The following is a 72089-nucleotide window of genomic DNA, read 5'->3' as shown; positions in this document are numbered from 1 at the left end:
GAGGATGCCTTGTTAGCAAGGAAGGAAATTGAATTGATAGCAAGAAGTGATATTGAGTCAGTAGGCATAGAATCCATCTGGGTAGAGTTGAGGAACTGCACAGGAAAAAGACCCTGATGGGAATTATCTATAGGTCTCCTGGCAGTGGCCAGGATGTGGGACAGAAAATAAATCAGGAGATAGAAAAGGCATTTAAGAAAGTCATTATTACAATTACCGTGGAGTTACGGAGTTATACAGCATAGAAAAAGATCCCTCAGCCCACCCTGTCTATGCTTACCAACAAACACCAAGCTATACTAATCCCATTTGCCTGTACTTTGTCCCTTGCCTACCATGCCCTGGCATTTTAAGTGCTCATTCAGACGCATCTTAAATGGTGCGCAAGTATCTGCCTTCACCATTCTATAAAGCAGCACATTCCAAATTTCTCCCACCCACTGGGTGAAAAATTATTTTCTCAGATCTCCTTTAAACATTTACTCCTCGCCTTAAATTTATGCCCTCTGGTCTTACACATGCCTGCCATAGGGAAGAGATTCTCATGATCTACTGTCTATGCCTCTCATAATTTTGTATACCTCCATCAGATCCACCCTTAGCCTCCCCTGCACCATGGAAAACAAACCCAACCTATCCAGTCTCTCCTCATAACTGAGAATTTCATTCCAGGCAACATCTTGGTGAATCTCCTTCTCACCCTTTCCAGTGTAATCACATCATCCCAATAATGTGGCAACTGAACTGCCTGCAGTACTCCATCTGTGGCCTAAGCAATGTTTCATAAAGTTGTTCCTTACTCCTGTATTCTATGTCCGGGCTAATGAAGGCAAGCTTCCACAAATCTTCTTCACCACCCTGTCTACCTGTCAGGGATCTACGGACTTGTTCACCAAGGTCCCTTTGCTCCTCAGTACTGCCTAGGGATCTATCATTCGTTGTGTATATCCTTCTCTTATCAGATCTTCCAAAATGCATCATCTCACACTTACAAGGATTAAATTCCATCTTCCATTGCACTGCCCAATTTACCAGCTGTATCTGGTGGAGGTGAGTCTAGTGGCCATCACTAAGGAGAAAGTGCTGAGGAAGCTATAGCCTGAGATCATCCTCCTCACCATTAACAACACTAATAATTTTCATGTCATCTGCAAACTAACAAATTAAACCTTCTGCATTCACATCCAGGCTAATGCACGTAATAAGCAACAGGGTTCCCAGATCCATGTGGTACACCACAGGCCATCTGCTTCCAATTACAACAACAACCTCCACCACCACCCTTTGCCTCCTGCTTGAAGGAAATTTAGGATCCAGTTTGCCAGCCAGCCTTAGGTTCCATTGGCTTTCCTTAGGGCATGTGAGAATTGGGAAGCATTTACAAACCAGCAGAGGACAACTGAAAAAGCAGGAAGGATGGGAGAAGATGAAATATGAGGGCAAGCTAACTCATACTATGAAAGAAGTTTGCTAGGGATTTTTAGATATAATAGGTGAGAGAAAGACAAGAGTGGACATTGGACAACAGGAAAATGAGGCAGGTGAAGTAGTAATGGGGAGGACATCAGTTGCATACCAGACCTTCAAGAGAGTCATGGGGCAGCGGTGAGTCTAGTGGCCATCACTAAGGAGAAGGTGCTGAGCAAGCTGAAATGCCTGAAGATGGATAAGTCACACAGACTCGATAGTACACACTCCAGGGTTCTGAAGGACATAACTGAGGAGATTGTGGGGGCATTTGTTACTTTTATTCTTTATTCATTCACAGGTTGAGGGCGTCACTGGCCAGGCAGCATTTATTGCCAGTCCCTAATTGCCCAAAGGGCAGTTAAGAGTCAACCATATTGCTGTGGGTCAAGAGTCACATGTAGGCCAGACCAAGGAAGGATGGCAGTTTCCTTCCCTAAAGGACATTTGGGAGCCAGATGGGTTTTTCCAACAATTGATAGTGGGTTCATGGTCATCATTAGATTCCAGATATTTTATTGAATTCAAATTCCATCATCTGCCATGGACGGGATTCAAACCTGGGACACCAGAACTTTATCTGGGTCTCTGGGTTAGGTGATGATCTTTCAGGAATCGCTAAAATCAGTGAGGGTCCCAAAGGATTGAAATATGATGAATGCAACACCCAACTTTAAGAAGGGAAAGAGGCAGAAGCTGGAAAATTCTGGGTTGGTTAGGCTGATCTCAGTCATTGGTAAGATTTTAGAGTCCGTTATTAAGGATGAGATTGCTGATTATTTGGAAATACATGGGAAAATAGGGCTGAGTTAGCATGACTTTGTCAAGAGGAGGTCAAGCCTGAATAATCTCTTGGAATCCTTTGAGGAGACAATGACCAAGTTAGATAATGGAGACTCAATGGACGTGATCTATTTGGATTGCCAGAAGGCCTTTGACAAGTGTTACACAAAAGGCTGCTGAATAAGAACACATGGAGTTAGGAGTAAGGCACTGACAATGATAGAGGATTGGTTGACTGGCAGAAAACAAAGAGTAGAGGTGAAGTGACCTTTTCTAGGATGGCAGCCAGGGATCAGTGGAGTTCCAAAGGAGTCAGTAACAGTCTGGGACAAAGGAACTGAGGACATTGTTGCTAAGTTTGTAGAAGACACAAAGATAAATGGAGGAATGGGTAATAAATAATGTTAAGGACTCAGGGGGTCTGCAGGAAGAATTGGACAGGTGAGGAGAGTGGATAAAGAAGTGGCAGATTGAAAACAATGTGGGGAAGCTTGAGGTTATGCACATTGGTAGGAAGAATAAAAGATCATAGAATCCCTACAATTCTCCAAACAGCATTGCACCCAGACCTGGCCACCAAACCTGTCAGTGTAACCTTGCATTTACCATGGTTTATCCACCTAGTTTATACATCCCTGGACACTGCAGGTTAATTTACCACAGCCAATCAAACTGCATATCTTTGGACAGTGGGAGGAAACGGGAGCACCTGGCAGAAACTCAAGCAGACATGTGCAAACTCCACACAGTCACTCATGGCTGGAATCAAACCTGGGTCCCTGATGCTACAAAGCAGCAGTGCTAACCACTGAAGCACTGTGCCACGCCATGGAGGCATTGGCTTTTTTTCTAAACAGGAAAAGACTTCAGCAATCTGAAGTACAAAAGGACATAGGAGTCCTAGTCAGGATTTTCTTAAGGCTGCTATGCAAGTTCATTTGGCAGTTAGGAAGGCACATGCAATGTTAGTGAGAGTACGGGAGCAGGGATGTGCTGCTGAGGTTGGAAAAAGGCTTTGGTCTGACCACATTTGGAATATTGTGAGCAATGTTTGGCCCTGTATCTAAGGAAGGATGTGTTGGCCTTGGATGGGGCCCAGAGGAGGCTCGCTAGGATGACCCCAGCAATGAAGAGCATGTTGTAACAGGAGCCGTTGAGGACTCTGGAGAGCCCTCTGGAGTTCAGAAAGATAACAAGAGATCTGATTGAAACTTACAGAATATTACAGATAGGCAGATGTGAAGAAGATGTTTCCTCTAGTAGGAGAGGCTAGGACCAGAGGGCACAGCCTCAGAATGAAGGGACGACCCTTGGAACTGAGAGGGGGAGGAATTTCTTCAGAAGAGGGTGTTGAATCTGTGAACTCATTGCTGAAGAAGACTATGGAGGCCATACCATTGAGTATCTTTAAGACAAAGTGCATAGGTTCTTGAATAGTAAGGAAATCAAACGTTACAGAATAAGGCTGGAGAATGGGGTTGAGACACAGATCAGTTATGATTGAATGGTTGAGTAGACTCAATAAGCCAAATGTTCTAAATCTGCTTCCACATCTATAGGTCTTATGATCTTACAGATGCCATTGCTTTTGTCAATATTCACAAAGTGACAAGTTATTGTGGTGAGATCAGGCACGAGACATGCTATGGCAGCATGGGAGGTGGTTAAAGTGGCAAGCTTGGTAATCTAGGGCCAGAAATCTCAACAGGCCTTATGGCAACAAACCCTTCAAAATCTCAGTGCCACGTAGGCTCAGCCAAAAATTTAAGCTGAGCTCTAAAAGTTATGATAGAATTTAAAATAGGAAAGGGTTAGCAAATTGAGCATTGATTCTGTTGAAAATGAGTCTGAAAAACAATAATGTAAAAAAGAAAACAAGTGATGAATTAAATGGGCATTTTAGTTTATTTTCACTGCACAGGATACAAGTAGAATCCCAGAAAAAACTAAAATAATAAATTACAATAAAATCTATAACTAAGGAAAGGGAATGGAGCAAACGTCTCATATAAATTGCAATTACCAGGGAAATGGCATTGAGCAATTTTGTGGGGTTAAAGCTGACAAGTCTGCAGGTCCTGATGGATTTCATCCAAGCACCTTAAAATAAGTAACTTTTTAGCCACTTGATCTGATGGTTTTAAACTTCAAAAACTCCCTAGATTTGGTGCAGGTTCTAATTGTTTGGATAATAGCAAAGGAAGAAAATGGAAAGCTGGAATCTACAGGCCAGTTAATTTCATATTTGTCATAGAGAAGATGGTAAAAACTACTATTAAAGATTTTGTAGCTGGCTCTAAGAAAAGTTCAAGCTTCTTAGGCTGTGTCAACATATTGGTACACACAGAGTTTGGTGAGGTAACACAGCACAGATGAGGGATAAATGAATCACTTTTTGATTGGCAATATGTAATAAGTCTTGGGCCACATATGTAAATAACTCAAAACAAGATTCTAAAGTCTCGTTACTAAGTTCTCTGATGACATAAACAGAGGGAGAAAAGTAAGTTGTGAAGAGGACGTAGGAGGCTACAAAGGAATATAGATAGATAAAGTGTGCAGAGAAAAATCGCAAATGGTGATCAGTGTGGGAGAATGTGAAAACATAAAAGAGAAGCATAATGGGAAATTGCAGAGGTATCTGCATGTCCTTGTTCATGAATCATAAAAGTTTTTTTTAATGAAGGTATTGCAAGCATTATGACACAGAGACAGATAGCAGAATCAAATCAGTTTCCCCATTTTTGCATTCACAATACGGAAAATGTAAAATCTTCAAAAACCTTAAAATTTGACCCCAATGGTGCCAAACCAGACTTTTTGAATAAACAGTCCCAGAATTTGTGAACGATCAATGCAGATACCAGGTTTATACTTAAATCAAATACTTAACAATTTATTAGCAAAACATCAACTTAAGCAGAGCAAAGTTAAATAAGTAGTCTAATTAATGTAGTTTCAGAGATAGCAGGAACTGCAGATGCTGGAGAATCCGAGATAACAAGGTGTAGAGCTGGTTGAACACAGCAGGCCAGGCAGCATCAGAGGAGCAGGAAGGCTGACGTTTCGGGCCTAGATCCTTCTTCAGAAAATTTTTCTTTTCTTGTCTGAAGAAGGGTCTAGGCCCGAAACGGCCCTGCTCCTCTCATGCTGCTTGGCCTGCTGTGTTCATCCAGCTCTACACCTTATTATCTCAGTCTAATTAATGTGTATGATTTAAACACAATAACCTTTATTTTAAGATGCACAGGTACAAAAGGCAGATTGCCAAACAAATACGGTTAAGGGATAAATTAAGAAAAAGGTTAAAGTAACAAAATTGGCCAGATTAGTTAACCAGTTTCTAAGATGTGTTGCTTCCCAGATCCATTAGATTTTTTCTTGATTGATTTTCTGAAGTTTCTCTAAGGACACTTTAAAAGACTTGTAACTTGGATTCTATTCGCTAAGCTTCCAATAGCCGATAATGAACATAGAACATAGGACACAGAACAGTACAGGCCCTTCGGCCCACGATGTCGTGTCGAGCTTTTACCCTAAACCTAAGGTCCATCTAACGTCCACCCCTACCTTATACTATCATCCATATGTCTATCTAATAGCCACTTAAATGCCCCTAATGAAGCAGACTCTACTACCCTTTCCGGCAACGCATTCCACACCCCGATCACTCTCTGAGTAATGAACCTACCTCTGACGTCTCCCCTATATCTACCTCCACTCCAGTTTAAAACTATGCCCCCACATAATAGCTACCTCCACCTGAGGAAAAAGTCTCTGGTTGTCCACTCTATCTATATCTCTGATCATTTTGTACACCTCTATCAAGTCACCTCTCATCCTTTGTCATTCTAAAGATAAAAGTTCTACCTCTCTCAACCTTTCCTCATAAGATCTTCCCTCCATTCCAGGCAGCATCCTAATAAATCTCCCCTGCACACTTTCCAATGCTTCCATATCTTTCCATTAATGAGGTGACCAGAACTGGACACAATACCCCAGATGTGGACCAACCAGACTTTTGTATAGCTTATTTTCTGAACAACTCTATCCACCTGGGTGGCAGCTTTCAGGGAACTGTGGACATGAACCCCAAGATCCCTCTGCTCCGCCACACTGCCAAGAACCTTTCTGTTAACCCTGTATTCTGCTTTCAAGTTTGTTCTTCCAAAATGAATCACCTCACACTTTTCATGGTTAAGCTCCTTCTGTCACTTTGCAGCCCAGCTCTGCATCCTATCAATGTCCCTTTATAACCTAGAACAGCCCTCCGCACTAGCCACAACTTGACCCATCTTCGTATCGACCACAAACTTACTAATCCACACTTCCACTCCTTCACCCAAATCATTTACAAAAATCACAAATAGAAGAGGACCCAGAACAGATTCCTGCGGTACACCACTCGTAACTGAGCACCATGTTGAATATTTTCCATCCACTACCACCCTTTGTCTTCTAAGGGCCAGCCAATTCTGAAGCCAATCTGCCACATTTCCCCCCATCCCATGCCTCCTTACTTTCTGCATGAGCCTACCATGGGAAATGCCTTACTTAAATCCATGTGTACCACATCCACTGCTCTACCTTCATCCACGTGTTTGGCCACCTCTTAAAACAATTCAATAAGGTTTGTGAGATATGATCTACACCTCACAAATCCATGCTGACTATCATGAATCAAACTGTGCCTCTCCAAGTGACCATAAATCCTATCTCTCAGAGCCCTATCCAATAATTTTCCCACTGCTGAAGTAAGGCTAACTTGCCTGTAATTTTTGGGGTTATCTCTATTCCCTTTTTTTGAACAAGGGAATGATGTTTGTAACTCTCCAACCTTCCAGCACTATACCCGTGGTCAGTGACGACGAAAAGATCGTCTCCAGCGGCCCTGCGATCTCTTCCCTCGCTTCCCATAGAATCCTTGGATAAATCCCATCAGGCCCTGGGGATTTATTATCTTCAAGTTCTTCAAAATTCCTAGTACATCTTCCTTACTAACATCCACCTCCTCTAGCCTACCTGCCTGTTTTACACTGTCCTGGTCTACAACTAGATCTCTCTTAGTTGTAAATACCAAAGAAAAGCATTCACTAAGGACTTTTCCTATCTCTTTAGGCTCCATGCACAAATTCCCTTTACAATCCGTGATCGGCCTTAACCTTACTCTGGCCATGCTCTTATTCTTCACGTACGTGTAAAAAGTCTTGAAATTTTCCTTGATCCTATCTGCCAAGGTTTTCTCATGTCCCCTTTTTGTTCTTCTATGCCCTTTCTTCAGCTCCTTCCTAGCTAACTTGTATCTCAATCCTTGTTTCCTAAACCTTATATAAGCAAGTGTGGAATTGGATGAACACAGCAGGCCCATCAGAGGAGCACAAAAGTTGAGATTTCAGGCCTTGACCCTTCATCAGAAAAGGGGGAGGGGGAGAGGGTTCTGAAATAAATAGGGAGAGAGGCAGAGGCAGATCAAAGATGGATAGAGGAGAAGATAAGTGGAGAGGAGAGTATAAGTGGGGAGGTAGGGAGGGGATAGGTCAGTCCGGGGAGACGGACAGGTCAAGGGGGCAGGATGAGGTTAGTAGGTAGGAAATGGAGGTGCGGCTTGAGGTGGGAGGAGGGGATAGGTGAGAGGAAGAACTGGTTAGGGAGGCGGGGACGAGCTGGGCTGGTTTTGGGATGCAGTGGGGAGAGGGGAGATTTAGAAGCTTCAAAATCTCCCCTTTCCCCTTTTCTGATGAAGGGACAAGGCCCGAAACGTTAGCTTTTGTGCTCCTCTGATGCTGCTTGGCCTGCTGTGTTCATCCAGCTCCACACTTTGTTATCTCAGATTCTCCAGCATCTGCAGTTCCTCACTAACCCTTACATAAGCATCTTTCTTCCTCTTGACTAGTCATTCGACCTGTCAAAAGAACCTAGGCTCCCTCACTTGACCACGTCCTCCCTGCCTGCTTGGGACAAACATTTCGAGCACATGCAGTATGCATTCTTTAAACAATCTCCACATTTCTACAGTGCTCTTCCCTGACAACTTCTGTTCCCATTTTATGTCACCCAGTGCTTGCCTAACAATATTATAATGACCCTTCCCCCAATTATAAACCTTAGCCTGCTGTATGTACCTTTCCTTTTCCATGACTATTGTGAAATTAATAGAGTTATGATCGCTACTGCCAAAAATGCTGTCCCACCAACAGGTCTAATACTTGGCCTGGTTGATTGCCAAGCACCAAATCCACAGTGGCCTCTCCTCGTGTTGGTCTATCTACATATTGCGTCAGGAATCCTTCCTGAACACACAGGACAAAATCTGTTCTATTACAATTAAAAAGTTTCCAATCAATATTTGGAAAGTTGAAGTCACCCATGACTACAACCCTGTGACTTCTGCTCCTTTCCAGTATCTGCCTCCCAGGGTTAGGTAGCGAGCTTTTAAATCTTTCAAATCAGACTCATGGTCCCCATGCATTTCTGATGCCAAGTCTTCTGCACAAATTGTGATTAGGTTGTGCAAACGTCTGACACAAAGGACAGCAGCAGTTCCACAACACTGATGGATATTTATTGTCCTGAGTGACATGTGTAGGATAATGAGGAACTGGTGGCATTTGTATCTTAGTTAAACTAAGTACCTTAAGGAAATGAAAGAAGAACATTCTGAGGGGATCTTCAATTTAAAAAATGACAAAATGTGATATTACTACTAGAAAAAGTGCATGCTTATAAAAGCCAAATAATAACTTTAACCATGGAGACATCTTTACCTGAATCAAATCAGGCAGACAAAAAAATTCATAAACAGTGAAGTCCTTCATCACTTTGCTCTGCTCACCACTGGGATAAATAATGCCAGACTCATTCATAAAAGTCAAGGCACTCAATTCTAGGTCGTTAAGCTAATAGACTAGCTTTTGTTTAACGTGAATTCAAATTGGTTGTTAAAACTTATTGTCGCTGGAATTACCTGCAAATAATAAAAGTAAGTAAAAGGACACACTATTTAACGCTGAGGCTTTTTCATCAAGAAAAATAGCAATGCAACATATTCCATAGCGCATGAAAATAATGTGATGAAAGAAAAACTGATAAACATTGGCAAAGGATTTGAGTGCAGATGATGTGTTCAAATTACCCTAGGGCCCAATGTGGGTCAGGATCTTGTCTGCACTGCCTTGATTGTTAATGTCTGATGCTCAATTGCAAGCAGACCACTTGGCAGAGAAATCTCTGCAGCATAAAACTGAACAAATGCTGCCACTGCAAAGTTCATTGTAGTAGTACATTTTATAAGCTGCAGCTGTGTACCATGGCAGCTGTGTGGAATCGAATGGTTAACCAACACTGTTGACTACAATGTAGGCAACTGGCAAATCTCATGGTGTCGACTCTTCTACAAAAATTCAGAACCTAGTTAGCAATAATTGCACTGTTAATAGATTGTACACCTGAGCTGGGGTCAATATCATGTATAGCTGTTGTTATGATCCCAGTTGATACTATAATTGTACAAGGCAGGTCCCAGAATGAAACCTGGCTTGGCAAATCATTTTTTTAAAAATTTAACATGTGGTCTTTCTCAATGTTACAAGTTTTGTTTTAGCAATAAAACAGAAGTTTAGTGCAGAAAAGAAATGTAGTAGAAAAGAAATGTAAAGTAGAACCAACCAAGCTATTTACACATTAAACCATGCGAAAGATTTCAAACCACACGGCAAAACAAAATTGCACTTCATAGCACGTAACTATTAGAGAAAGTTGCTTTCTAAATCATTCAAATTCCCAGTCTTGACAGCTTGATTGTCTCTTCCTTGGTTATTCACACAACTGGACTTATACTTTTCTAGTTTCAAACAACCTCTTTTAGGTGTCTAAGCAAACACTTCTGATATGAATTTGTCAAATTTCTGCACTTACCCTGGGGAAATAAAAACTGAAGATATTGGAAATCTGAAACAAAAACAGACATTCTGGAGCCAGCAGATCTGGCAGCTTCTGTGGAGAAAAAGCATGGTTAATATATCGGGTCCAGTGACCCTTTATCAGGACATTTACATCTGAGGTTGGTAAGCTCACCTGGCTGAGTAGCTGGCTCATGATGCAGAGTGATGCCAAGAGTAGAGGTACTATTCCTGCACTGACTGAAGTTACAATGAAGGTCCTACCTTCTCTAGCTTGTCTCAGGCATGGTGAACCCCAGGTCAAACTCAGGAGAAGTTGTCTTTGTCTAATGATAGAGCAGTATAATGGTCTGCAGGGACTATGGCAACTTTACCTTTAACCTTACGCTGAGGTAACTATTTCATAATTATTCTGAACTAGCTTCTTTCTCCAGGAGAAATTGTTCATAAATCTGACACCAGCCAGGTCTTCTGCAAATTGCCAAAAGATCTTTTATTGATTCTCCTAAGCCAAAACCAGTCTAAGGTTTTACGCTCTCCAGCAGTAAAACTCTCACAATACAAAACTAATTTAGATAAATGTGAGGTGTTACATTTTGGTCTCTAGTCCAAAAACAACCCTCCACACCATTCTCATTTCAAGCCAGTTTTATATCCAAATGGCTCGCTCTCCCTGGATTCCAAGTGATCTAACTTTGCTAACTAGTCTACCATGTGGAACCTAATGGCACACCTTCCTGAGACCGGGCCCACCATTCTGCCTTCACCAATCTTCTTTGTCAGTTCTTCAAAAAATTCAATCAAATATTGACATAAACATGGCCACAATTATACTAGTACTTTACACCAGTGTTTTTTTGCAATTTTAGCAAGGCTTCCCAATTTTATACTCCTTTGTGATTCATGCGCCCCCAAATATTTCTGTTCTGCAGTTTTCAAAGAATAGAATCCCCACAATGTGGAAACAGGCCCTTTGGCCCAACTAATCCACACAGAACCTCAGAGGATCCCACCCAGACCCATCCCCCTATGTCCCACCTCATCTATACATCCCTGAACACTCCAGGCAATTTAGCACAGCCAATCCACCAAGCCTGCACATCTTTGGAATGTGGGAGGAAACTGGAGCACCCAGAGGAAACCCATGACACGAGGAGAACGTGTAAACTCCACACAGACAGTCACCTGACAGTGGAACCAAACCTGGGTCCCTGGCACTGTGAGGCAACAGTGCTAACCACCAAGCCACCATGCTGACCCTTTAAAATTTTAGTGTTGATATTATTGTTTTTTGTCTGTCCCTATGAAATAGTGATGTATTCCAATTTCTCATTAGACTGACCCCCCGAACTTTCTGCAGTTTTTTCCTATTTAAATAATATTGACGTCCTCTACTCTTCCTGCCTAAATGTGCAACCTCTTTGTGTTATCCTCACTACTTGTCTTCACAGCTATTGCTGTAACATCTGCAAACTTGTCGAGAATGCATTCTCTTCTCTCCTGCGAGTCATGAACATATATTGCAAATATTTTCCTCTAGTTGAAGCTTTAGTCAAGCCTGCACAGAAAAATAAAAGAAAGAACTGCAGATGCCACGAATCTGGGATAGTCAAAAACAGAAATTGCTGGAGCAGGAGTTGTCGTACCTGTGGAGGGAAAACAGAGTTTACATTTTGAGTCCGGTGACCCTTCATCAGAACTACAAGCAGCAAGGAAAAGTGATATTTATGCTGATGCCAGTGATGGTGGTGTGGGCGGTTGTTGGCATGCTTCTGGTTTTGGAATGAGGATGCAGATAGGTGGAGATGGAGCAGAGAGAGAAAGAAAGAGAAAGAGAGAAGGGTAGGCTGACAAAGGGATTGTTGATAGCAAGCCAGGGAAGAAGAGAAGCTAGAAAGGTGATAATGGGACCTATGAGGAGTTGAAAATTGGTAGGCCTATTGGAGGACAGGCTCTGGGGTTCTGGGCGTTGATACCAAACATAGAGGAAGGTGCCCTGGTCTTGCAGATCAGTTCATAAAAGGCTAGTTCCATGTACCTTCTTATTAGACATTCGAGGTAAGGTCTATTCTTTGAAGGTTTAGAGATCTCCCCTATGTAATCTCTTTGTCTCCCATACTGATCGATTTCTGCACTGTTTTTACGATGTGTGTTAGCAAGTGTTTCTTACCACAAGCTAGTTTCTGTCGGATGACCATGTTCCCAATGTAGACATAAATAGTCTCTGCTGTCATTAACATAGAGAGACAGTGGAGGTTTGAATCTCCACCATTTGCACCTTCCTGTGATGAAATGGCTTTCCTTCAAACTCTGTTTGTGAAATTTCATTTTGTAGCCTCCAATAGAATCATTGTGTATCACTCTCTGCAGAAGTCGAGAAAATAGTTGTTATTAAGCCCACGAGAAGTGAGTAGCATTTGTAATGTCTTCCGAAAGAACGTCACAGAGAGGCTGTTTACATTTTAATGTTCAGACCAGACAAGCAGGCAACTCCCAGTCTTGGCAGTTTCATGTTTATTTGCATGAAATTAGGGAGGCCACTAAGTCCCTTTGATTCTATCTTGTTATAATGTTGATGTATCCATTTTTCATAATTGCTTTTAAAAAAAGGATTAATTATCAAGCACTTCTTGATATACCGATGTATGATGCACAACATGCATATTTAAGAAAATTGTGGTGTAACCCAACTGGAACCAATAAATTGTAGTTGAAATAGACAAACTGGAAGAACCACTTGCCCAAAGACTGAGAATACAGGGAAAAGACAGGGTATTGTTTGATAAGAGGAATGTGGGAACAGAAGAAGTCCATCCAGCTGAATTCGTCATTCAAACAGAGTGTAAGCAGAGATTTTCAGTCTCAAAGATGATGACAAGAACGGCAAGTGATGTACTTATTCAAGGAATAGGCCAGAAAAATCAGATTCTAACTTTGATATCTGTCAGCGATTAAATTTCACCCCTCTGCTCCCACGTAGGTGGCAGACCAGCTACCTCTCCATTAGTTGGCAAAAATTCTACTTGCATTCATTTTTTTCTCATTCAATGGAATTAATTTCACATTCTCCAAGTAGTTGACATATGAAATGGAACGAGGCAATATGTCGCCCTGGGGCATCTCCAAGCCCAACTGGAACATGGCAACAATAAAAGCAGCTTCTGGCTGAAGGACATGGAATGCAAAAGCAGTAAACAGGGAATAGACATGGCTGAACTGCAGTGAACCGTGAAACCAGGGAAAGAATGAAGGCTATGGAAGACTGAGGTGACCTCTTGTCATTCTGAGGTGGCGGGGCTCGGGGTGGGGACAGGGAGTTATCATGCTGCAGTCAGCCTAGGGTTGGGGTGAGGGTGCTGAGGACATTGGACTGCAGTCAGTCCAGAGTTAGGAAGGTTCTGCCCTGGACATTGACCAAATGGAAACCACCTTGTGTCTCGAGCTGGGAACTGGGCTGTGATGAAGCTGAGCAAATGGTCACAAGGATACAACATAGTTGCATTTTGTGGTCCAAGAGCTGGAAGCTGAGGGTCAGTGAGCATACAGTCTTCTGTGGGGCAGGGGTCAAGGAATGTCAAAGTGAATACAGATTTGATAAAGGATGTGGTAAGACTCAGGAGGAGAAGGGGCAGGAGCATCTCAATGTTGACAGGCCCAAGGCGTAGATAGGAAACATCAGTGGTAACGATAGTCACAGTAATGGGTGTGGATGACAAGTTGTAGGGGCTACAGGGAAGATGAACCAACGAGGATATAGATAGTGGGAACGTGATGGGTGCCAGATGATTGAGTTGCTTCTCAAACAGATCAATGAGTCTCACCATGGCTTCTTCTAAAGTAGCAACATTCTTTTGAGCTAGAAATGGCTGCATCCAAAGTGGGAGGAGATGTGCATCTTTCATGCTGTGGCTAACTGAAGGTTCCCACCCCCTCACTCTCTCCTTATCCGCGATGATCAGGTTCAGATGCCCACAGTAGTTACATTGCCAACGTATTGACTGTACTCAACTCATCGCTTTCCAAAAAACTCTTGAACTTATTGATCCAAAGGTCATTTTGACATGATTGCCATCTTATTATTTCTCAGGTTTACAGTAGGCGTTGCAGCATGGGAGGCAAATAGAATGGATGAATTACCTCACCAGTGCAAGCCAAACATCACAAGCACTGCAGGATCCAGCATCCCTCCTAAATGCTACTGCTACACATGCAGAAGTGTGGCAAGAGCTAGGGGATTGAGGTCAGAAGTAGTGTGGTTGGTGGCAGTGGCATCATGCCAACGTCACATTGAAAGAGTTCTGCTTCAACTGAGTCAAATCCCTGGAACTCTATCCCCACTGGTTTTGTGGGTCGATCTGCAGTTCACGACCAACATCTCAAGAGCAATTAGGGACAGGCAATAAATACTGGTCAATCAGCAAAGGTCACATCCCATGGATAAATTTTTAAAAAGCTCTCTGAAGGGAAGTTGCTGATTGTGTACGGAAAGTGGACTGACATACTTACAACATCAAAGGCAATGCACACTGCCACAATACAGATGGAATATTCTTCACAGGGAACTGTCCTTTCAAGCCACACTGGATGAGCTTCCCATCAACACATGAGGAAGGAGGCCAAATGGGGAATACTGCAGCCTGACTGATATCCTAGGCATAATGGGACAGGCTTACAGCATGCAGTTCTAAGGAAATCATGACTATTTCAATAATAATACTCTCCTTACAGATGACCAAAAGTTCAAAGCTGAATTTAGTATTCTGAAATTATTTTATGGAGGTGTTTGATTAATCAGCCAGTAATTCAGGAGTTGTAGACAATTTCTTCTTTGTAAATTTTCTTCAAAGGAATATCAAAAAAAAATCAATTTTGCTGCTTTGATGAAAGAAGGGTTAATTACTTGCAAACAGTTCAAATACAGTTGACTGCTTATGATAGGCCAGAGGGTTTTCTTTTGCAGCATGAAGTTAGGGATTGATTTCATTACTATATGTTGTATGAACCACTGTTGACCCCCGAACTGACTGCTATGTCAAAATTATAAGCTGAAGGGCAGGTGGGCTCAGTCCTGTGGAAGTCATGCAACCAAACCTCCTAGAGTGATTGGGAGGGGTGGTGAACAATACCATCAAACTAAAGATTTCCCTTGTAAATAAAGAACTCTTTATAGCCCACCCCAGGGTGAAGTAGAAAGTCATTAACACACCTTCTCAGTGAATGACAGTAATTTTTAATTCTATCATGCAGGGTTTTTTCTTGGAGACAATCAGTGTCTGTGGAGTTTACAATAAAATAGCTAGCATTTCAATCCCATTAGGAATTGCACGTGTGTTGTATTGAATATAAAACATAGAACATAGAACATTACAGCACAGTACAGGCTCTTCGGCCCTCGATGTTGTGCCGACCTGTCATACCGATCTGAAGCCCATCTAACCTACATTATTCCATGTACATCCATATGCTTACCCAATGACGACTTAAACATACCTAAAGTTGGCGAATCTACTACCGTTGCAGGAAAAGCGTTCCATTCCCTTACTACTCTGAGTAAAGACACCACCTGGCTGATTTGGACTTCCGAGAAGCTTCTGCAAACATGATCTCATAACACAATGTCGGCATTTTGTCCTATGCCAGTTCTTTAACCTCTGGTCAAAAGACTAACAATTACATAGATTTTCATAACCTTTTCATGGTTAACAAAATATAATGATGATACATAACATGTAGACTGTATATATGCACACAGACTGATATGGCATATTACTCAAACAAACTAGAAAATGGATTGGATATAGAGAGGAAGATAATTTTGAAGCTGGTTGTCAATCAAATAATCATACTTTCCCACACACACACACACACACACACACACACACACACACACACACACACACACACACACACACACACACACACACACACACACACACACACACACACAGTAGGAGTTTCAACCATGCTGGTGTAACTGGAAACCGGTACTCTAGAGGCCTCTGCATTATCATATAGGGATACATGTTCTTCATGTTACATGATACCAATCACTTCTACATTGGTTTCTCAATTGTAATGCAGAAGAACATCACTTCTTTCTAATTCTTCTATTCATGGAAACAAACTTAGAAAGGACCTTGTGCGTTTTCGTTGGAAAGTATGATTATTTGATTGACACCCAGCTTCAAAATTAACTTCCTTAATCACTTCTTCATAACTGATTTGTCATTTCTGGTTAATAAATATACTCTGAGGAAAGTTTACTCTCTATATCCAATGCATTTTCTAGTTTGTTTGAGTAATATGTCATATCAGTCTGCAAATATTAATTTTCCTCTGGCTGATGTGACAATAGAGAAACATTTACTTCCTATTTTTTCACAAGCTGCTCCTATTTTTTTATATTTCAAATTCTTTTTTAATTTTATTGATCTTTCAATTTGCCATTGCAACTAGTCTGATCAGTTCAGCTGCCTTGATTTTAGGCTCATCGATAGAACCCCAACACATGTTTGACCACTGCATATGAGGATTCTAAACATTGTCAACTTTCCCTCCAGCAGATATTCACTGCTCATTAGATGTTTACAATTTACTCATCAGCTCCTCAATCTGCTCCTCTAGATTTTCACATCTGCTAATAAAAACTGGATCTGTTGGCCCTATTTCCAATTTCAGCATTCTTAGTATCTGTTATTTAGGTTTTCGCTCTATTCTATTGAGCCTCATTGGCTACTGAACAAGTGGGGAAAACCCTACATGTTCTTCATGCAGAATCTCTATTTCTCTCATTCCAACTGATTCTGTTAAAATTCTCAAAGATGCCAAGAATAGCATATGTGCTGATTGGGATGAGGGCAGCACTGGCCCTGAAGCATTTATTGCCCATCCCTAATTGCCCAGAGGGTAGTTCAGAGTCAACTACATTGCTGTGGGGCTGGAGTCATATGTAGGCCAGACCAGGTAAGGATGGCGGTTTCCCTCCCCAAAGGACATTAGTGAACCAAAGGGGCTTTTCCAACAATCAACAATGGATTCACAGTATCATTAGATTCTTAATTATAGATACTTTACTGAATTCAAATTCCACTATCTGCCATGGCAGGATTTGAACCCAAGTCCTCAGAACATTATCTGGATCTCTGGATTAACACTTCAGTGATAATACCACTAGGCCATTGCCTCCCCGTGAAGAAGGGTCCCAACACATAACGTCAACTTTCTTGCTCCTCTGATGCTGCCAGACCTACTGTGTTCCTCCAGCTCCACACTGAGTTATTCCTTTCTCATACCAAAATCTGGTTTTCTCTTTTATCTCCTTTTCCATTTTAACCTACTTCATTTGCAGCTGAGTTCTAGCCAACTGATGATAAGTTCTGTGGGCCATGCAGCATCTCAGGAGCACAAAAGCTGACGTTTCAGGCCTAGACCCTCCATCGAATGTGGATGAAGGGTCTAGGCCCGAAACGTCAGCTTTTGTGCTCCTAAGATGCTGCTTGGCCTGCTGTGTTCATCCAGCACCACACTTTGTTATCTTGGATTCTCCAGCATCTGCAGTTCCCATTATCACTTATCGATGATATGTTCTACCTAGCTTAGAATCTTCTTCTTACAATCCCAGATGCTGTGATGTTACTTCAGCTAACTCTTTCTTAGCTCCAACATTAAATTTTCTCAAATTTTTTGCCAGTGCTGTTAGCCTAGCCTCTGTTTTGTTTTTTGTAAATCAATCAGGGATAGTTCTTATCTTTGCAAAAGAAAAAAAATCTAAGTAACTGACAAAGTCACTTTGATTTCAAGCATCTATTGTAATAATCACTGTGAAAATCTTAACAATGCTTTATCTCAGAATATTGAAGCATATTCTTCTGTAGATTTAAAATCTTGGTTGAGCACCAAATTTGTATTTTCTAATTCATTCTACAAGGGAGGTTGCAGGTGATGACCTTCCCATGTAACTGCTGCCCATATCCTTCTAAATGGCAATGAACAGAAAACAAAGAACAATATGGCAAAAATCAGGCCCTTTGGCCCTCCAAACCCACGCTGACACATTCTGTTCTTCTGTACTAAAACTGTCTTCACCCACAGGATCCATATCTCTCTTTTCCCCTCCTATTCATGTAGTTATCCAGGTGCTTCTTGAATGCTACTATAGCGTCTGCTCCACCACCTTCTCTGGAAGCACATTCCTGGCACTCACCACCCTTTGTGCAAAAAACATGCCTCACACATCTCTTTTAAACTCTGACCACCCCCTCCCCTGCACCTTGAGCCTGTGTTCCTTCGTAACTGACCCCTCCACCCTGGGGAAAAGCCTAGTACCTTCCACTCTCTCCAAGCAATTCACAATCTTACAAACTTATGTCAAGTGTCCCCTCAACTTCTGCATCCAGTGAAAACAAACCCAGTCTACCCAACCTTTCTTTATAGCTAAAATCCCCCAAACCAGGCAACATCCTGGTAAACCTTTTCTGTACACTCTCCAAAGCGTCCACATCCTTCTAGTAGTGTGGTGACCAGAACTGTATGCAATATCCCAGGTGTGGCCAAACTAAATTTTTTTAAAGCTGCAGCATAATTTGCTTACCCTTATATTCAATGCCCCTGAATGGCTATAGGTTTGAAAGGTGCTTTCTAAGGAGCCTCAGTGAATTTCTGTGGTGCATCTTGTAGGTTGTGAATGTGGATTGGTGGTGGGGGTAGCAGATTTTTGTGCATATGGTGCCAATCGAGAGGATTACTGTGCCTGGATCGTGAAAAGCTTCTTAAATGTTGCTGGAGATTAACTCATCCAGTGTTCCATCACACTGTTGACTTGTGTCTTATACACAGTAGACAGGCTTTGGAGGGTCAGAAAATAAATTACTCACTGTAGGGTTCCAAGTTTTTGGTCCCCTTTTACAGTTAATGCATTTATAAGGGTGTATTGAAATCCTGGTCAATGATAGGATATTGATAATGGGGATATAGCGATGCAATGCCAGTGAATGTCAAAATCACTAAATTCTGCCTTATTGACTCTCCCTTTTGAAAATTATCATTGTCTGGCAATTGTATTGCACAAACATTACTTGCCACTTGTCAGCCCAAATTTGGATATTGTTCAGATCATATTGTATTTTAACATGCACTGCTTCAGAATCTGAGGAATCGTGAACTGTGCTAACCAATGTGCAATGATCAGTAAACATCTCTATTCCTGACCTTATGTTAGAGGCAAGGTCATTGATGATGCAACTGAGTAGAGCTGGGCCAAAGGCACTACCCTGAGGAACCCTTACAGAGATGCCCTGAAACTGAGGTGACTGACTTCTGACAACTACAATCATCTTGCTATGTGCCAAGTATGACTCCAACAAGGGATGATGGTTTCCCCTGGTTCAAACTGACTCAAATTTTGTTCGACCTCCCGATGTTACACTCAGACATATAGACCTACGAATATAACAAATAGGAATGAAAGTTGATCATTCAGCTCCAAGAATGTACTTCATCATTCACATGGAACATTACAGCACAGGACAGGCCCTTCGGCCCTCGATGTTGTGCCAACCTGTCATACCGATCTCAAGCCCGTCTAACCGACACTATTCCATGTACATGCATATGCTTATCCAATGACGAATTAAATGTACCTAAAGTTGGCGAATCTACTACCGTTGCAGGCAAAGCGTTCCATTCCCTTACTATTCTGAGCAAAGAAACTATCTCTGACATCTGTCCTATAATCGTTCACCCCTCAATTTAAAGCTATGCCCCCTCGTGCTCGCCGTCACCATCCTAGGAAAAAGGCTCTCCCCATCCACCCTATCTAACTCTCTGATTATTTTATATGTTTCAGTTAAGTCACCTCTCAACCTTCTTCTCTCGAACAAAAACAGCCTCAAGTCCCTCAGCCTTTCCTCATAAGACCTTCCCTCCAGACCAGGCAACATACTAGTAAATCTCCTCTGCACCCTTTCCAAAGCTTCCACATCCTTCTTATAATGCGGTGACCAGAACTGTACACAATACTCCAAGTGTGGCCGCACCAGAGTTTTGTACAGCTTCATCATAACCTCTTGGTTCCGGAACTCAATCCCTCTATTAATAAAAGCTAAAACACTGTATGCCTTCTTAACAGCCCTGTCAACCTGGGTGGCAACTTTCAAGGATCTGTGTACATGGACACCGAGATCTCTCTGCTCATCTACACTACTAAGAATCTTACCATTAGCCCCGTAGTTTGCCTTCTGGTTACTCCTACCAAAGTGCATCACCTCACACTTGTCTGCAGTAAACTCCATTTGCCACCTCTCAGCCCAGCTCTGCAGCTTATCTATGTCTCTCTGCAACCTACAGCATCCTTCATCACTATCCACAACTCCAGCAACCTGAGTATCATCTGCAAATTTACTAACCTACCCTTCTATGCCCTCATCCAGGTCATTTATAAAAATGGCAAACAGCAGGGGACCCAACACCGACCCTTGCGGTACATCACTAGTAACTGGTCTCCAGGATGAACATTTCCCATCAACTACCACCCTCTGTCTTCTTTCAGCAAGCCAATTTCCGATCCAAACTGCTATATCTCCCACAATTCCATTCCTCTGCATTTTGTACAATAGCCTATTGTGGGGAACCTTATCGAATGCCTTGCTGAAAACCATATACACCACATCAACCGGTTTACTCTCATCTACCTGTTTGGTCACCCTCTCAAAGAACTCAATAAGTTATGTGAGGCATGACCTTCCCTTCACAAAACCGTGCTGACTATCCCGAATCAATTTATTTTTTTCTAGATGATTATAAATCTTATCCCTTATAACCTTTTCCAACACTTTACCAACTTGTCTATAATTACCAGGGTTGTCTCTACTCCCCTTCTTGAACAGGGGAACCACAATTGCTATCCTCCAGTCATCTGGCACTATTCCTGTAGACAACGACAAGTTAAAGATCAATGCCAAAGGCTTGGCAATCTCCTCCCTGGCTTCTCAGAGGATCCGAGGATAAATCTCATCCGGCCCAGGGGACCTATCTATCTTCACCCTCAATAGGATTTCTAATACCTCTTCCTTGTGAACCTCAATCCCACCTAGTCTAGTAGCCTGTATCTCAGTATTCTCCTTGACAACGTTGTCGTTTTCCAGAGTGAATACCGTTGAAAAATATTCATTTAGCACTTCCCCTATCTCATCTGACTCCACACACAACTTACCACTACTATCCTTGATTGGGCCTAATCTTACTTTCGTCATTCTTTTATTCCTTAAATACCTATAGAAAGCCTTAGGGTTTACCCTGATCCTATCCGCCAACAACTTCTCATGTCTCCTCCTGGCTCTTCTGAGCTCTCTCTTTAGGTCTTTCCTGGCTACCTCGTAGCCCTCAAGTGCCCTAACTGAGCCTTCACATCTCATCCTAACATAAGCCTTCTTCCTCCTCTTGACCAGGGATTCCACCTCCTTCGTAAACCATGGCTCCCGCACTCTACAGCTTCCTCCCAGCCTGACAGGTACATACTTATCTAGGACACACAGGAGCTTTTCCTTGAATAAGCTCCACATTTCTAATGTGCCCATCCCCTGCAGGTTCCTTCCCCAACCTATGCTCCCTTAATCTTGCCTAATCCCTTCGTAATTGCCTTCCCCTTAGCTATAACTCTTGCCCAGTGGTATACACCTATCCCTTTCCATCACTAAAGTAAATATAACAGAATTGTGATTGCTATCACCAAATTGCTCACCTACTTCCAAATCTAACACCTGGCCGGGCTCATTACCCTGTACCAAATCTAATGTGGCTTCGCCCCTTGTTGGCCTGTCTACATACTGTGTCAGGAAGCCCTCCTGCACACACTGGGGACTGGACAAAAACTGACCCACCTATAGTACTCGAACTATAGTGTTCCCAGTCAATATTTGGAAAGTTGAAGTCCGCCATGGCAACTACCCTGTCTCTCTCACTCCTATCAAGAATCATCTTTGCTATCCTTTCCTCTACATCTCTGGAACTATTCGGAGGCCTATAGAAAACTCCCAACAGGGTGACCTCTCCTTTCCTGTTTCTAACCTCAGCCCATACTACCTCAGTTGACGAGTCCCCAAACATCCTTTCTGCAACTGTAATACTGTCCTTGACCAACAATGCCACACCTCCACCCCTTTTACCATCTTCTCTGTTCTTACTGAAACATCTAAATCCCGGAACCTGCAACAACCATTCCTGTCCCTGCTCTATCCATGTCTACGAAATGGGCACAACATCGAAGTCCCAGGTACTAACCCATGTTGCAAGTTCACCCACCTTATTCCGAATGCTCTGGCATTGAAGTAGACACACTTCAAACCAACCTCTTGCTTGCCGGTGCCATCTTGCTTCCCTGAAACTTTATTTCGGACCACCCTACTCTCAACCTTTTCTATAGTCGAACTACAATTTTAGTGCCCATCCCCCTGCTGAATTAGTTTAAACCCACCGAATAGCCTTAGCAAATATCCCCCCCAGGATATCGGTACCCCTCTGGTTCAGGTGAAGACCATCTTGCTTGTAGAGCTCCCACCTACCCCAGAAAGTGCCCCAATTATCCAAGAATCCAAAACCCTCCCTCCTGCACCATCCCTGTAGCCACATGTTCAACTCCTCTCTCTCCCTATTTCTCGCTTCACTAGCACGTGGCATGGGCAACAAACGAGAGACAACAACTCTGTTCGTCCTAGCTCTCAGCTTCCATCCTAGCTCCCTGAATTTCTGCCTTAAATCCCCATCTCTCTTCCTACCTATGTCGTTGGTGCCAATGTGGACCACGACTTGGGGCTGCTCCCCCTCCCCCTTAAGGATCCCAAAAACACGATCAGAGACATCCCGCACCCTGGCACCTGGGAGGCAACACACCAACCGTGAGTCTCTCTCGTCCCCACAGAACCTCCTATCTGTCCCCCTCACTACGGAGTCCCCAATGACGAATGCTCTTCCCCTTCCCTTCTGAGCAGCAGGGACAGACTCTGTGCCAGAGGCCTGTGCCCCACTGCTTTCCCCTGGTAAGTCGTCCCCCACAACAGTATCCAAAACGGTATACTTATTGTTGAGGGGAATGGCCACAGGGGATCCCTGCACTGCCTGCCGGTTCCGTTTCTGTCCCCTGATCACAACTCATCTGCCTTTTCCCTGTACTTGAGGAGTGACTACCTCCCTGTAACTCCTCTCAATAACCCCCTCTGCCTCCCAAATGATCCAAAGTTCATCCAGCTCCAGCTCCAGTTCCCTAACGTGGTTTTCAAGGAGCTGGAGTTGGGTGCACTTCCCGCAGATATAGTCAGCAGGGACACTAGTGGTGACCCTTACCTCCCACATTCTGCAGGAGGAACATTTGAATGCCCTGACCTCCGTTCCCATTATTCTAAATTCCCAAGACTTAAAAAATAAAGAATAAAAAAGAAACTTGTTGCCTTACCAATCAGGCACACAAATATATTACCTCACTCACTCACCAGTCCCATGTCGGCTCCTGCTCAGCGTACCTCCCCCTATTCACGAGGTAAGCTTTTTGTAGATTCAAAAACAGTGACTCACCGGCTTCCCGACAGGCTCCTGCTCCAAGCTCCCGCTCGCGCTGCTGCTGCAACCAGAAATTCAATAAAATCACAGTTGATATCTGTGTGCTTTGAATTTATATTCGCATTTAATCCTGATAAACCTTAATTCCCTTGGTTTACAAGAATTATCTACTTCTTCCTGAATAACTTAAATAATTTAACAGCATAGCAACACAGGAAAACAAAAAGACATGGTCTTTACATGCCTCCACCCTTATGAAAAATTTAGTGTTAATTCAAAAAATGTGATTCAAAACAAACAACAAAACACAAGACTTAGATCATTCACCCTTCCTCCCAACATAATCAAACTCATTCAATCAAAGCAATTTCTAAGCCTTCAACTTATTCCAACATTTCACACTCAGGGTGGACAATTATCTCATTGTCAAAAGATAATGGTAATTACATTATCTTTTCCTGCAATGTGAATGCTCTATACATTAAATGGCTCCATCAAAAAAAAGCTACATCACCAGAATGTCTCATTCTGAGTTTTAACCTTTCCCTTTTTACTACGTAGTATTCAAAGTCTTGAAGAACCAACAACAATACTGTTTTCCCACAGAACAGTGTTTATTCTAACACCAATTTAATTCCCTGGAGAAGTATCTCACTGGTTGCTGTGTTCCTGACTTATCGTCCTGTAACAAGACTGCGCCACCCTCAAGTCACTGCCATCAATTAACATTTGGAAATGTCTGGAAACCCATGGTGGCCAACAATGGTTCATTTATCAGCAATACGTTCAGATTATCAAAGGCTGCTTTGTATTCTGTGGACTATATCACCTTTGCTTTAACAAATTTGTTAAAGGTAATTAGCTACTGTGCTAAAATTCTGCACAATTTTTTGGTAGCATCCGCACATTCTTAAAAATCCATCTTGTCCATGCTGACCAAGTTTTCCAAACCAAACTAATCCTGTGTGCCGTGCTTGGCCTATATCCCTTTAAACCTTTCCTACTCCTGTACCTGTACAAATGTCTTTTAAATGGTGCAATTCTACTCACTTCTACCACTTCCACTCACAGCTTGTTCCAAATACGCACTATCCTCTGTGTGAAAATGTTGTCCCTCAGGTCCCCTTTTAAATCTTTTTCTTATTACCTTAAAAGCATGCCCTCTAGTTTTGAACTCCACCACTCTAGGGAAAAGACCTTTGCTATCCATCTTATTATGCCCCTTATGATTTTATAAACCTCAGTAAGATCACCCCTCAACTTCCTATGCTAAAGTGATAAAAGTCCCAGCCGATCCAACCTCTCCTTATAACTCGAACCTTCCAGTCCTGGCTACACCTTTGTTAATTTTTTCTGAACCCTTTCCAATTTAAAAATATTCTTCCTCAAGCAGGGTAACCAGAACTGTACACAGTATTCCAAAAGTGGCCTCATCAATGTCCTGTACACTGCAACATGACTTCCCAACGCCTAAACTCAGTAGTCTGAGCAATGAAGGCAAGCGTGCTAAATATCATCTAAATATCACCCTGTCTACCTGTGATGCAACTTTCAAGAAATATACACCTGAACCTCAGGTCTCTATGTTCGGCAACACAAGTAAGGGTCCAGCCATTAATTGTATAAGCCTTGCCCTTGTTCAACCTACAAAATGCAACACCTCACATTTATCCAAATTAAACTCCAACTGCTACCTCTCAGCCCAATGTCCCAATTGATCAAGATCCTTTTGTAATCTTAGATCATCTTTTTCACTGTCCACTACATCACCAATTTTAGTTTTATCCACAAACTTACTAGCCATGCTTCTTAAATTCTCACCCAAATCATTCATACAACAGTGGACCCAGCATCCATCCCTGTGGTCCACCACTGCTTACATGCATCCAGTCTGAGAAACAACCCTCCACCACCATTATCTGTCTCCAATCGTCGAGCCAATTTTGTATTCAGCTGGTAAGCCCTCCTTGAATTCCAACTGCTCCAACTTTACTAACCAGTCTATAATGCAGAACCTTGTCAAAGGCTTTACGAAAGTCTATATAGACAACATTTAGCACTCTGCCCTCATCTATCTTTTTGGTCACTTCCTTAAAAAACTCAATCAAGTTTGTGAGACACAGTTTTCCACAGTTACAAACCTAAGGTACAACATGATTCATATGTCTCAGGAATATTGTTGGGGCGTTATCTCACCCAAATAGCATCATTTGTCATTGGTATAAGCAGGTTGGCATAACACAAATGGACATTTCTTTCACCCTTGATGCCATTTTTAATTAGTTTCAATGATATCATTCACTTACTTCTGTTATTCTTAATATATTTTATTGAACTATACTATCTCTTTTTAACCTACCGCAGACTCCTTTTCTTGCCTGTTCCTTTTGATAATGTTATTCTTTGCTTAAGTTTTATCATATCACCTACTGCTCGGGGTGAAATTGGCTGTCTGTCTCAAGGTCTTCATCTTGTCTGCTCGTTTTGTTAATGCTGGCTACCTCTTGTGATATTGTCCTCTTGTCTATTTCTCTAAGTGCTGCTGCATCCCTTTCTGGGGTCTTTTTTTTTTGCATTTGCCTCTCTCTGAAATCCAGATGTCATATCAAAAACAGTCTCTCTTGCCCCATCTCTGGACTTCAGTTCTTGTGTCTCTGTTCAAGACTTCAATAAGGACAGGAAAATTTATGTTGCAATCTGGCTAGGGGCCAGCTTTTTAAACGTTAAAACATATATAGAACATAGAACATAGAACATAGAACATTACAGCACAGGACAGGCCCTTCGGCCCTCGATGTTGTGCCGACCTGTCATACCGATTTGAAGCCCATCCAACCTACACTATTCCATGTACATCCATATGCTTATCCAATGACGACTTAAATGTACCTAAAGTTGGCGAATCTACTACCGTTGAAGGCAAAGCGTTCCATACCCTTACTACTCTGAGTAAAGAAACTACCTCTGACATCTGTCTTATATCTTTCACCCCTCAATTTAAAGCTATGCCCCCTTGTGCTCGCCGTCACCATTCTAGGAAAAAGGCTGTCCCTATCCACCCTATCTAACCCTCTGATTATTTTATATGTTTCAGTTAAGTCACCTCTCAACCTTCTCTCTAATGAAAACAGCCTCAAGTCCCTCAGCCTTTCCTCGTAAGGCCTTCCCTCCATACCAAGCAACATCCTAGTAAATCTCCTCTGCACCCTTTCCAAAGCTTCCACATCCTTCTTATAATGCGGTGACCAGAACTGTACACAATACTCCAAGTGCGGCCGCACCAGAATTTTGTACAGCTGCAGCATAACCTCTTGGTTCCGGAACTCGATCCCTCTATTAATAAAAGCTAAAACACTATGCCTTCTTAACAGCCCTGTCAACCTGGGTGGCAACTTTCAAGGATCTGTGCACATGGACACCGAGATCTTTCTGCTCATCTACACTACCAAGAATCTTACCATTAGCCCACTACTTTGCCTTCCGGTTACTCCTACCAAAGTGCTTCACCTCACACTTGTCTGCATTAAACTCCATTTAAAAGAATAATCTCATAAAGTTCCATAGTTTTGAGCAAAAAACAATAAATGTTACAGTATAAAGTGAGAACAGTAATGTAATCTATAATATATAGGCACCTTATTTTCTAAAGTACATTAAAATTAGACAAATGTGAGTAACAGTTTGGGATTGAACACCCTATTGATCACAACTAGTAACAAACGTATTTGAGCTAGTTCTCAATGTATCCAGATGATTGTGACATAATGGGTCATCAAATCTCATTAAAACTTCATAAGGAATTACAATTCTTTACGTTTGAAAATCTGACCATGAAATTCCCTCAAGAGCTGCTCTGGCATGGACTGCATCAACAGCTTCTCACATTCTGGTTTATCACCATTCCTTCCTGGGACAGTACTCCCTAGGATACTGGACACCGTATCAGCATTTACTCACAGGGACAACTCTCCAACTCTCTCTTTTCCAAGTCCTAGCAGCAAAGAACTACCACCTACCCTTGAAACTTCATCCTGAGCCCCAACGGACACCAGTGTAGTTCAGTTGTCTTCTCAACATTCCAGCTAAACAGTAGTGCTACTCAACATGCACCCCATTTAGTTTACCCTGTCTTGCACACTGTCTTACTTTCAAATAGTACGCAACTTTTAAGCTGCTCTTCAGTGACCTTGAGCTGTATCGAATTACCAACAATAAGGTCTACCCCTGCTCCTATGTAAGTTTGAATGTAGTCACATAGCAACCATTGAAATGCCTATTTCCCTGAATGTTACAGTTCATGGATTTCTGGCTCCGACTCACATCAAAATGACATTACGACAAAAAAGCACAGATCATTAAATAGCCAAGTGATTGAGATCATCATTGCCTGGTATTTGTTTTGCAAAAATGTTACTTTTTACTTGTCAGCCCAAACCTAGATGATGCCTAGATTTTGCTGCATTTGGAGATGGACAGCTTTTGCTTCTGAGAAGTTGCAACCCACTGCTGCATATTGTACATTCTAAGGTTTTGGAGCAGATTTGTAGCTCAGGTTGTGGATGTTGAGTTTTCTAGGCTCGCCAAGCTAGTTTCTTGTTTTGCAGATGTTTCGTTATCGTGCTGGGTAGCACCCTCAGTGCAGCCTCCAATGAAGCGTCAGTGCGTTTTCCCACCTGGTTTTTAAATTCTGGGGTCTGTTGAGATGGATTGCCACACTTCCGGTTTTCCTCTGTAGTGTAATGTATATGGGGTCAAGTTCAATGTGTTTAATAATGGCATGCCTTGTTACGTGCCAGGCTTCTAGGAATTCTAATGTTAGTATTGATGTACTCTTGTTGTTAGTTTCCTTCCTGTTTGTCTGATGTAGTGTTTCTTGCAGTCTCTGCAGGGGAACTTACAGATGACATTGATCCTGTCCATGGTGGGGAAACTGTCTTTAGTTCAGGTGAGCAGTTGTCATAGGGTTGATGTGGTCTTGTGTGCCACTCCAATGCCCAGCAATCGTTGGAGTTTTGTAGTGAGTTTCGACGTGTTCCTGATGTACGATAGTGTGATGATTGTATCAGAAATAATGGGAACTGCAGATGCTGGAGAATCCAAGATAACAAAGTGTGAAGCTGGACGAACACAGCAGGCCAAGCAGCATTTCAGGAGCACAAAAGCTGACGTTTCGGGCCTAGAACCTTCATCAGAGAGGGGGATACAACCTCCAGATACAACGCATCATCCTCCGACACTTCCGCCATCTACAATCCGACCCCACCACCCAAGACATTTTTCCATCCCCACCCTTGTCTGTCTTCCGGAGAGACCACTCTCTCTGTGACTCCCTTGTCTGCTCCACACTCCCCTCCAACCCCACCACACCCGGCACCTTTCCCTGCAACCAGAGGAAGTGCTACACTTGCCCCCGCACCTCCTCCCTCACCCCTATCCCAGGCCCCAAGATGACTTTCCATATTAAGCAGAGGCTCACCTGCACATCTGCCAATGTGGTATATTGTATCCATTGTACCCGGTGTGGCTTCCTCTACATTGGGGAAACCAAGCGGAGGCTTGGGGACCACTTTGCAGAACACCTCCACTCGGTTCGCAATAAACAACTGCACCTTCCAGTCACGAACCATTTCCACTCCCCCTCCCATTCCTTAGACAACATGTCCATCATGCGCCTCCTGCAGTGCCACAACATTGCCAACCGTAGGTTGCAGGAACAGCAACTCATATTCCGCTTGGGAACCCTGCAGCCCAATGGTATCAATGTGGATTTCGCAAACTTCAAAACCTCCCCTCCCCCACTGCACCCCAAAACCAGCCCAGCTCATCCCCTCCCCCCACTGCATCCCAAAGCCAGCCCAGCCTGTCCCCACCTCCCTAACCTGTTCTTCCTCTCACCTGTCCCTTCCTCCCACCTCAAGCCGCACCTCCATTTCCTACCTACTAACCTCATCCCACCTCCTTGACCTGTCCGTCTTCCCTGGACTGACCTATCTCCTCCCTACCTCCCCACCAATACTCTCCACTCCACCTATCATCTTTTCTCTCCATCTTCGGCCCGCCTTTCCCTCTTTCCCTATTTATTCCCGAGCCCTCTCCCCATCCCCCTGTCTGATGAAGGGTCTTGGCCTGAAACGTCAGCTTTTGTGCTCCTGAGATGCTGCTTGGCCTGCTGTGTTCATCCAGCTTCACATTTTATAATCTTATAGCGTGATGATTGTGTTGGGGCATGTAGTATCTTTCTGATGCTGTTCCTGTAGGCAGCTTCTGACCCAGTTCTTTGGATATCCATTATCCTTGAACACTTGGAAGACGTATTCTTCTTCCTTGGCATAGTTTTGTGTTATTGCAGTGTGTTGTTGCCCTTTTAACTGCTGGGTATCAGAGTGGCACACAAGGCCACATCAACCCTACGACAACTGCTCACCAGAAATAAAGACCCACTTCCTTCCATGGGCAGTACCAACGTCATCTAGAAGATCCCCTACAGAGACTGCAAGAAACATTACATCAGACAAACAGGAAGGAAACTAACAAGAAGATTACATGAACACCAACTGGCTACAAAAAGACATGAGTAATACTTACTCATCTCAATCCACATGTACAAGGAGAACCACCACTTCAACTGGGACAGCACCAAGTTCCTGGGACAGGGTAGGCAGAGACAGCCACGAGAATTCCTAGAAGCCTGGCACTCCACGAACAAAGCCATTAATAAACACATTGAACTCGACCGCATATACATTCCACTATGAAGGTAACCCGGAAGTGAGGCAATCCAGCTCAATGGAGTCCAGAGTTTAAAAACCAGGTGGAAAAACACACCCACACTTCATCAGAGGCTGCACTGAGGTTGTTACCCAGCATTGTACATTCATCAGCAAACATCCCATTTCTAACTTCATAATGGACAGAAAGTCATTGATGTATCAGCTATGGCGATTGGGCCTGGAACATTATCCTCAAGAATTCCGACAGAGATGACCTGGAGCTGACTGGACTGACCTCCAACAACAGCATCCATGTTGCTTTGCACTAGGTATTCATAATATGGAGGTGTCAGTGTTGGACTGGGCTGGAAAAACCCAGTAGTCACATGACATCAGGTAATAGTCCGACAGGTTAATTTGAAATCACAAGCATTCAGAGCACTTCTTCTTCATCTGGTAAAGGGGCTACACTCCAAACGCTTGTGATTTCACATAAACTTGGTGGACTATAACCTGGTGTCATGTGATTTCTGACTTTGCGCTAAGTATGATACCAACCAGTGGGGAGTTCCCCTGAATCCCATTGATTTTAGTTTTGCTAGGCTTCTTGGTAACATACTTAATAAAATGAGCCCTCGAGAACAGTCACCATCTCCTCACCTGAGGTAGAATTTGTTTTCCATTTTGTGAACCACATCAAGATGGGCTCAGACAACTTGTGATGTCATGTAGATGTCAATGTTGTAGCTGTACTAGAACAGCTTTGCTAGCGGTGTAGCTAATCTGCAGCACATGACTTGAACATTGTGGCTGGGTCATTCTCTGTCTCATAGCTCTTTCTGCATTCAATGTGCTCAATTGTTTTTTGATATAATGCAGAATGATTTAAATTGGCTAAAGGCTGGCAACTTCAAAGTGGGGACCTTGGAATAATGCCAAGATAGATCATCCTCTCAGCACATCTGAGTGGACTGCCATTAAGGATTGCTAGGTGGCCTGGCAAAGGCAAAAGTATTGTTGAAAGGTCTGAGGCAATGATCAACTATCTACTTGCTCGGAGTGAGATTATTTCAGTTTTTGTGTTGCTTTTGCTTTCTTTTAGTCCTGACTTTGTAACCTGCTTTTATGCTATTTCCCCTCCTCTTCTCCACAAATTCAAACACTGCACAGAGACTGCTCCATTGGGAAATCACTTTAATTTTGTTTTCTATGGGTATAAATATTATCTGGTGGAAATTAGCTGAACTGGTGAAATAGCTTCAAAGGCATATCACAACACCATGATTGCCAAATAAACATGTGGAAATGCCCCTCCTGTATTAAACCTCGTGAGTGCTCAATTCCATGGACATTATCGGTGAAGCATGCTGCTTGATACAAGTGGATCCATAGCCCACCTTCAACACAAACACTACTCTAGTAGTGTCTGTTAAAATCCAACTGGTTCAACTTCCATGCTATTGAATCATTTGACATGTCACTGAGGACATCTATAACCTTAGTCAAACAGCTGTGCACAAACTCATTTAGCAAGTCACCGACAGTTTCATTATATTCCCTGTGGACATATATGATATTACAATTTTACAAAGTGACATAATTTCCCAAGGCCCAAGGAATAAGTCTCAGGAATATTTCCTCTCTTTTGTTCAATGCCTACACTTATTTCAGCAGGGAAGGATTTCAATCTAAATATGCAATATACAAGCAGATGTTCACTTGCTTTTATTTTTAGCTTGTCCATTGTGTCACCATTCCTGAACTCAGGACAGTAGTTCTGCAGGTGGTTTGACATCAAGATTATCATGCTTGCTTACTTTCCTGGGAAAAATGCTCAACTCATTATAATGATGCCCCTGCATCCATGAGAGAAATCATATGGACAGTGTGCTGTAGGTGATTGAATTAGTCTGGAGGTGTTATGCAATGCAGTTCTCACCTTTTAGCACACAAGGATGGAAACATGAGTTGTCACATGTATGTGATTCCACAATTCTTCAGTCTGTAATAACAAGAAACAACAAGGAACACAATAAGGTTTTAGTTAGACTTTATTGCCAAATTTCAGAGCAACAGAATGGCTAGTATTGTGGTCACTTCCAGAACAAATGCCTGTCCAACCAGATCAGAAACCAGTATACACCAGTGGATCTACCTCTTAAACAGGGTTTTCCATCTGGCAAAGGCAAAAGTATTGTTGAAAGGTCTGAGGCAATGATCAACTATCTACTTGCTCGGAGTGAGATTATTTCGGTATGCTCCATACAGGGTTTTCCATCTGGAGTGGGACAGGGCTCAGCAGTGGGACTCGAAGCAAGACCGTAAAGAACGTAATAGTGTTCTGTCATTTGGCGAGGGATCTGACACCTGAAAGGGAAGGAGGTGCATCTGGAGATTGGTACCTGATGAACGTACACCCACTATAGCTTCCTTCACACATTTCCATTCAGATGTGAAAAGGTGGTTGCCCATCTGTCCAGTCCAATGGTTCATGGTATGAGCAGTTATTATATTCAGGTATATTTGCTTGTTAACAAGTTCAAATGGCCTTCATGGCTTTACAAAAATGTGGGATACCAATTTGTCACTTGCCTCCCCTAATATGGGAACCCAGCAAGTAATTTGGCACACGTTACTCGTCGACATGTGTAGTGCCCATTCACATACATTGTATAAGTGGTAGCAATGCCAACTTACGAACTTAAAATCCAGCTTCAGTCATTACAAAAAGTCATCTATCTACTTTGTCCTTTCACTTCAAAATCATAAACATCTCAATGTCCTCTTTGTAGCCTAATTGAAGTGTAAAGGAGCCTGAATGGTCTTGGAAAGGACATTTCCTGTCATAGGTCAGGCAGAACTGTTTAAAATTAGTGATCGCCCTTTCCAGACAGAGATGAGGTGAATGCTTTTCTCTCAGAGGATTGTGTGGTGTTTAAGCTCCTGCCTCAGATTTGTCTGTTAAATATGTGGAATTCCAAAGACCAACAAATCAGCCACAATCTTATTAAATGGCAGATTATGCTTGAGAGGCTAAATGGCCTATTTCTGCTCCTACTGCATATATTCTTATGTTTGTAAAATGGTTCCAATTTTTAGACCTTTTATTGTATTCATATTTACTCACACCAGGCAGCATTCCAGCAAATCTGTGCCGTACTCTTCCAATTGTCTCAACATGCTTTGCAGTATGGAGACCAAGATTGGAAAACAGTGCTCTAAATATCTATCAAGTTTTTATGTAGTTTCAGCATTAAATCTTGACTTTGATATTCTATGCCTCTGGCTATAAAACTCAACATTCCATTAGTTTTTTTTAATGGCTGTAACCAATGAGCTGGTATTTTTAATGTTTTGTGAACCTGAACATAAAAATCATTCTGCTTCCACATCACCTTGCTCCCAACATTCAAATATTATAGTTTTTAACCAAAATGTAAATGTCATTTAACAATATTGAATTCAATTTATTTTTTTTTGCAATCTACCTGATTTATCTGCAACTAATTGCAATTTCCTTTTATTCTCAAAATTACTTGCTATATGTCTTAATTTAATATTGTCTGCAAAACTGCAAAACCCTTTCTCTATCTCTACATTCAAATCAGTTGTTCACATTGTAAATACAACTGGTGCTGGATCAAAATCCTGCAGTACACCATTGTTCAGTTCTGAGTTGGAGGCAGGGGATGGAATGACAGTAAGGGAACTAGGTAGGCATGGGGGAGGAATTGGGGTTCGGCGTTATGATGTGGTACTGAGGCGTTTTACCTTTTATAATGCCACATTTCCACCACAAAGAGGTGGGAAGCAATTCAAAACCCTTATGAAGGGCCATTTTGCCTGACTTTTGGCATTTTGCAGATGTCGGATCAACCCTATGTCAGGTGGATAGGCCTTCTGATAACACCTCAGGAGAGTCAACATTACTGCAAAAGGGAAGCCTTAGGCAAGAACTCAACAAGAAGAAGAATCTTATCAAATTATAATGTTAATTCTGTTTCTCCCTCCACAGATGCTGCCAGAGCTGCTGAGAGTCTTCAGCACTTTCTGTTTTTATTACAGAGAGGTTGTTTTTCAATCTTGAACAAGGTTTATTGTAGGCTTTCCCATGGATCAGTGTAAGAATCCCTGCTGTCCTTGATATAAGTATTAATGACTGAGACCTTTATGTGCGGGGGCATAGTTTCAAAATTCATACATATTGCAAAACTTGGAAATATTGTGAATTGTGAAAAGGATAATACTAAAATTTTAAAGGATTAGTTAGTGCAAAGTGTGAACAAGTAAACAGGATCCTGAGCCTTTTTTACAGAGACTTGCAGAACAAAAGCAAGAAAGATAATTAAAACTGGTTTGATGCTTACTGGAGTATTACATCCATTTCTCTGCTCCTCACTTTAGGAAGGAGAAGAGTGGGACACTCATGGAGTCAAGGAAATATACAGCACAGAAACAGACCCTTTGGTCCATCTCATCCATGCCAACCAGATATCCTACATAAATCTAGTCCCATTTGCCAGCATTTGCCCCTCTAAACCCATTCTAAATCACATACCCATGCAGATGCCTTTTAAATGTAATCATACCAGCCTCCACCACTTCCTTTGCCAGCGCATTCCATACATGAGCCACCCTCTGCATGAAAACTTTGCCCCTTAGGTTACATTCATATCTTTCCCTTCTCACATTAAACCTATGCCCTCTAGTTTATTCACCCTATCCATGCCCCTCATGATTTTATAAACTTCAAGTAGCTAATGGGCTGATAAATGTGAGGTGCTGCATTTTGGTAAGGCAAACCAAGACAGAACATATACATTTGATAGTAAGGTCCTGGGGAGTGTTGCTGAACGGAGAGACATTAGAATGCAGGTTCATTGTTCCTTGAAGGTGGTGTCACATTAGACAGGATTGTGAAGAAAGCATTTGGTAAGCTCACGTTTATTGGTCAATGTACTGAATATAGGAGTAGGGAGGTCATGTTGCGGCTGCACAGGACATTGATTAGGCTACTTTTGGAGTACTGCATTCAAGTCTGGTCTCCCTGCAGAAGGAAGAAACCTGAAAAGGTTCAAAAAAGATTTACAAGGATGTTGTCAGGGTTGGAGGGTTTGAGCTAAAGGGAGAGGCTGAATAGGCTAAGAGTATTTCTCCTGGAGTATCGAAGGTTGAGGGGTGGCCTCATACAGGTTTGTAAAATCATGAGGGGCATGGATAGGGCGAATAAATAAGGTATTTTCACCGGGGTAGATTTAAGGCGACAGGGCAAAGATTGAAAAGGGTGATAAAGGGCAATGTTTTCACACTGAGGGTGATGCATGTATGGAATGTGCTGTCAGAAGAAACGGTGGAGGCTGATACAATTACGACACTTAAAATACATCTGGACAACTATATGAATAGGAAGGGCTCAGAGGAATATGGGCAAAATGCTGGCAGATGGGATTATTTAGGATAATTTAGGATATCTGGTCAGCATGGACGAGTTGGACCAAAGAGTGTGTTTCTGTGCTGTACCGCTCTAAGGCTCTCCAACTCGTTGATACGTGGGACAAGAGCATTTGACTACCAGTCAACATTTATTGCCCATCCCTAATTGCCCTTAAGAAGGTGGTGGTGAGCTGCCTCCTTGACCTGCTGCAGTCCATGAGCAGTGCATTGCCCCACAATGCCACTAGGGAGAGTATTCCAGGATTTTTTTTCTCAACAACAGTGAAGGAATGGTGATGTATTTCCAAGGCAGAATAGTGGGTAGCTTAGAGGGGAATTTACAGGTGGTGGTATTCCCAGGTATCTACTGCATTGCCCTTCTACATGGACTTGACTATGGGTTTGGAAGGTGCTGTCTGAGGATCTTTACCGAATTTCTGCAGTGCAACTTGCAGATGGTACACACTGCTGCTACTGAGCATCCGTGGTGAAGGAAGTGGATGTTTGTGGATGTGATACCAAACATACAGGCTGCTTTGTCCTGGATGCTGTCAAGTTTCTTGATTGTTGTTGGAGTTGCATCTACCTGGGCAAGTGGGGAGTATTCCATCACACTCCTGCCTTGTACACTGTAGATGATGGACAGGCTTTGGGGAGTCAGGAGGTGAGTTACTCACCACAGCATTCCTAGCCTCTGACCTTATCTTGTACCCTTGTGATTACGTGGCGAGTCCAGTTGAGTCTCCAATGTGTTTTTGGTTTATCCATCAAGAACATGTTTCAAAATTGACAATTCGAAACTGCTGGCTACTGCTTACTTAGAGAGTATAAGGTAGAGGCGGAGGTTAGGCCTTAGGATTAGGTTAAAAGTTCAGCACAACATTGTGGGCCAAGGGGCCTGTACTGAGCTGTACTGTTCTATGTTCTATTTATCTGTAAAAAGTATTTTTTTTTAAAAATCCCTTTGACCCCAGGTGATGCTATCAATCTGACTAAAAAATACTTTGGCTAAAATACTTGCACAAACATTAATCCAGGAGTTTGATGGCTATCTGGAAATCTGGTGAAAATAAGAAAAATAATTTAAAAACACAGTCCTTAACTTCAAAGTGATTTTAGAAGGTCATGAAGCATTACAATCTGATAGTAAAACTTTCCAGACCAATGGCTGCTGGTTTCCTGGAAGTGGAATTAATCTAATCCAATATAAAGGATTGTTGTGTTGATTTGCTGCAATTTATTGTAAATTGAATCTCATTAATGACATGGCATCAGTTTTAGAAGCAGTCTAATTAAATGTCATAAATTTAGTGAAACTTGTCATTAATAACAAATCAAAATACCTTACTTCTAATTGTGAGACAGAGTGAGGAAACTCCTTGCATCAAATGAATTCATCTTTGTCTTTAAGCTGAAAATACATGAAGTAATATTTAAAAGGAAGTAATGATCAAGTTCAAAACATTTAAACAAACCTTCACTGTAAATTGTAGACCACTTGTACTTTATAACAGCAACTAATTCACTTGATTGCACAGTACTTTCTAAATTAGCAAGCAGCTATGTTAAAACACTTCTAGATCAGTGATCTAACATTCCCTTTTGTTTGCACCAATCCTGAATTATGCATGAATGGTGCACTAGTAATGCATTCGCCTTGGTTCAATGAATATTTCAGTTGTACAGTGGAATTGGATCATTCTCAGCAATTGGTTCTTCTTTCTTGAAGCTCTAAATAACCATATTGTTCCATCCTTCAAATGACAATATATTGGATGAAAGGTCGAGGTTAATCTATCCTAATACGATACTTGAAGTGGTTTTCACCTAGGAGAAAAAGTTATGGTTACATGCTGCATTATTTTGCCTCAAATCATGTAGAATACTGAAGATATTCAGAGAAATCCTGCATAAAATAGCACATGACTGATAACATCTATTAACCAAATCAAAAAATTATACATAAATTTGATAGACCACAGAAAGGCCATAGGCATCATGAAGCACAGCAAAACTTACACCTATCATTTTTGATGCATGCTTCCCACTAATTTTGCCTGCTAATTTGCATGATTATTTCTTCCAGCCAGTGCTAAATACAAAAATGAGCTTGCTAAATCCATGCTTCAGCAAGGGTCTCAAGTTTTAAAGACGCTAGCGCCCCTTAAAATCAACCTGTCTCTGAAAAAAATCAGTCTGAATGTCCAAGAGTGTGCACTGTGGCTGGGGCCGACGTTGAAACTGTTGAGTAAGTGTATCCGAGCAGGTGAAAGAATGAGTAATAGCATAGAGGGAAGAGGGCATGTTTCAATGGCCTTGAACACCAGGTGCCTTTGTGAAGGAGGTGGAAAGGAGGAATGATCTGATTTACTATCCATACTGGGCCTAGAGAATCTCAAGACAAACTTTATGAAGGTAGTGGAACCAGATACAATCAAGATGGCAGTGGATTAGGGCTGCTGCACCGGAGCTCATCTGCTCTGATCATTGTTCGGTTTCTCTTTCTTTTCTTTTCCATCTCTTGTCCATTTTTTAAACTTACTTTCATTTTGCTGAACTTGGATGGCATTGAAAGACCAGCATGTGGACCCCAAGTGGACACAGAGCATGGACCTTGAGCAGCCTCGAACCAGATCCAGGACGCAGACCACAAGCAGGCCTACTAAGGACTTTGAGTAGTCCCAGTGCAGAGGACAGTGAGCCCCTACTTACTTTTGCAGAGCAAGCTCAGGACCTGTAATTGGCAGCTGTTACATTGGCAGAGGTGCCGAGAGTGAAGTAGGCCCAGCAGCAAAAGATAGTGCCTAAAGAATGGTGACTTTGGCATTGGTTGTGCCTGGTGCTGGTGGTGGCAAAGCAATGATGGAAAGGGCATCACCGTGATATCAATGAGGTGGGGCCAACAGCGAGAGACGCGACTCTGACCTTGTTCGGTCTGGCATAGGCGGTGGCAGAAGTGTATCACCTCAGCGGCAAAGCAGGCACCTGAGGATGGGCAACTTTGATATTGGTTGGGTCTGGTACAGACAGTGGCAAAACTGTAGCAGAGGGATAGCGGTGCAGGTGTCGTCAATGGTGATGAACTGGCTCAGGACTGATAGAATCTCTTCAAACTGTAGCTTTCTTTTTTTTCCTTATTCTTAAATTATTAAAAGTGGCATTTCAGGGCCACAAATGAAAGCTTTTCACTGTATTTTATTGAATTCTTACTGTAAAATGCACACAACAATAAAATAAAAGTCAAGATCAGATCAAGAGCCAAAAACCTGGATATTCTGTCACAAAATGATCAATTACCTCAGATGAGTGGTTAAGGTCAGCACATGCCATATCCCATCAATCGCACAATTAGACTCATAAAGATCAATGCACCATTGTGTGGCAATAGTTCTGAAGGAGTTACGTTGAATTTGCATTAAGCTCCACACTACTGGGCAATGTCACAGCCTTTGTGAGGGGAAGAAAAAGTCAAACAAGGTTCCAGTGCATGCAGATGTCTCACTCTGGCTCCTGATATCCTTTGTAGCTATATCTAACTATATAATGATCCAACTTGTATCTATTGCTATCTTGCAATAAACATCTGGAGAAACACAGATCTGCTAGCAGCGTTTGTGAGAAGAAAGTAGAGTTAACATTTTGAGTCCACTGACTCTTCGTCAAAACTGTTAGCAGTTCGGAAAAAAGTGCTATTTATGCTGAAGATGAGGTGACATCAGTCACAGGCCTGCTGCAGTTCTCCAGTGAACCTCAGCATTAGCTCAAAGAACAATATCTCATTTCCACTTGGAGAGCCTGCAGCTTCTGGGACTCAACATCGAGTTTATTAACTTTGGAGCCTTATTGCATCCTTCTATGTTTTTTACGCAGCCCCGGACCCTGTCCTGTTATGATATGGGTTGTTTTAGCACAGCCAACACATTCTCACCCACTCTCAGGCTTATTTTTTGCATTACCTGGTTTGTTTTTAGCATGCAAAAACAGAAGTTGCTGGAAAAACTCAGCAGGTCTGGCAGTATCTGTGGAGAAAAAAATCAGAGTTAATGTTTCGGGTCTGGTCACTCTTCCTCAGAACCTTCGGATTTTGATTTCAGCACAGACTGCACATTCTTTGCTAGCCTTAGCTCTCATTATCACTTATCCAGCTTCACTTCTGTCTTGGCCTGCCATCCATAATCCCCTTGTTTACCAATCCCTTTCAGATCTTTCTCTCTCTCTCTCTCTCTCTCTCTCTCTCTGGGCTCCATCGCCACCAATCCACACACCTCCACCATTCCCCTCCATGTCCTCATCCCCTTCTCCCAATCTCCTCTTCAACAAAAATGCCATTTTTTTCTTATTTTCTAACAGTTCTAGCAAATAGTCACTGGACGTGGAATGTTAATTCTGCTTGTTTTCCACAGATGCTGCCAAACCTGCTGAGGTTTTCCAGCAATTTCTGTTTTGGTTTCTGATTTCCATGCATCCACAGCTCTTTGGTTTTATTTATTCTGGTCACATTGCAAGCCACTGATCAAGGCATGGCCATTGTCAAAAGAGCAAAGAACAAGCATTGATTTGTAGGCAAGCCACTGAGGTAGAAAAAGTTGTAGAGTACTTTTAAGGTTTTGAAAAGACAATTTAAAATATTTCGAAAATAGTGTCTAATTGAAGAATTTTATGATTATGATTAGACTAGGGTATTCATAAGTTAAACCAGAATTTCAGCAGGAACATTTATTCAGGGCACAGTTACAGATGTTTATTTTAAAAATATGGAAGCGATCTGCCATTATGTTTTATACAGTGAAAGGCAGAAAAATGTCTATATTGTCTGTGAAGAAGTGAAAAGCTTCTACCTCGGCTGCAGAAAGCAGGAAGTCAGGAAAGGGAGAAACCACAATTTGCTTGGAAAAAAAAGGAGGGCCGGTCTGCAATAAACAGTACAAACACACAGTACTGTTACAGAAAAATGATATTTAAAAGAAGTAAAATGCTGTTGCAATGCTGTCATGCAGAATTTAAAGTTTTAACAGCAGGAAATCATACATCACTGCAATGACACATAGTTTAAAAGCTTGCAAAGAAAATGCTGTCAGTTCTGTAATACTGAGCTTAAAAGTATGTAGACATCACAGGAATTAAACCAATTTAATGCTAGATGACAAATTTAAATGCAATCAGCATTTATACAATACCAAAATCATTAGCCATTCGTGGAAAGTAGAACACCAGCATTGAGACGCTACAGATTGAGGACAGCTTTAAAGTAATAATAACCAATCAAGAAGAAATAGAAGAAGAAATAATATTACTGTGATTTTTTTGTCAAAGATAGGTCAAACAGAAAATTGGACAACTTGGAGAAAACAATCCAACAGAAATGCTTCAAAATTAAGCATTATGGACCAGATATTCTGATCAGGATCAGAAATCTTGTTTCCAACCCTGATTGAATTAAAAATAACTCACTTAATTTCAGAGGTTTTCTGTGCGGTGGTGATTTCTGAATAGGAAACCCCTATTAGAAACCTATCAAGGAATCCACAAAGGACCTGAAATTGTGCTGTTATTCATCATTGCAGGAGCAGCAAGATGCAAGAATTCATCAAGGATCCTTAAACAATACCTTCAAAATTCATAACCATTACCATTTTGAAAGAATAGGGCAACAGATACATGGAACACAATCATCTGGACATTTCTATCCAAGACATCCATTATTGGGGCAGCACGGTGGCTCAGTGGTTAGCACTGAAGCCTCACAGCACCAGGGGCCCAGGTTTGATTCCAGCCTCAGGTAACTGTTGGTGCAGAGTTTGCACATTCTCCCCATGTCTGTGTGGGTTTCCTCTGGGCGCTCCAGTTTCCTCCCACAGTCCAAAGATGTGCAGGTTAGTTGGATTGCCCATGCTAAGTTGCCCATTGTGTTCAGGGGTGTGTGAGTTACAGGGGGATGGGTCTGGGTGGGATGCTCCAAGGGGCGGTGTGGACTTGTTGAGCCAAAGGGCCTGTTTCCACACTGTGGGGAATCTAATCTAATTATCCTTACTGGCAAATGTATTATTGTATTTTTGTTGGGATCGGTCAAAAGACATTGAGAGTTTAACTACATCAAAAAGATTGCAGTGGCTCAAGAATGCTGTTCAGCAAACATTTCAAGAGCATCAGAGTTTGGCAAAATGTTCTGAGCCAGCCAGTGAAACCCACATCCCATGAACAAATAAAAAGAAGTTTCCTTTTGCAATAGCGTGTCACTTCTTGTGATCTCAATTGGTATCAGCCAGCCACGTTAACATCACGTGTAAACGGATAGGTGTGATTTGGCGTGGCATTTGTTTCAGCAGTTAGAGTGTTGGCTTGGTGGAGTTCCTGCTGTGTGAGGAAGTAGTGTGTCAGACAGGTAAGACGTGTGTTTTACCAAGTGGGTGAGAGGCGTATGGTGTCAGGGAAGTGGTGTACCAGATGGACAGAATGGAAAGTGTGCCAGATGTGTGGGATACAAGGTGGGTTACATGCAAGTTATGTCAAGCGGGTGAGGCAGGTAGAGTGCTAGGATAGTAGGATACTGGGGAACTAGGTAAGGGAATCAGTGCTTAAGATGTGCCAGAGCCGGGGGTGGGGGGGAGGTGGCAGAAGCTCATGTCAAAGCCAATAGATGGGATCAGTGTGTGAGGTCCTGGCAGTGTTGTGGGGGAGGGAAGGGTGGTCAGTAAACTGGAGAAATGAGACATAACCTTAACCCTAACCCTAACCCTAACCCTATCATAGTTCAGGTCAGGGTGGAGGGAGAGTGTCACAATGATCAGGTGGAAGATACTATTGGGTCTCAAAGATATCAGACCCCAATAGGTTCAGTGTAGAGATGTTAGTCACAGGAGGGATCAGGCCAGCGTGGTGATTATTGGTCCAGGTGGGAAATATTGGGCCATGATCTGATCCAGCGTTAGTGCTGGAAGGTTTGACAAGTGAGAGAGGGTGTTGATTCCAGGGCCTAAGATGAGACTGAGGCGGGAGGAGGAGGAATGAGTGTTTATTTTAGTCAGAGGCATCAGGGGTCAACGAGTGGGGTAGAGGGTTCAGTTGTGAATTTAACGCTTGGTACAATAGTTACCCAGACACTACAGTTGATTTTTCATTTTTTTTCCACTTTTTCTGGGTAACTCTTAAAAATAAGTGTGTTGGAACCCATTCAATGTTCTGATTTTAATGGGCACTTTTGGTTCCATGCGCGGGACAATAGAACATCAGAAAAATTAATTTTCTGGCCAACTCCCACAGAATCAGCTGTACAGTCCCAACACGCAACTCTAGTCTATTATTTCAGTTACTCTTTGACCGTCAGGATATTGAGATCTTACAATCCAGCTGAACAAGAAAATACACCACTGAATTCATTAGTTACTATAGTGGATGAGTCTTTAAAACATATAATAAGACTGAAATAATTTTGAAGCTGTTTTAACAGCTGAGAATGACTTTAATTTGAGAGCAAACAAATCCTTGAAAGGGCAAGATTTATCACAAGCACAGGATTGAGAGGAACCATAGCTAATTTTGTTAATGATATCTACAGAGTAGTGAAAACTATGACTGAAAAATTTTAAAATCAGAATTCATAAAAGTAAAAAATATTGCTGGAATTATTAATAGTCTGTCAGAATTATGGCAGCACAACAAAATGTGACTTTAGAGAAAGCTCTTTGTATTTTGCTGGAAGCAGAAATTATGAAGACTCAGACACAAATCCTGAGGGGAGAAGGTCAACCTCACCATAGGACAGCACCAGAACCTATACACTCAATAAGGTGCAAACACTTTACAGTTATACATGCAAAGCCAACACAAGGAACAGGCCAAACAGCAGATAGTGAGTGTCAGAGTCAGTGCAGACGAACAACAAAGCCTCATAGGCACAAACACTACCCATCCATGGCTATAGAATGCAAATCTGTAAAATTTTCAGTCACATCCAGATGATGCACAGAGGAAGGACACTGATCCAGAGCAGCTGAAGGCCAAACAATTACATATACAAAAACGCATATGAGGTAGAAACCTCCCTCTTAGAAAAGACAATCTTATTAGACAATGTGGCTTCATTAGAAAATATACCTGAGCCATTCCCAGAAGAAGCACAGCAACTAGGAGAGGAGAAGGCCATTTGGCTGAATGAGCCTGCTACACCATTCAATCTGATCATGATTGATCCTTCATCGCAATGCAATATTTCTGGTTTCTCCCCATTCTTCTTGATGCCTTTAATACCTAAAAAAGTATCTAGCTCTTTCTTGAATATATCCTCCACAGTGACTTATCCTCCACAGCCAAGGCTCATTACTCTTGAAGTGAAGACATTTTCCTCATCTTAATCTACGTAGTCTTTGCCATGTTCTGAGACTGTGACCCCCGATTCTAGACTCCCCACCTCAGCAAAACATTCTCTCTGCACTGGTCTATCCTGCCCTGTTGGAATGTTACATGTTTTAATCAGATCCACTTTAATCCTTCTAAACTCTGAGGAATTCAGGCCCAGTCAAGCCAATCTCTCCTCATAAGACAATTCTGCCATCTCCATATGAACATGGTGAATCACCTTTTATAACAAATGTATTCTCTCTCAGATAGAAAGGCATATAATACTCCAGAGCAACCTGTAAAACTGCAGTAAGGTATTCCCACTTTTCAATGCAATTCCTCTTGAAATGAAGGGTCACATAACATTTCCCTTCCTAATTGCTTGCTGCACTTGTCTGACTAATTTCATTGACTGGTGTACAAAAACACCCAGATCCCTTTGTATGCTTCACGAATTTGCGTGTCCTCCCTTTGTACATTTGAGTTTTCCAGTATGTCAGAAATTAAATTATACAGTTCCTTGCTGTTTTTTCACTTAAGTGTTATAAGTTCACTTTTAGCCACACTGAACAACATGCATTTGCCATGTGTTTGCCCACTCGCTCAATCACCTTCAAGCGTCCTTGCATTCTCGTCATGACCCAGAATTCCATCCAGTTTTGTGTAATCAGCAAACTTGGAAATGTTGCATTTGGTCCCCTCATCCAGGTCATTTATATATATTGTCAATAGTTTGGAGCCAAGCACTGATCCTTGAAGTACACCACCAGTCTTAGCCTGCCACTCAGTAAAAGACCCATTGGGCCTCCTGCAGTGCCATAATGATGCCACCTGTAGGTTGCAGGAACAGCAACCCATATTCTGCTTGGGAACCCTGCAGCCCAATGGTATCAATGTGGATTTCACAAGCTTCAAAATCTCCCCTCCCCCCACTGCATCCCAAAACTAGCCCAGCTCGACCCACCTCCCTAGCCTGTTCTTCCTCTCGCCTATCCCCTGCTCTCACCTCAAGCCGCACCTCCATTTCCTACCTACTTACCTCATCCCATCCCCTTGACCTGTCTGTCCTCCCTGGACTGACCTATCCCCTCCCTACCTTCCCACCTATACTCTCCTCTCCACCAATCTTCTCCTCTATCCATCTTCGGTCCACCTCCCCCTCTCTCCCTTTTTATTTCAGAATCCTCTCCCCAACCCCCTTTTCTGATGAAGGGTTTAGGCCCGAAACATCAGCTTTTGTGCTCCTAAGATGCTCCTTGGCCTGCTGTGTTCAGCCAGCTCCACACTTTGTTGTCAATGATTTCCACTGTCTGTTTGCTATCTGCCAGCCAATTCTCAATTCATGCCGATATATTATCCTATATGTTTTAATCATCTTATGTGAGACTTGATCAAAAGCCTTCTGAAACCCAAGTATACCACACCCATTGGTTCCCATTTGTCTATTCTACTCATTACATCATCAAAAAAGTTCAAGTAGACTTATAAGTATGCTTTCTATAAACTGGCATCTACAAATGTTCTGTTATCATGTCTTTTAGAATGGACCCAGGCATTTTCTACACGACTGTTGTTAAGAAACAGCCAGTTTGAATTTGACAGAATCTGTGCAGGTCAATTGAGACCTCATTCATTTCAAGCTTGATATAGGTGCAAGTGTCACAGTCCTATCAATGTTCAACTATGCTGGCTAAATAAGTACGAGTTACAACTTACAGAGATGAAGGGCAGAAATAGAATAACTCTCAAGAGTAAAAATATGCTCTAAATAACACTGCAAAGAATGGTAGAGAGTTGTAAGTTGCACGCTAGCTTGCAATCAACTATTTTCAGCTTTGCATCTCTTGGTCTCACCATCCTGAAGGTAGCAGGGCTTCAACTTGTTCCAAGAGAGCAACTAGCTCAAAAGCAAGCCACTATTAATGAATCAGTCAAGACAAAACTGCCAGAAAATTTTATTAGTTTTTCTTCATTTGTGGTAAAAATTACCTATGAAATTACCTATATTGAGACAGGAGAATTGCTTTATACTGTCAATAAGAAAGAAGTTGAAGACTTTGGAAATGTTTTTGTTTCTTCTCCGCACTAAAGAAAATTTAGATCACATTCACCAGCAAAGTTTGCCAAATGAAGCAAACACCAAGAATAAGAATGAATAATGCACTTCACTTAAGTTCATTGACAAATCTTTAACAGAAGTTGTTTATTGAGCAAAACAGCTCGATAAATAAATTGATACAAGTTTATTTTGTAGCTAGTTGATAAGCTGAAACATACTTAAGAGCAATATTTAAATCTTTTGTCTTTGAAAGAAAAATTATAGGTGCTAGAGACAGAGATAGTATTAATTTTAAGATACCAACTGATGGCTTAGGGGTCACATTACAGAGGTTTATACAATCATGCAGGGCATGGATAGACTGAATAGCCAAGGTCCTTTATCCTCAGGGTAAAGGAGTCCAAAGGTTTAAAATGAGAGGGGAAAGATTTAAAAGGGACCTGAGGGGCAACATTTTTTTTATGCAGAGGATTGTCCATATGTGGAATTAACTGCAAGAGGAAGTGATGGAGACCAGTACAATAACAATATTTAAAAGGCATTTAAATGGGTAGATGAATAGAAAGGGTTTAGAGAGATACGGGCAAAATGCTGGCAAATGGGAGCAAAAACAAAGTTGCTGGGTAAGCTCAGTGGGACTGACAGCATCTGTGAAGAAACAGCCAAGAGTTAATGTTTGCAGATAACACTAAGGTTGGTGGAGTTTGCAGACGACACTAAGGTCGGTGGAGTTTGCAGACGACACTAAGGTCGGTGGAGTTTGCAGACAACACTAAGGTCGGTGGAGTTGTGGATAGTGACGAAGGATGCTGTAGGTTGCAGAGAGACATAGAATAGCTGCAGAGCTGGGCTGAGAGGTGGCAAATGGAGTATAATGCAGACAAGTGTGAGGTGATGCACTTTAGTAGGAGTAACCGGAATGCAAAGTACAGGGCTAATGGTAAGATTCTTAGTAGTGTAGATGAGCAGAGAGATCTCAGTGTCCATGTACACAGATCCTTGAAAGTTGCCACCCAGGTTGACAGGGCTGTTAAGAAGGCATACAGCATTTTAGCTTTTATTAACAGAGGGATCGAGTTCCGGGACCAAGAGGTTATGCTGCAGCTGTACAAAACTCTGGTGCGGCCGCACTTGGAGTATTGCGTACAGTTCTGGTCACCGCATTATAAGAAGGATGTGGAAGCTTTGGAAAGGGTGCAGAGGAGATTTACTAGGATGTTGCCTGGTATGGAGAGAAGACCTTACGAGGAAAGGCTGTGGGACTTGAGGCTGTTTTCGTTAGAGAGAAGAAGGTTAAGAGGTGACTTAATTGAAACATATAAAATAATCAGAGGGTTAGATAGGGTGGATAGGAAAAGCCTTTTTCCTGGGATGGTGACGGCGAGCACGAGGGGGCATAGCTTTAAATTGAGGGGTGAAAGATATAGGACAGATGTCTGAGGTGGTTTCTTTACTCAGAGAGTAGTAAGGGAATGGAACACTTTGCCTGCAACGGTTGTAGATTCGCCAATTTTAGGGACATTTAAGTTGTCTTTGGATAAGCATATGGATGTATATGGAATAGTGTAGCTTAGATGGGCTTCAAATTGGTATGACAGGTCGGCACAACATTGAGGGCCGAAGGGCCTGTACTGTGCTGTAATGTTCTGTGTTCTATATGTTCTATGTTTCGACCCCGGTGACCCTTTCTTAGAACTCAATTGGGACTAGATTAATATAGGATATCTGGTCAGACCAAAGGGTCTATTTCCATGCAGTACAACTCTATGATTCTATGACTCAAAGTCAGATCCTGGATAAAACCTGGCTCGATAGATCTTAAGTTTATTTTCATTTTATTTAATGTGGTAGTTAAACATTGAAAACATGGCAGTTACATGAAGCTGTAGATTTTCTTTTACAACAGAAAAGAAGTTAATCATTTAGTTTGAGAAATAAATAAAAACAAAGTACATAGCATAGAATACAGTTAGAAAAATCTTTAATCACATCGCAAGAACAAAATTTCAACCCATGTCCTGGCACTTTCCATTATACAGAGTCAAATCCAGAAATAATGGTGGAGCTGCAACATAGGACAAATTGCATGACAAAATGCATATGGAGCATGCAGTAGGAGATTGCAAGAACTGCACTTGCTGGAGTCAGAGACAACACAGTGTGGAGCTGGAGGAACACAGCAGGCCAGGCAGCATCAGAGGAGCAAGAACTTTGATGATTCAGGACAGCACTAGGGAATCACACAACCAATTAAACAATTCTAAAGTCCTCAGTCCTACCAGTTGTGAATGCTCTTGAACAATTAAGTAGTTTACTGGAGGAGGAGACTGTAAATAAATCCCTATCCTCAATGGTTTGAGAGCCCAGCACATAAATGCAAAAAAGGCCAGGCTGAATCATTTGCAAATAGATAACAAGGTGTAGAGCTAGATGAACACAGCAGGCCAAGCAGCATCAGAAGCGCAGGAACCCTGATGTTTCAGGCCTAGACCCTTCTTCAGAAATCACACAGCAAGAACAAAAGAAAATTGGGCAACTTGGGCTAATTGGGAAGAGTCCAATAAGTTGAAGGGTTGTTTAGTTTTTACAGCATCCTGGTTATCAGAACTGGAAAGAAGCTTTAAGCTGATTTAGCAATCCAAGTAGGCAGGGATAAAGCACTCAGCTTTCCTTTAAGTTCAGAGAGAAAAGTCAGCAAGTTAGCCTGTTTTTTTTCCCTTTATTTTAAACCTTTGGCTCAAAGGATTTGTGTTTTTCTGTTTTGTCCCTTTCAAAAAAAATCTCCTCTTTTTGTGTGTGTGTGTTTTGTGTGTGTGTGTGTGCACGCAGTTTGTTCGTGTGGATGCGCACATGTGCATTTGTGTGCGGGTGCGCGTGTTTGTTTGTGTTTGTGTGTGTGTATGTGTGTGTGTCAGTTGGATTAAGGGAATATAGTTCGAATTCAGGATTGTAGCTGAGACATTAAATAAAGTTTGTTGCTGCTTTAAGATTGAATGTTGTCGATAATAAATTGATTTTTTTGAGTTCACTAAAAAGATGATAATGTTTCCTCTACTCTAGGTAGCAATACAAAAGAGTGACCTTGGAAGTTTTGGTAATTGAATCAACATATTTGCATTAATGGTGCCACTGGTGGAGTAGTGCAGCATGATACTCAACATATTCATCTCATTAGTCATAACATAGCTTTGTGGGGAGGGTCAGTATCAAGTGTTGGATGTGAAAATCATGAAATTTGACGTGGAGTAATAGTAGGTTGGCAAAAGATGAAAAGACAGATACAGGGCTTGTCATATTGTGAAACCTAAATAACTTTGGAAGCAGTTGAAGTCTTCTAACTTGGAAAGGACGTGTTCCTGACTGGATTCCTACATTTGTCAAAGGCTAAGTTAGTAAAATTGGCAATGGAGTTAAAGCTGGCGTTGCCTACAAAAGACTAAGAAGCCAGAGATAAGAAACACATCAGCTCAACATTTGGGTTTGTTGGAAATACAAAAGGGAACAAGCATGCCGAGTTGGTGCGCCAACTGAGATGGTGAAAATTTAAACATAATTGAAGCAGCCAGAGATAGAACAGGTAATGGCAATTTAAAAAGGATGACTTGAACTTGAACTTCAAAAAGAGGACAAGGAAAAATAAAGGACTTTTCAGGGAGCGAAGCCGGAATTTTAGGAAAAAGGAAAAGATTACTGACTGAGAAACCCAAAGTAGGAGGATATGTTTAAATTTTTACAAGCCTTACCAAAATTTGCCGGAGGCATTGTTTATTTCCTTGAAGGAGATTGTCAAATAAATTAAGTGAGTAAAGGAAAGCAGGACACTACGAGTTGACAAGAAGAGCACATTATTTAGCATCACTTTCAGATGACTTTACAATGGATTATGACAGAGTTTAAAAAAAGTCTCATCTAGGTGCATAGAAGTTACTACCTGACATATAGAGGCAATGTATTGAAACATATGGAAACAGCCTGGATAGACTGACAGTGAATTTAAAAGGGTGGAACAAAGTCATTTTAACTTAGAGACAGACATTAGGAGTAAATGCTATATATCATTCTCTAAGGGAAATTACTCAGAAGAATTTAAAAGTTCACTTCCTTCAGTAATTAGAATTTACGTTGAAGACTAGAGGGTTCAAACAACTAGACAGGCAACAGAGATGGCTGCGATTATGAGCAGATATATAAAATTAAACCTTGTTTCCATCACACCCATTAGCCCAGGAGGATGGAAAGTAAAAGACTGAAGGAAAGACACATGGGTAGGATAAGGAAGAAACACTTGGAATACCACAAGATCTCCTCCTCAGATCAAAATTGAAGATGCTGAGAGTGGAATTGTAAATCAAAATCCTAATTATTTCCATTGTAAATAAGTTGAATAATTCTTTTTAGAATGCGAAAGGTTAAATGGAAAACCCAGTGATATCTGTAAGTTTGTAAGAGTGATTTCAAGAAAAGAGCCCAGCATGAAAACACAACAGCTCAAATTGTAACTATCAGTCAAATGTTGGACTTCCCTCTGACTGTCTGGGCCATGTTTGCCCTATTATTGTTGTTTAGTCCTGGAATGAGAGAACAGGAGCAATTAAGTGAGCTGAAAGTGACCGGCCATGGCTGTTACTGCTGGCACAGGTGAAAGAAAGCTGCACAGGGGCAATGCAGGGTTAGTAGTGTGGTAACAAAGTGTGGAAAAATGTCTTTGGTGGTGTCTCCTGCATTTCCTGCAACTCATCCCTCACACCCGGTCCCTGAAATAACTGCCAAAAAAGAATCCCTCTAGTCCTCACTTACCACCCCACCAACCTCCGGATACAACGCATCATCCTCCGACACTTCCGCCATCTGCAATCTGACCCCACCACCAAAGGCATTTTTCCATCCCCACCCTTGTCTGCTCTCTGGAGAGACCACTCTCTCTGGGACTCCCTTGTCCGCTCCACACTCCCCTCCAACCCCACCACACCCGGCACCTTCCCCTGCAACCGCAGGAAGTGCTACACTTGCCCCCACACCTCCTCCCTCACCCCCATCCCAGGCCCCACGATGAATTCCCACATCCAACAGATGTTCACCTGCATATCCGCCAATGTGGTATACTGCATCTGCTGTACCCGGTGTGGCTTCCTCTACATAGGGGAAACGAAGCAGAGGCTTGGGGACCGCTTTGCAGAACACCTACGCTCGGTTCGCAACAAACAACTGCACCTCCCAGTCGCGAACCATTTCAACTCCCTCTCCCGATCATTAGACAACATGTCCATCCTGGGCCTCCTGCAGTGCCACAATGATGCCACCTGAAGGTTGCAGGAACAGCAACTCATATTCTGCTTGGGAACCCTGCAGCCCAATGGTATCAATGTGGATTTCACAAGCTTCAAAATCTCCCCTCCCCCCACTGCATCCCAAAATCAGCTCAGTTCGCACCTGCCTCCCTAACCTGTTCTTCCTCCCACCTATCCCCTCCTCCCACCTCAAGCCGCACCTCCATTTCCTACCTCCTAACCTCATCCCACCCCCTTGACCTATTTGTCCTTCCCAGACTGACCTAACCCCTCCCTACCTCCCGTCCTATATTCACCTCTACAGGCTCCATCCCCGCCCCTCTAACTTGTCTGTCTCCTCCCCACCTATCTTCTCCTCTATCCATCTTCGATCTGCCTCCGCCTCTCTCCCTATTTATTTCAGAATCCTCTCCCCATCCCCCTCTCTGATGAATGGTCTAGGCCCGAAACGTCAGCTTTTGTGCTCTTAAGATGCTCCTTGGCCTGCTGTGTTCATCCAGCCCTACACTTTGTTCTGTCAGATTCTCCAGCATCTGCAGTTCCCTTTATCTCTTAGTAGTGTGGTAAATTGGGATGAAAAGTAGTATCTGAGGGAAGATGTTGCAAGCAATTTTGAGCAGGACAGAGTAAAAGGCCTTGATAGACATGAGTGCAGTAGCAAAGATAGAGAGAGAATGTGAGGTGGCAGAGAGAAGAGTGTGGGAGCTATTCCGGCAGATCAGAGACAGTTTTGACCTTCTCCTACACTGCTGGCTGCACCTCTACACTGTTGAGATGGCACTGACCTGGGTACAGACCTTGGATCATGCTGCCAGGGTCTGGTGGCACTTCCTTGACTGCTGGTCTTCTGGGAAGAGAACAGACCCTCCTGCAGACCATCCCATCCACCAGTAGCTCCTGATCCCTGGCAGAGAATTGGTGCAACTTCTTCCCCTCTTCCAATATCTTCATACTGTGTCTGTCAATGAGTAAGGGCAGCAACGGGATGCCAGGGCTAGTTCAAAGGTTCAGGTGCCTGTTATTTATAGCACAGATGTGAGAGATGCTGGTCTCGCAGAAGATAGCTGTTGAATGGCAAGTTATTCTGGGATCCTCCAGGATCAGCACATGGTGAGATAGAGCTAGAATCAAATGTGAGGAATGCCTTGGGGCAGGATAGCTTGTTAATGAAATTGTTATGGTAAGATACTGTTACAAACCCTGCAAATAACTCAATGCAATTTTAGCTTAGCCAGACAAAAAGTAAGACTCTGCCTCTTAGGTAGAAACCCAGCTTTCACACTGGAAGATAATAAAATGTGAGGCTGGATGAACACAGCAGGCCAAGCAGCATCTCAGGAGCACAAAAGCTGACGTTTCGGGCCTAGACCCTTCATCAGAGAGCACTGGAATTTGACTTGCCCAGTTTAACCATCAGCTGGATTTATTACAAAGAATTTCTTGGTCGACAGCATGAACGCCAGTTTCAAACAAGCAATGTGAAGACTATGAAACTGTTAAAAGAGTTTGTTCTGAAGCTTATTAATTAAAATAAAGGATGAGAAGAAAGATACCATACCAGTGGTGCTCACTCATGAAAACCTCTAGGATATTTAAATACCCCAATGCTAGACCTTGCTCTCAATGGACATGATGCTGACCTGTGTTCTCTATCTATTGCCACTAGAACCTAATTGTCCCTTGGAGTTTTTGAATTTCTAAGTCTATTTCAATCCTTTGAACCTCAAATTCCATTTGTAAACATATTCTAATCAGGATCCTTCTTGAAGGACTAATCCATACACAGCATGAATTACTGTTTCCAGGTGTCTTTTTTCCCTCTTGTGTATGTCTCCATAGGGGGGAAATCATTTGGTATGGCTTGAAGCATTTTAGTCTTGTTCACTCTGGCCTCACAGCTCACATTAATTAGCTTGCTTACATCTGTATCCTCTTATTTCAGCATTTTAACATAGATCCAGTTATTCCTCTTTTTTCTGTTTAAAATGGGTTCTGTCACGCAAATATCTTTTTAATAGTACAGCCACAAATCCCAAAGACAGCTCAGTTACTTTTTTATAGATTCTCTTCAATGAACCAGTATACTTTTGAAGGTACAGTGGCCAAACATACATACAATATTGATTGATGTATTCGTAGGTAAAACAGAAAATTAACATGTTAAATGTGAATTTAATATCTACTGTGTGGTGTGAATTGAAACGTAAAATGTTCAATTGTTTTTGGTTTTGCTAAGGAAAGACTACCAATTTTCAAAACTATTACTCCTCATATCATGGTATAAACTGAAGTTAAATTTTGCATTTACTCATGTTCCAGCTTCGGGCAACTGTCTGTGTGGAGTTTGCACATTCTCCCCGTTTCTGTGTGGGTTTCCTCCAGGTGCTCTGGTTTCCTTCCACAGTCCAAAGATGTGCAGGCTAGGTGGATTGGCCATGTTAAATTACCTGTCGTGTTCAGGGTTGTGTAGGTTAGTTGGGTTATGGGGGATGTGTTTTGGTGGGATGCTCTGAGGGTCAGTGTGGACCTGTTGGGCCAAAATGGCCTGTTTCCACACTGTAGGGATTCTATGTTAATTTTAATCCATGCAAGAAACTCATCTGAAACAGGCTGGATCACCATCCAGTGACTTGGCAATCTCTAGAAGTAGGCAGGGACCACATTACTGTACATTAATACTAAATGGGTGCAGCACAGTTTAATATACAAAATTTCAACTTTTGATATGAGTTTTATGACACAGCTACTTTACTGCCCATTCCTTAAGAATGTCATCGTGAGCTGCATTTAAGAATGGGCAATAAATGCTGTCACAGCCAGCGATGGCCACATCCAGTGAATATATTTTTAAAAAGCATCATGGTTTGCTTCAATTAAAAGTAACATACTGCAGATACTGGAAATCGAAAAGAAAAATAAGTGCTTTAAATACTCAGTAAGTCAGGTATCATCAGTTTAGAGAAAAAGAGCTAACATTTCAGGTCACTGACCTTTCACCAGAATTGAAGAAAAATACACTTCTTTCCTTAATTCATATGAAAAGTCCTTGACCTGAATGTTAACCCTGTTTCTTTCCACAGATGATTTATTCTGAATAAAAATCAAAAGAACTGTGGAGGCTGCAAATCAGGAACAACAACAACGCTGCTGAAAAAGCTCATCAGGTCTGGCAGCATCTGTGAAGGACAAAACACAGTTAAAGTGTCGGGTCCAATGATTCTTCCTCAGAGGATGGTTCTGAAGAAGGGTCATAGAACATAGAACATAGAACATAGAACATAGAACAGTACAGCACAGAACAGGCCCTTCAGCCCACAATGTTGTGCCGACCATTGATCCTCATGTATGCACCCTCAAATTTCAGTGACCATATGCATGTCCAGCAGTCTCTTAAATGACCCCAATGACCTTGCTTCCACAACTGCTGCTGGCAACGCATTCCATGCTCTCACAACTCTCTGTGTAAAGAACCTGCCTCTGACATCCCCTCTATACTTTCCACCAACCAGCTTAAAACTATGACTCCTCGTGCTAGCCATTTCTGTCCTGGGTCACCAGACGCAAAACGTTAACTCTGTTTTTTCTTTCACAGATGCTGCCAGACCTGCTGAGCTTTTCCAGCAACTTTGTTTTTGTCTCTTTATTCTGACTTCATTTGTTATATTTCTTCATTTGACTTTCCACCTCTTTAGAAATATTTTTATTATATCCGTAGGTTTTTAAGTAACATCCTAAAACTTAATTTTTCTGTTTCTGAAATGATGGCTACTTAATAATACATTCATTTTATACAGTGGTTTGAAGAAACAACTTAAATTGCTGAGTCATGTATAACTTTACTTCGAAATGTTCTGTAATTCCCTTGATGGATAAGGGTTAGTTTCGTTTATTCACACATTTACAGGTATTAGCTAGCAACATTCACATTAACCTGCTACTGGGCAAATGGACCAAATATTCCTTTTGTGTTGAACAAGTGTGTTGGATATTTAGTGAGTGCTTATGTGTTTGTGAAAATTGGAATTAAATTGCTCTGGAATAAATTTTAGTACAAATGACGCTTATAGTAGTACTCCTTCACTGTTCAATCAAAAAATAGCAAGGTTACCTTACTCCTTTTATTTTAACAAATCTGTCTGAACATGATGTAACACATTTTGAGGACAGATGGGACTTGAATGCAGTCCTTCTGCCCAAAGATAGGAACATTACCACTGCACCATTAGCTATCCTTTCATGGATTTTCTATGATCGCATTCTCTCAGTGGCTGCTATGCACAGACAATGAGTAATTCATGTTCACAGGGCTCTCCGTGATGATTACAGATTGTACAGTGCTGTTTGAATTGGAATGTTAATCATTAACACAGACTGTAAAAATAGACATAGGTGTTTTTTGCCAGGCCGGCATCTACTGCACTTGCTATTACAAGCAAGCTCATGAATTCAGAATTGAAAGCTATGTAGTACATAGATGTCTGTGTTATAGACTGCATTTCTCTCCCAATGTACCTTAAATTCTGTCATGGCTACAGAATTATCAGGCAACTGCTTCTTTGCAATGCTTCAATGTGTCTGGTGTGTGTCATTGTTTAACTAGATTCAGCATCAAGGCCAGATGATGATACTGTGTCATTGCAACAGAAGTTTTAATCTAGAACGTTATTAAGAGAGGCAAGAAAGGAGATTGCTGGGGCCTTGACCAAGATCTTTGTATCCTCACTAGCCACTGAACATGTCCCAGCGGATTGGTGAGTAGCTAATGTTGTTCTTCTGTTCAAGAAGGGAAATATAGATAACCCAGAAAACTATAGACCAGTGAGTCTCACATCAGTGGTTGCGAAGCTACTGGAGAGAATTCTTGAGGATAAGATTCATGTGCATTTGGAAAAGCATGGGCTAATTAGGGACAGACAGGTTTGTACATGGCAAGTCATGTCTTACTAACCGATTGAATTTTTCAAGAAGATGATGAAGGTGATCAATGAAGGCGGAGCAGTGAATGTTGTCTACATGGATTTTAGTAAGGCTTTTGATAAGCTCACTCATGGTAGGCTCATACAGAAGATTAAGATACGTGGAATGCGCGATGACTTGGCCGCGTGGATTCAGAATTGCCTTGCCCATAGTCGTCAGATGGTATTGGTGGAAGTTGTTTTTCAGGCTGGAGGTCTGTGACTAGTGGTGTTCCACAGGCATCCATACTAGGATCTCTGCTGTTTGTGATTTACATAAATGACTGAGATGAAAGTGTAGATTGGTGGGCAGTAAGACTACAGATGATACAAAGATTGGTTGAGTTGTGGATAGCGTAGATTGTTGTCAAAGGATACAGCGTGGTGTAGATCAGTTGCAGATATTGGTGGAGAAATGGCAGATGAAGTTTAATCCGGGTAAGCATAAGGAGCTGCAATTTGGGAGCTCAAATGTTGAGGAAAACTATATGTTTAATGGCAGGCCCCTGAACAACATTGATGCACAGAAGGATCTTGGAATTCAAGTTCATAGCTCCCCGAAAATGGCCATGCAAGTAGATAGGAAGGAAATGAAGGCATACGGCATGTTTGCCTTTGTTGGTCAGAGAATTCAGTACAAAAGTCAAGATGTCATGTTGCAGTTCTATAAGACTTTGGTTAGGCCACACTTAGAGTACCATGTTCAATTTTGTTCACCACATTACAGGAAGGATGTGGGCACTTTGGAGAGGGTGCAGAGGAGGTTTACCAGGATGCTGCCTGGATTTGAGGATAAGAACTGTAAGGACAGGCTAGTAAAACTCGCGTTGTTTTCTCTGGAGTGGCCGAAGCTGAGGGGAGACATGATAGATGTGTATTAAATCATGAAACGCAAAGATAGGGTTGATGGTCAGAATCTTTTTCCCAGAGTTGTAATGTCAAAACTAGAGGGCATGCAGTTAATGTGAGAGGGAGAAAGTTCAAAGGAGATGTGAGGGGCAAGTTTTTTACATGAGAGTGGTAGGGGTGTACAACATGCTGCCACGGGTGGTGAAGGAGGTAGATACGATAAGAGCATTTGAGAGACTTTTAGATAAGCACATGAATATGCAAGGAACGGAGGAATATGAACAAAGGGCAGGCAGAAGGGTTTAGTTTAATTTGGTATCATGTTCAGCATAACTTTATGGGTGGAAAGGCCCATTCCTGTGCTCTACAGATCTATGTTCTTTGTTCTATGTTCTAGAAACATAGGTAATATTCCAGGGACACTGGTTCAAGTTCCATCATGGCAGGTGGTGCAATTTGAATTCAATACAAATTATGGAATAAAGAGTTGAATGATGTTTAACCATGGATCCATTGTCAATTGCCATAGAAAAACCCATCTGTTTCATTAATGTCCTTTAAGGGAGGAAATTGCCATCCTTATCTGGTTTGACCTAAATGTGAATCCAGACCACATCAAGGTGATTAACTCTTCTAAAACAATGTAGCAAACTATTCATTTAGAAACATTCAAAAATGGAATGAAAATGGATGGACCACCTAGCTTTGACTAAGTGACCAAGAACAGAAGTTGCTGGAAAAGGTCAGCAGATCTGGCAGCACCTGGGAAGAAAAATCTGAGTTATGGAGGGAAATGGAGGGAACAGGCAGTTCTGAGGAAGGGACACTGGACTCAAAACATTAACTCTGATTTTGCTTCACAGATGCTGCCAGACCTGCTGACATTCACGAGCAATTTCTGTTTTTCCTCCTGATTTACAGCAATCACAGTTCTTTCGGTTTTTATTCAGCTCTGACTAAGACACTGGAAATGCCGACAGTAAACACAGCCCATTTGACTCCAATATGTACTCCTTACAAATATCTGGGAACTAGTTACAAAGTTAGGAAAGTCACCTCACAGGCTAGTCAAGCAACTGCCTGACATAGTCATACTAATAGACAGGGTCACAGACAACACCATCACCCCCTTTGGGTATGTCCTGTCCCACATGGGACAAACCCAGCAGAGGTGACAGTACCAAATTATTCAGTGGAGACAGAGAATTGCCATGGCAGCCCTCAACATTGACTCAGTATCCCATGAAAGCATGTGGTCTCAGGTCACACTTAGTGAGGAAAGCTATTACTGATTACCACTGTCTTGTTAAACTCATGGCTGCCCTCAGCTGATGAATCAGAGTTTGTTCATGTTGAACACCACTTGGAGGGAGCATTGAAGGTGGCAATGGCACAAAATGGCATCAATGTCCATCATCCAGAGTGGCTGAGCAGCATTGCTACCGTTCGAGCTAGTTGAGCTCTAAAGGGCATTGCTGTTAGAATGGGTCTGCAATAGGTGTTGAGGGAACCAATAAAAGGCAAAGACATAATTGACCATTTCTTGACGAGTCTACCTGCTGCAGGTGTATGTGTTCATGACAGCATCAGCAACAGTGACCACCACATGGCCTCTGTGAACACAAAATCTCCATGAAGATACCATCTATCATGTTGTGTGGTACTATCACTATACTGAATGTGTACAGACTTCAAACAGACCTAGTAGCTCCATAAGGCACTGTGTGCTATCAGAAGCAGTCAAATTGAGTTCCAATACAATCTGGAACTTCATGGCTTGTCATGTCCTTTGCTCTATATTTTCATCAAGCCAGAAATCAAATGTAGGGTGCAGGAGGGCAATTCAGGAGTAACCTGGTGAAGTTGCAAAACAGAACTAGTAAAATAGCATCTGCAGCAAGTGATAGGCAAAGCTAAGCATTCCACAACCAATGGATCAGATCTGAGTTTTGTAATCCTGGCACAGCCAGTCTTGAACATGCTTAATAAATTATTCTAGGTTGTTGTAATTGCTCAGACAGCAGTTAAGAGTCAAACACAATGCCGCAGGTAAGGTTGGCAAATTTCCTTCCCTAAAGGACCTTCGTGAATCAAACAATCAAGTGGTTTCCATTGGGCTAGTATGTTTAAACCAGATAGGATTTGAACGCAGTGATAATGGGAACTGCAGATGCTGGACAATCCAAGATAATAAAATGTCTAGGCCCGAAACATCAGCTTTTGTGCTCCTGAGATGCTGCTGGACCTGCTGTGTTCATCCAGCCTCACATTTTATCATCTAGGATCTGAACGCACATTTCCGGAAGATTACCCTCTGGTTCTGGATTACTTATGACACTCTACACAAGTCAGAATAGCAATACTTCATCATTTTGAGGAAGGGTCACCGGACTCGAAATGTTAACTCTGATTTTTTTCTTCACAGATGCTGCCAGATCTGCTTTTCCAGCAGCTTCTGTTTCTGTACCTCATATCCCACTTGGGGACACAACAGCCCTTAGAATTCAATATAGAGTTTTACAATTTTAGAGAATGATTAGCTCATTCCACATCTTTTACCCACTCCTCACCCCAGGTCATTACACGATATGGGCTTCATTTATCTTAGCCAACCTATCTTCACCTACTCATAGCCCCCATTAACACCTATCCAGTTTTTCTTCCTCCCTGGCTTTCTATCAACAATTCTTTGTCTACCTAACACTTCTTTCTTCCCTCTGGGCTCCTACCCATACCTCCACCCCAACCCCAACACCCCATTATCAGCATATGTACCTCCTTTTCCTTGCTACTATCAGTTCTGAAGAACGGTCACTGGAGTTGAAACATTAGCTTTATTTTCACAGATGCTGCCAGACAAGCTGAATTCCTCCTGCAATTTATGTTTGTTTCAGACTTCCAGCATCTGCAGTGTTTTGTCTTAATTTAGTGGCGACATGATTATATTTTCTTATAAGTTTCACTGAAAGGCTAGATGGGAAACTAGGTGCCACTGAGTTCAAATTTACAATCTCCTGCTTACAGAGAAGGCTCTTTACCCTACTAAGCCCCAGCACCACCTTTTTTGGTTCTGAAGCAGAAATATCCCAGATTCAAGGCATTAACTCTTTTTCTCTCTCTACAGATGTTATCAGATCTCCTGAGTTTCTCTAGTAACATAATTCGTAAACCCATTACAGCCTTATGAAAGTTATTATTTTTGTAAAATCAACTACTATTTGGAATGTTTTACAGATGACTCTTTAGTGGAAGGTTTTACACGTTTACACACACAAAGACACCGTTTTTGCAGGTGGTGTGTGTTACTCACAGAGTAAAGGTTAAACTCACATCTTCACTGTGGGTCTTTCATAATAACAGCAGTAGCAGCAGCAGTCACTACCTAATGAAGTTAGCTATGGGAAATGGTGACCTTTACGTTGTGGGTGGGTTGGAATTATTTTCCCTCATTTTGGCAGCATATTCAGTTCACTATGCAAAGGTTTGGCAATCCCAACCCTAAAAAGTGCCCTGAGCATTCTGCAGTGCAGCTGTGGCTATTCATAATTGCATTTTCACTAATTACTGGCTATAGGAAATGATGATTTTCACATATATTAAGGACCTTAGGAGTGAACATAATCTGGTCAATTATTTTCCACATGTCCTTCCACATTTCTCACTGTGGGACACCTTAGCATGCCTACGACTGAACATGGGCGAGTATAAATATATATTCCTTAGTTACTGTAAAATTAAATCAACCATGAGGCATTGGAAAAATGTTGTTTCCATATTGAACAAACCCAAAGCATATAAAGTGATTATCATTCTTTCGCATTTAACTTGGATTATCAGACATTGTACCTAATTTTCAAAAAGAAATGCCAGAAATACTCCATACATGAAGCAAGATTTGTAAAGAAAATGAGTATGCTGATGTTTCAGGTTGAAATGTTAGGTGTGTTTTTTCTGTGTAGATGCTCCTAGCCTGGTAAGATTTCCAGGATTTTCTGTTTTAGTTTTAGATGTCCTTTCATTTGTTTGTATAATATTAGTACATGATCACAACAACAATATGAAGTATAAACCTGCCTTCTAGGCAGTATTGTCCATACCAACATGCAAAAATCAAGAAAAGAACATGCATAAATACACAACAACACTGATAGCTTGGAGTGCACTTGGTTCACATTTTGCAGTTGTGCTATGCTCCCTCTACTGGTAATAAGTAGTTAATGTTGAATTAACGTGCTCCACTCTATCATTTAAATGAAATGCACATAACAGTTGGTGAGTGCATGAGTTTTAATGTGAATAGTCATTGAAACTCTGGGTGTATCAGTTATAGTTTTTATCAAATAAAATATTTCTATAAAGTACTATTACCTGTTGATTAATCAGTATTTATGTAATCAGGATGTGAATTTGCTTGCTGAACTGGAAGGTTCGTTTTCAGACGTTTCGTCACTTTTTTTTATTTGAAAAAATATACTTTATTCATAGAATGTACAAAAAATAAAACATTTATACACCTACCCAGTCATGCAAGCCACTCCGGGTTACCCAGGGGGTACGTACACCAACTAAAGGAAAAAACCAAAACAGAGATAAAAAAACAAAGCAAAGAAACCGCCCCGGCAGTCGTCACCCCGCACAGTCCCAGTTGGCCCCCTCACCAGTTGGGGAAGGCGCCAGCTGGGCCCAGTTACCAGATAGGGTTCTTTCCCCTTTTCTGGACGAGGGGCCTCATACGGTGGTCTTTCCCCACCGCGCCTTGGTGGCGGCTGCCCCAAGCTTCAGCGCGTCCCTCAGCACGTAGTCCTGGACATTGGAGTGCGCCAGTCTGCAACACTCGGTCGGGGTCAGTTCTTTCAGCTGGCAGACCAGCAAGTTGCGGGCAGACCAAAGAGCATCTTTCACCGCATTGATGGTCCTCTAGGCGCAGTTGATGGTGGTCTCGGTGTGCGTCCCCGGAAACAGCCCGTAGAGCACGGAGTCCCGCGTCACGGAGCTGCTTGGGACGAACCTCGACAAATACCACTGCATCCCCCTCCAGACCTCCTGCGCATAGGCACACTCCAGAAGGAGGTGATCGACAGTCTCGTGCCCCCCGCAGCCACCTTGAGGGCAGCGTGCGGTGGTGCAGAGATTCCGGGCATGCATAAAGGATCTCACTGGCAGAGTCCCTCTCACCTCCAGCCAAGCAATGTCCTTGTGCTTGTTTGAAAGTTCTGGCGATGAGGCATTCTGCCAAACGACTTTGGCAGTCTGCATGGGGAACCACACGACGGGATCCACCCTCTCCTTTTCCCGAAGGGTCCTGAGGATACTACGTGCTGACCACTGCCTGACGGCCTTGTGGCTAAAGGTGTTTCCTTTCAGAAATTTCTCCACGAATGACAGGTGGTACGGAACGGTCCAACTACTTGGAGCGTTCCGCGGCAACGAGGCCAGGCCCATCCTTCGCAACACCGGGGACAGGTAGAACCTGAGTAAGTAGTGACACTTGGTGTTTGCGTACTGAGGATCGACGCACAGCTTGATGCAGCCGCACACAAAGGTAGCCGTCAGGACGAGGGTGGCGTTCGGTACGCCCTTTCCCCCATTTCCCAGGTCTTTGTACATGGTGTCCCTGCGGACCCGGTCCATCCTTGATGCCCAAATGAAGTGGAAGATGGCACGGGTGACCGCAGCGGCGCAGGTCCAGGCAATAGGCCAGGCCTGCGCCACATACAACAGTACCAAAAGCCCCTCGCACCTGACAACCAGGTTCTTACCCGCGATGGAGAGGGACCGGAGCGTCCACCTGCCCAGCTTCTGCTTCAATTTGGTGATACGCTCCTCCCAAGTCTTAGTGCATGCCCCAGCTCCACCAAACCAAACACCCAGCACCTTCAGGTAGTCTGTCCTGACGGTGAAGGGGATGAAGGAGCAGTCGTCCCAGTTCCCGAAGAACATGACCTCGCTCTTAACCCTATTGACTTTGGCACCCGAGGCCAGTTCAAACTGGCCACAGATGTCCAATAGTCTACTCACCGATCGACGATCGGTGCAGAAGACGACGACATCGTCCATGTACAGGGAGGTCTTGACCTGAAGGCCTCCGCTGCCTGGGATAGTCACGCCCTTCGGGCTCACGTCCTTCCTGATGGAGGCGGTGAAGGGATCCACACAGCACACGAACAAGGCAGGAGAGAGTGGGCAGCCCTGCCTGACTCCAGATCTAACAGGAAAACTGTCTGATTCCCACCCATTGATCGAGTCTGCGCTAACGATGTTGGCGTAGAGCAGCCGGATCCAATTGCAGATGCCCTCCCCGAACCCCAATTTGGAGAGGACGTCCCTCATGTAAGCATGAGAGACCCTGTCGAAGGCCTTCTCCCGGTCCAGGCTGATGAGGCAGGTGTCCACCCGCCTGTCCTGTACGTGGGCGATCGTATCGCTGATGAGCGCGAGGCTCTCAGCGATCTTCCTGCCCAGCACAGCACAGGTTTAGTCAGGGTGAATCACTGACTCCAGGACAGACTTGACCCGGTTGGCAATGACCTTGGCCAGGATTTTGTAGTCCACGTTCAAAAGTGAAATGGGACGCCAATTCTTAATTTCTTCCCTCTCCCCCTTCCTCTTGTAAATGAGGGTGATGATGCCCTTCCTCATGGACTTGCACATTTCCCCTGCCCGAAGTGCACTATCGTACACCTCCAGCAGGTCCTGGCCGACCAGGATCCACAGAGCGGAATACAGCTCGACCGGTAAGCCGTTGCTTCCGGGAGTCCTATTCCTCTGCAAGGATTTGAGGGCTCTGGCCAGCTCGTCCAGGGATATCAGCCGGTCCAGCCACTCCCTCGTGCCGTCGTCTAAGACCTCCGTGATAGACGACAGGAACGACTTGGAGGCCGTGCTGTCCGTGGGCTTCGTGTCGTACAGTCCGGCATAGAAGGGTCTGCTGATCCTCAAAATGTCGGGCCGAGATGACGTCACCGAGCCGTCATCCTCCTTCAGCCGGCTAAGCACAGAGATCTTTTTGTGCACCTTCTGAAAGAAGAAACGTGAGCACGTCTCGTCCTGCTCCACGGAGCGGACCCTGGACCGGAAGATTATCCTGGAGGCCTCCGCGGCAAAGAGCGAGGCTTGCTGGCCCCTCACCTCGCGGAGGTCCTCCGTGACATCGACCCCCATCAACTGCAGAAGGAGCAGGTTCTGCACCCTTTTCTGGAGTCGCGACAGCTTTCCCCGCCTCTCTCTTGCCTTCTGAACAACCTTGAGGACAAAGAACCTCTTGATGTTCTCCTTCACCGTCTCCCAACAGTCGCCTGGAGACGCAAAGAGGGGTTTCACGGTTCTCCAACCAGCGTACTCCCTCTTAAGCTCCTCGACGTTCTCTGGGGTCAACAGAGTCGTGTTGAGCTTCCACGTCCCCTTGCCGGCCGGCTGGTCGTCCTGAAAGTGACAGTCAGCCAGCAGGAGGCAGTGGTCAGAGAAGAACACCGGCTCGACGCCGGTGGACCTGACCGAGAACGCCCGTGACACAAACAGGAAGTCTATCCTTGAGCGGATAGACCCGTCTGGCCACGACCAGGTGTACCTCTGCCGCGCTCCATCTGCAGGGGTGCTGAAGATGTCGAGCAGCTTGGCGTCCTTCACCGTGCCCATCAGGAATCTGGACGTGACGTCCAGTTGACTCCCCCGACCCGCTGTCCCCACGCCGGATCTTCCATCTGCATCAATGATGCAGTTGAAGTCTCCGCCTAGGATGACTGGCCTGGACGTAGCCAGCAGGGGTGGAAGCCGCTGCAGGACGGCCAACCGCTCACTCCGTACCACTGGGGCGTACACGTTGATCAGCCTCAGGGGAGCGTTCCTATAGGTGATGTCAGCCACTAGGAGGCACCCCCCAATCACCTCCTGAACTTGAGAGATGGTGAAGTCGCGCCCCCGCAGCAGAATAGCCAGGCCCGAGGACCGACAATCATTACCCCCCGACCAGATCGAAGGCCCCCAGGTCCAGGCGCCGGACCATTTCCCGTACCTGCTGAGGTGCGGTATCCCGCACTCCTGCAGAAACAGGAGGTCCGCCCTGACGGTGGTCAGGTAGGACAACGTGGATACACATCTCGCGGTTGACTTGACGCTGCGCACATTAATGCTCGCAACTCGTACCCCCATTGTGGGCAGTGACCGCAGTACCCTCCCCAAGTCCAAGGTCCAGCCCCTCCATCTGTCCCTTCATGCCCATTGCCCGGGCTAACTGCTGGACGCTCTCCGGGCTCAGGAAACCATCCGTGCTGCCTTCCGGGTGGCATCCCCCCGTCAGGGTGCGGAGGCAGGAGGGTCCGGCTCCGGGTCAGGCTGGGGACCCGCTGTTTCCTCCTTCCCGCCTGGAAGTTCCGGGGGGCCCTCCAGTGCTCCAGCGGCACTTGACTGGGTGTCGGAGGGAGCCTCAGGGCGCCTCCCGTCACCTGGAAGCGGGGTGCTGCTTTCCTTCCCCCTCGAGACCTTTAACTTCTGCTTCAGGTGGGCCCTCTCCGAATCCTCCTCGTCAGAGGAGCTCTTATAGCCCCCCTGTAGCTGCCTCTTCCCGCCTGATGGTTGGGGTTCCTGGGCCCGTCGACGCACCTTCCTCCTCGCTTTCCGGAATGTTGTCCACTCCCCTGGGTCGCCTGTCGCCGCCTCCATCGGCTCCGGGTTGTCGGGGGGGATCGGAGCCTGCAGGGGTGCTTTGCTGGCCTCGGGCCCATCCTGCGGGGCTGGGCCCTTTTGCACGGCCTGGCCCTCCTGCACATTAGTGGGGTCCTTGCTGGGCCCTGGTGCCTTCCTCTCCTCCAGGGGGGCTGGCCCCGCATTGCCCCTGCCGGCGACCTGGGCGTAGGTGCTCCCCCGCCGTGGGCATGCCCTATAGATGTGACCCGCTTCCCCGCAAAGGTTGCAGCTTTTCTCTCATGGGCAATCCTTTGCAAGGTGTCCCTCCTCCCTGCAGTTCCTGCAGATGGTGGCTTTGCAGTCAGCTGCCACGTGACCTGACCTACCACAGGCATGGCAGACTTTAGGTTGCCCTGCATAGGTCAGGTAGCCCTTGCTCCCGCCGATCGCGAAGCTGGACAGTGGGTGTACAACATTCCCGTCCGCGCCCATCCTCAGCGTCACCTTGACCTGCCTCTTACTCGTCCAGATGCCAAAGGGGTCCATAATGTCAGTTAGGTCCCCTTCCACCTTCACGTACCTTCCGAGGAAGGTCAGGACATCAACTGCTGCCACATGCGGGTTGTACATATGTACAGTCACCATACGGCTCCTCTGCGCTGGCATCACAAACAGCGGGACAGCGGTCAATACAGAGAGGGGGCCCTCACCTCCTTTCTCCTTGAAAACCTCCAGGAAGCTCTCGCAAAGCTTGGCACTCCTGAAGGTTACATCGTAGAAACATCCTCCGGGGAAATCCTGCAGGCAGTAAATGTCCGCAGCAGCGAACCCACAACAGTCCAACAGACCCTCTTCACGAAGAAGGTGCGGTCCACAGGTGCACCTTCATCCACCTTCTTTACGGAAACACGGATGGTGTTCCGGACCCCCTGACCTGGGGAACGAGCACTTGCTGCAGCCATCGTTGCAGGTTGGCTGCTCCCCTGAACCAGCGTTAGGCCGAAGCCAGCATTAAGATTCACTGGTCGCAAGGGTGCACAGCCAACCCGACGTCCTCCTTCCACCTCCAACACAGCGCTCTCCTCCTCTCGGTCCACAAGAGAGTGGGTCTTTATTTTGTTCGAGATGTAACCTGGTTCACTGAGCTTGCCGGTTTGTTCCCAGACGTTTCGTCACCATTCTAGGTAACATCAACAGTGAGCCTCCGACGAAGCGCTGGTGTTGTGTCCCGCCTTCTATTTATCTGGTTAGGTTTCTTTGGGTTGGTGATGTCATTTCCTGCATTGGTGATGTCATTTCCTGTTCTTTTTCTCAGAGGATGGTAGATTGGCTCCAAATCAATGTGTTCGTTGAAATGCCATGCTTCTAGGAATTCTCGTGTGTGTCTCTGTTTGGCTTGTCCTCGGATGGATGTGTTGTCCCAATCAAAGTGGTGTCCTTCCTCATCTGTATCTAAGGATACTAGTGAGAGTGGATCATGTCTTTTTGTGGCTAGTTGATGCTCGTGTATCCTGGTGGCTAGCTTTCTGCCTGTTTGTCCAATGTAGTGTTTGTCACAGTTCTTGCAAGGTATTTTGTAAATGACGTTCGTTTTGCTTGTTGTCTGTATAGGGTCTTTTAAGTTCATTAGCTGCTGTTTTAGTGTGTTGGTGGGTTTGTGGGCTACCCTGATGCCAAGAGGTCCGAGTAGTCTGGCAGTCATTTCGGAAATGTCTTTGATGTAGGGGAGAGTGGTTATGGTTTCTGGGCCCGTTTTGTCTGTTTGTTTGGGTTTGTTGCTGAGAAATCGGCGAACTGTGTTCATAGGGAACCCATTCTTTTTGAATACGCTGTTTAGGTGATTTTCCTCTGCTCTGCGTAGTTCCTCTGTGCTGCAGTGTGTGGTGGCTCGTTGGAATAATGTTCTAGTGCAGCTTCGTTTGTGGGTGTTGGGATGGTTGCTCCTGTAGTTCAGTATTTGGTCCGTATGTGTTGTTTTCCTGTAGACGCTGGTTTGAAGTTCCCCATTGACTGTTCGCTCTACTGTGACATCTAGGAATGGCAATTTGTTGTTGTTTTCCTCCTCTTTTGTGAATGTTATGCCAGTAAAGGGTATTATTGATGGTCTTGAAGGTTTCCTCTAATTTGTTTTGTTTAGTGATGACAAAGATGTCATCCATGTAGCGGACCCGAAGTTTGGGTTGGATGATTGGCAGAGCTGTTTGTTCGAATCTCTGCAATACTGCCTCTGCTAAGAACCCTGATATCGGAGATCCCATGGGTGTACCGTTGGTTTGCCTGTAGGTTTTGTTATTGAAAGTGAAGTGGGTGGTGAGGCATAGGTCCACTAGCTTGATGATGTTGTCCTTGCTGATGAGGTTGGTGGTGTCTGGTGTATGTGTCTTTGGTTCTTCTAATAGTGTAGTCAGTGTTTCTTTGGCCAGGTTGATGTTGATGGATGTGAACAGGGCTGTTACGTCAAAGGAGACCATTATTTCATCCTTTTCTATCTTGGTGTCTTTGGTGTTCAGGAATTCTTGGGTTGAGTGAATGGAGAGGCACGAGTCTTCTACTAGGTGTTTTAGTCTTTGGTGTAGTTCCTTGGCTAATCTGTACATTGGTGTTCCAGGTAGCAGAGACAGTAATGCAGAGACTCAAACAAACAGCTCTGCCAATCATCCAACCTAAACTCCATCAACAAACACATTGATTTGGAGCCAATCTACCATCCTCTGAGAAAAAGAACAGGAAATGACATCACCAACCCAAGGAAACCTAAACAGATAAATAGAAAGCGGGACATAACACCAGCGCTTCCCTGGAGGCTCACTGATGATGTTACCTAGAATGGTGACGAAACATCTGAAAACTAACCTTCCAGCTCAACGAGCAAACTCACATCCAGAACCTCAACCTGAGCTATAAATCTTCTCAAAATTTATGTAATCAGTTCAGGATCCCACATCTGTTATTTCAATTGCATTTTACCTAAGTTGAGTGTTAATTTGTAGCATTCAAGTTTGTTCATATTTGGGAATATGCTTTTAACAGGGTCAAGTGATGCTATCGGCAACAGTCTTTGTCCTCTTTGGTTCTATGGAATCCCAAAATGAAGGGAAAATATCAGAATTTCTCTCATAGTATCAGGCTCGCGTGTGCCTGGATTTTTAACACTCATAGAGTCATACGGTGCAGAAACAGGCCTTTCCACCCAACTCATCCATGCTAACCAGTTTTCCTGTGCTCAACTATTCCCACAGAATCATAGAATGCCTTCAGCACGGAAAGGGGCCATTGAGCCTGTCAAATCTGTACTGACCCTGCAAAGACCATTCCAGCTCCCCACACTATCCCTCGAACTTACATATCCCTGGACACTATGGGCAATTTCAATCCACCTAACCTGCACATCTTTGGATTGTGGGAGGAAACCAGAGCACCCAGAGGAAACCCAAACAGACACCGGGAGAACTTGCAAACTCCGCACAGGCAGTGGAATTAAACCCAAGTCCCTGGCACTGTGAGGCAGCAGTGCTAACCACTGAGCCACTATGCCACTCTTTGCCTGCGTTTGGCCCATTGGCCTCTACACCTTTCCTATCCAATGTACCTGTCCAAATGTCTGTTACATTTTGTAATGGTGCCCACCTCCACCACTTTCTCCGGCATCTCAGGTAGACAGGGTGGTGGAGAAGGAATTTGCCATGCTTATCTTCCTAGGTCAGAACATTGACCATGAGAGTTAGGAGCATCATGTTACTGCTGCACAAGACATTGGTAAGGCTGCACTTGGAGTACTGCGTACAATTCTAGTTGCCCTGCTGTAGGAAGGATGTTAGTAAACTGGGAGAAGTGCAAAAGGATGGACAAGGATGTTATTGAGACTGGAAGGTTTGAGTTATAAGGAGAGGTTGGATAAGCTAATACTTTTTTTTCTAGAGCTTAGGAGGCTGGAGGGTGTAGGGTTCTGGTTTTTGATCAGTAATTTGCTGATTTTTGGGTGGTTCGAATCACCCCCAGGTCCCTGGTTCTGATACTGGGCTTATTTAGGAATGTGAAGGTGGTGGACAAATTTTTCAGGGCAAAGGAATCTCTATATTTATTTAAGTAAAAAAAGGTAAGTATAATACAAGAAATAAAGTAAACAGTGAGACTGACAAATCAACTATACAGAGGATGGTTATACACTATTAATTTGAACACAGGTTAAATACTATTAGAAGATAAACAGTAGTTTTAATCACAGAAACTTTAATCAAGCTTCCTACCCTTGGAGATAGTATACTGCCGATGCTGGAGTCAGAGGTAACACAGTGTGGAGCTGGAGGAACACCACAGGCAATTTCTGAAGAAGGGTCCCAACCCGAAACATCAGCTTTCTTGCTCTTCTGATGCTGCCTGGCCTGCTGAGTTCCTCCAGCTCCACACTGTGTTATTTCAGACTCCAGCATCAGTAGTCCTTACCATTTCTGCAAATGTATATTTTTCCCAGAGCATAGCCCAGCTGCCTTTTAACTTCTTAAAATGTCTAGTGTTTTGGTCCATTATTTAAGTTGATAGGGATTTTTGGTGAATCCTACAGGGGTGACGCTACAGAAGGCTAGAAAATGATGAAGGGCATTGATAAGGTGAATAGACAACATCTTTTCCCCAGGACACAGGAGACCAAAGCTGGAGGGCAGAGGTTTAAGGTGAGCGGGGAAAGGTTTAAAGGGCTAACACATTTGTAAAATTCCCTGCCTGGCCCACCCATATAAGATTTTGGGAGGACTGCTGAATAGATACTGAAAGATTGTTCTCCAGGTCAGGGAATCTAAGACACATGGGCAAGTCTTTAAGATGGGAGAATGATCATTTGGGATTGAGTCAGGGGAATTTACTTCACTTAGATGGCTACGGATCAGAATTCTCTACTTCAGAAAGTTGTGGTTCTCTATAGCTTAATACCGGAAGGCTGTGATAGATAGATTGGTCTCTCAATGAGTCAAGGAAAATGTGGAATGGACAAGGGAGTGGAACCAAAACCCAAGATCAGTCATGATCAAGCTGAATGGTCATTTCTGCTCCCCTTTCCCATGTTCTTATGAGGAGGTTTTCAACATTTCAGGAAAAGACAACGGTCACATTTTTATAAGAACAAATCAAGAACCTATCCATCTCTGTCTTAAAGATACTCAATGACTTGGCCTCCACAGCCCTCTGTGGCCACAGGTTTCCCACCTTCTGGCTGATTAGAAATGCTCTTGCAAGACACATTTGAATGAACAACCCGAAAATTCAGGTTGGCAAGTATGATCCAAATCAGTTTGGAACTTGAGAATGCCCAAGGAGTTAAAAGCAACTCCCAAGAAGGGAGGCAAGAAAATCTTGAATTATGCAACAGCAAAAAACAGTGGCAAATGATGGAAGCCAAGGAAATTGAGTCATCGCTCTATTGAAAAATTGATACAATAGATGCATTCTGACATTGGCCTCTCCTCAGCTCATTATTATATAGTGAATAATTCCAACATAGACCTCTGCTGAACTTTGCTTGTTACGAGTTGCCATCCTGAAAAAGACCCCTTTATTCCCACTTACTGTATTGTAACAGACAGCCAATCCTCTTGCCATGCCAACAGCTCACCCTAACACCATGGGCTTTTATCTTATTTAGCAGCGTTCTGTGCAGCACCTTGTCAAAGGCCCTTCAGAATCCAAACAGATCACATCTCCTGGCTCTCCTTTGTCAACTTGTTTGTTACCTCCACAGAGAATTCTAACAGATTTGTCAAGTGTGACCTCTCCTGGACGAAGCCACGCTGACTCAACCCTATTTTGCACCACACTTCCAAATATTCTGTAATCTCATTCTTAAGAATGAACTTTAAAATCTTACCAACAACCGAGGTCAGGCTAACCGGCCTATAGTTTCCTGTCTTCTGCCTCGATCCTTTTCTTAAGCAGGGGTTTTACATTCACCATTTTCTAGTCCTCTAGTATGCTCACTAACTTCAGTGATTCCTGAAGGATCAATACCATTGCCTTCACAAACTCCTCAGTTATTTCCTTCAGAATTTTGGGGTGTAGTCCATCTGGCCTCAATAACTTGTCCACCTTCAGGCCTTCCAGCTTCCCTGGCACTTACTTCTGAGTGATGGCCATGGCACTCACCTTCACCC

Source organism: Stegostoma tigrinum, chromosome 1 (genome assembly GCF_030684315.1).
Source record: "Stegostoma tigrinum isolate sSteTig4 chromosome 1, sSteTig4.hap1, whole genome shotgun sequence".
Lineage (NCBI taxonomy): Eukaryota > Metazoa > Chordata > Chondrichthyes > Orectolobiformes > Stegostomatidae > Stegostoma > Stegostoma tigrinum.
Note: the sequence above shows the minus strand (reverse complement) of the source record.